Source organism: Ixodes scapularis, unplaced genomic scaffold (genome assembly GCF_016920785.2).
Source record: "Ixodes scapularis isolate PalLabHiFi unplaced genomic scaffold, ASM1692078v2 PGA_scaffold10__122_contigs__length_95168666, whole genome shotgun sequence".
Taxonomy (NCBI): Eukaryota; Metazoa; Arthropoda; class Arachnida; order Ixodida; family Ixodidae; genus Ixodes; species Ixodes scapularis.
This window is the reverse complement of record NW_024609836.1, coordinates 21,872,824-21,944,912: the sequence shown is the minus strand read 5'-3', so window position 1 is coordinate 21,944,912 and position 72,089 is coordinate 21,872,824. Positions and strand designations below refer to the sequence as shown.

The 72,089-nt window shown below is 45.7% G+C and overlaps 1 pseudogene; it reads left to right on the top strand.

Moving 5' to 3' along the window:
* The first annotated feature begins 19,360 nt into the window (after positions 1-19,360).
* On the top strand, positions 19,361-50,914 carry LOC121834742 (annotated as a pseudogene).
* Positions 50,915-72,089: the final 21,175 nt, after the last annotated feature.

Sequence of the window (72,089 nt, the reverse complement as noted above, 5' to 3'; positions counted from 1 at the left end):
TTATTTTGGTATGTGCAGTTTTTACACCGTTCTATAGGAATGAAGGTAAACAACTACAAACCAACGATTACTTGGCCGAATAAAACGTAAATGATAATTGTTAGAAAAATATGAGCAAGGTCAGGCACAATTTATATGTATCAAAATACGTTCGACCCTCCTTAGGATTATTAGGAAAGAAAAAAAAATTAAAACAAACGATGGATTCAGCGAGATTGGCGCTAAAAAGAAAACATATGTGGAAAACCTATACCCATGCACTTTTTTTTCAAGGCTCCGGTTTTAATTTAAAAAAAAAATGTTGGATGGTAAGTTGATATTTGCAAAGTGGGGGAAGCAAGTAACGTCGGCTTGGGGGGGGGGGGGGGAGAGTGGTTTGAAAGGTCACAAACCTCCTAAACGTTTCAGGAGCTCCTAATGCAACACCTCTGCTACAAAGCGCGGTGAAGGGACAGACACGTCGCAAGCGAGGCCGAGTTTTCGCGGGATTAGCGCCGAAGGCTGACGTTTCTTTGTGTCCTGGAGCTGAATGAGACGTGACGCGTATAGGCAGGCGGCAATGGCCAGGCGGCGCCACGAGAGTACTGCATTCAGCGCCACAAGCGGCCAGTTTGCCCGTCGGGCCGTTGCGAGCGGTGGCGACCCCGATTTCAGCAGACACCATGTGCACCTGCGTGCCATGTCCCTGGTTCTTTTATGCGGTTTTTTAAAACCATCGGGAGACTTGATAGGTCCAAGTGTTGAGAGAATATTCTAGAGTCGTCATTTGGACACCGGTTTGAGTTGTCTTCACTACTTGTGGCCGCCCGATCGGTCTGTGCTTTGCTCGTCTCCCAGGAAGTGACACAACACAACGAGAAGGCAGCGAATGGGTTTATTGTACATCCCGGTTGCCCGGCTTCGAAAGCCGGCAGTCCGGACCCGCCGACGCTAGTTGTCGCCCGTCGTACAGAGCTCACAGTCGGAGCCCGTGTCCAGGCGTGCGGATCGCCCTTCCCACGCCAGTGCTGCGTAGGCTAGATGTTCCGGGCTATCGCAGCCAGTCTCGCTGCAGAACCACTCCGGGATTGTCATGGACTAGGCCAGTATGGTCAGAATTCGCCGCTTCCGCCGGTCCTGATCCGAGCGCTCGTCCGTCGTTTGTGTTTCTTACTCTGTCCTCGTCTCTTGTGCGCTTTTAAAACCAAGATGAGTAACTACCAACTAGCCCCTACTTTCCACCCTACTCCTGATCCGAACTTTGCTGGTGGAATGCTCCCGGGAATCGCCATGGACCAGACCAGCCAGAGCGGCTCTATCGTTCCTGCCCGGCCCCAGCCTCGCGCAGCACACTCTTCCTCTTTCCTCGCCGGCTGGCCCCCACTCGCGCCTCGCCCGCCGTCCTCTCCTCCCGACGCCCACACACACTAGAATAAAATTTGGGTAATTAGAACCGAACTTTGCATGCTACAGAACCGTACGCACATTGCAAAGCCTGGTGTAAAGTGGCGAGAGGCAACAAAGTGTACGTGTCAGAAGGATATTTACGCTTCGCACGAGATTTTTCTGAAGAAAAACTTTAGCATTCTGCTTACTGCACGCCGTCACTTTTGTGACCAGACTTAGCATTAAATTTGGCTCCTGAAACAAACAAAACTTTGTACTACGAAAATCCACTTTTTGAAAACTCGCAGGTTTGGAAGGTTTTGGTTGCGACCACGCGTGCCGAATGGCATTAGGAGTGCCGGAACGGGCCGACAGGCCTTTCGCTTGAAGACCTGATCGCCCGATTCTTGACGTCACAGCGAAGCAAAAATCCTATTGTTGCTTCGATTGTTCCTATCGTATTTCCCTATGTGGCTGTCAAAGCGACTCGTAATACAGCTTGTATAAATATGTTATTTTGCCGAGTAGTCTGCAAAATGAGTTCGTTTGACTACTTTCCAAGCCTGCACACAGTTTCTGTAAAATTCACTTACTTGTTGCGTCGCACTGCAGTAATCCACTTCTGTTGCCGTGTCGCTTCCCAAGGTCTCGAAGGGAAGCTGGGGAAGCGGCGAAGATCGACGATTGAGTCACCTTCGCGACTGCGGCCGTCTTTCATGCAGCAGTAGCAACGTTTATTTTTTGGGGGAACTCTAGGAGTAGGCGAGATGTCACAGGAACCTGCTGAGGTTATAGAGACGTGAAGCTGGGACTTACTTTTACGAAAAACGGTTCCAAAAAAAGATCACGCCGATCCGAAATGCAATGTTCACGCATGGTTTCTGGATGCGCCCGCCCGCAGCCCAGCGACCCGCGTAGTCCTGGCCTACCCAGTTTCATTATTTTGCAGCCGCTAGATGGCGCAACGTGTAGCGCCAAACTGCATTGCAGGTTGCCTATAAAGAAAGGGCTTGTCGCGGATTTTCTCCAAAGTAGGATCTCTCAGCCACTTCACGATGTGTACACACTGCGTCTTCACTCGAAGAAGGCAACAAGATGCAACACCCGCTATGAAGCTCATCTGATGCTCCCGTAGTTTGTGCTGTACTTGAAAATTCACGTGCTACAGGGCAACGCAAAGATGACCTTGTGCGATGCCTTTCTTCCGAATTTTAAAATATAAAGTATTCCAAGATTTGAAGGTCCTTTTGCGAAACCTTAGTAATTCCCTCACCATTTTTACATAAAAAATAGACAAGCAGTGTTGGGAAGTAATATAAATTCGTAGTACTTAAAGTAATTGTTAAAGTATATTTAGAACACTTGTACTGTACTTGAAGTACTATCTCAAAACTTGTGCCTGTGTTTTGCTAAATTATTTTACTGATACTTTTCAGAAAAGTACTACTGCCAACATGAAAGTACATTCCCCAATCGTGAAAAAAAATGACGAATTGTCTCATGAAAACGCGCTATCATCCTTCCAGACGTCATTTGGTCATTTCTCTAAGTGAAACAATGGCCGCCATAAGACAAAGACAAATATGTGTCTCATAAGTTGATTGTGTTAAATATATCATCATCGAGAGTAAAACAACTGTTTTGTGGTATTCTATTGGTATTCTATCTTTGCCGCTATTTCCGAAATAAAAAAAAAACCTGAAGCATTGTCGGCTACCACTGGAGCAATACATAAGAGTAAAAAAGAAATAAATTATAGGGAATGAAAGGCCATTATTTTTTTTATTTATTTCTCTTCAAACAAGGGGAAAAGGGGAGGTAGAGAAAAAGCTGCCATTGCAGCTTGACGAGGCCTCTCCCCCCCTCTACAGTACAGCGCAAAACAGGACATCTGCAAATGCACACGCAGAACCAAACAAATTCAAAATAAGCACTTGTACCAGATTTAACACGATTGAAATAAGAATACTAGTTACATCAAAAAAGGACATTTTCACATTATGTTCCTCATTCAAAAACGATATCACTCTCCACCAGGAGTTCTTTAACATTTCTCTTGAAAATCGGAAAGGAGCACTGAAAGTTTACCTTTTCTTCAATTTTGTTTAGCAAGGAAAAAACTTGATAATCCAATTGTTGCTTGCCGTAATTGTTTCTTACTTTGGTTTTTTTTAGATATTTGTTCTCAGTGCATGATCTGAGCTAACATTCTTTGGGATTAGGTATAGCTTCTCTTTTTGGATAAGGTGAAGTAATCTAAAGTAATATATTTTGTTAGCATTTAGCATAGTGAATTTTTAAACAGTGGATCGGTACGCAAGTCTCACCAATTACGCCGAAAATTGTCGAGCATGCGAATAATTTGTTATTGAAGGACTATTATTGTATTATAGTTCGTCATAGTTCTCGTACCCCCTACCAATGCACCGTATGCTATTTTTGAGTAACATAAAGAATAGTACAATTCCTTTTTTGACCATGGTGGCAACAGTTTATGAACTCTATATATACATCCTGTCGATTTAGATAGTTCAGAACAGTTTTTGTATATGCGTCCACCAGTTGAGATCTTCATTGAACAATATGCCTAGGAATTTTTTATCTTTGACCTGCTCTAAAGGTATTCCATCAAAATTAATCAATAGAGAAGTTTTGTCTTGCTTGTCAATTGGACGAAATATTATGTATTTAGTTTTTTTAGCATTAAGTTGTAATTTGTTACGCTTAAGCCAGTTAGCCAGCTTCTCCAAATATTTGATGGCCAATATTTGTAATGTATCTTTAGATCGTGCTTTAAAGAACGCGTTCGTATCATCGGCGTACATAATTAATTCCGGGGAATCCTGCATGCTTGACATATCATTTACATAGATAAGAAATAACAGAGGGCCTAAAATGGATCCCTGTGGCACTCCGTGTCGTACTTCTAGCTTATCAGAGTCTGATTTATCTAAATGCACATATTGATATGGATTATTTAAATAACTTTCAATTAGTTTCAATACCACACCAGGTATCCCATAATATTGAAGCTTAATCAGTAAGATATTGTGCTGTATTGTGTCGAAAGCCTTTGTAAAGTCCAAGAGCAAACCTAATGTATAAAGTTTATCTTCAATATTCCTGATAATTTTGTCTTTTATGTGAAGTAGAGCTTGTTCTGTAGATTTTTGCTTTTGAAATCCATATTGTGCACTCATTTATTACATTATACTTACAAAAAAATGCCTCTAATCTAGTGTAAATTACATTTTCAAATATTTTGGAAAAAATTGGCAGAATGAAAATCGGTCGATAGTTGTACAAACTATTTTTTCCCGCCTTTAAATATTGGGCTAATTCTAGCAGTTTTTAACGCGTTCGGAAATATACCTGTTAGTAGCATCCTATTGGTTATGTATGACAGAATGTTACTGAGTGATTGTGAGACATGTTTCACTGGAACCGATTTAAAACCGTCAATACCGGCGACAACGTTATTTTTTAATGTTTTGATCAGTATTTCAATTTTGATTGGCGTAGTTGGCTTAAACATTATAGAATTCAGCAAAGGCTTCGTTCCGTCAATGACAAAATCGCCCGCGTCCTTTTCTTCACTTTCACCTACATTGACAAAATTTGTATTAATAATATTTGCAAGATCTTCCCCTTCAAACTTCTTATTATCGATAATAATTTCATCTATACACGCGAAAGAAGATTTCCTATTTGTGATATCATTCACTGCGTTCCATATCTTTCTCGGCTCGTAACTTATATTGTTGAACATATTCTGATGATACTCACGTTTTGCTCTTTTATATCGGCTGTTAATTTCTTTCTTTCTTTTTTTAAACCGAATCAGAAGTTGCTGGTCACGTGTTTTGATGAAGTCATGATACATATTGTTTTTTTTTCATTTATTATTTTATAAAGACATTCCGTTATCCATGGCTTCCTCACTTTCTGCTCTTTATTTTTGGATTGTATAAGGGGGAATGTAATGAATTATTGAGAAAAATTGCTTGTACTTTACTTTGAAAATACAATTCTGTTTGTAGTAACTACAAACAAATTGCAGCCGGTGTACCTATCCCTTTACTTGAAGTAGAAAACCTATTGTTTGTATTGCACATTACTTTAAGTACATTTTCAATGTACCTTACGTGGCACTGTAAATAAGCAAGCAATGTCTGTAAAATCAAGCTCTGTCAGTGCTGTTTCTCTTGAAATGATACATCCACAGTACAGCTTTGAACAAAAAAAAAGAAAAAAAAAACTGGAATTTAGTTTACGAGGCTATGCAGCGCAAGCTTTCGCTACACGATCCAGCAGACACGCGGGAGCCCACTTGACCGCCCCCCCTCCCCCCCCCCCTCTTTTCTGCGGCCAACGATGCCCTTTCTTGTGAACACCTTCCCGCAGCTTGTGAAAACCACAAAGATGTTATAACTCCCGCCAGACGTGAGGACATTCGAGATGGCAGCGTTTTTTTTTTTTTGAAAAGGTGTATATATAGAGTCGTGTCTTGTTAATATGGACGCTTCTGTTCCGTAGAAATATTGTCCATAGTGTGAGTCGTTCATCATAGACACTCGGGGTCAAAACATTAACATGCGTAGCACCAACATATGTATGGTTTATTGAGCTAGAAAAAAAAAAGACGGGAGGTTGTACTGAAGGGTTTGAGCCTACGTTTTTGTCCAGAAAATGAATACGTCCACCGCATGAAGCGAGCGTTTTCACAGTTACCACTATCAGCGCAGAGTTTTCTTCGAAATATTTTTTTTTCTGCTCAACTAAAAATTAACAAAAAAACTTGGAGGGCGCTTTAACTTCGTCTTTAAGAGGTGAATGCGACAGCGTTATCCGGCCCCGTTCTCATCGCCTTGCCACTTGCTTCTCGTGCTCTTTCTGCTAGCGGCTAGCAAGTGCGGCGGACATGGCCTAGTCTCTAGCCTGTGATTCGGCTTCCAGCACTTGTGGCTGACGGACGTGCAAATCATAAGCTCCGGCGAAACACGTTCTACAGCTAACCTTAGCCTAGTTCCTTCTGTCCCAGCTGCCACGGGTCTTCGCATGACTACAACATTATTCTGTTTACCCTGCCTTTAGGCAGATACTCTTTCAACTCGGTTTTTCTTCACGCAGACCTTTCAGCGACACCGTACCTACTCGACGATTTTGGCGAGGCCTTGAGAGGCGTCCTTGACATGAGGATGGACCTTGCTTGCCTTAGGGCGTTTCAGTTGAAGCATGTGCCGAGGCTCACACTGCACAATGCTGCTGCAAAGGGAAAACTCGTCCGCATGAAAGAACTGAAAATCAAGAGAAATAAAAAAGTCTCGTCATCAGCCCAAACCGGTGCGAAAGGTCGATCAGGGTGCATTGGATTCCCGTATATGTCCCGGACGCGGAGGTGAAAAGAATATTTGAAGGCTACGGGAAGGTCAAGGCTACCGCGCGTGAAAGGTGGCGCCGGCCGTGGTACGAGAACATCGAGACAACGACGAGGACAATCACCTTGGTTCTCAAGAAGTGCACAACAGTCGACGCCTTTCCACACCAGGTGCATCTTCTCGGTAATGCAGTGTTGGTCTTCATCCCAGGCCAACCACAAATGTGCCTGCGCTGTAAGACAGTGGGAGACATGAGGAAGCAGTGCAGGGCGGCCTGGTGTAACCTGTGCCGCACCTTGGGACACGACAATGACAATTGGGTCCAAACTTTCGCAGAGAAAACAAAACTTGCAAGCTTTGACAAGAATCTCAAAAACCTAATGGGCAAAAATAAAATGGAGAAAACCATCGGGGAGCCTCTAGCGATGGCTCAGGGTTCTCAAATGACGAAGAGGACCAAGGCAGTGCTTACTGCACAAGACTTTGAGCAGAACAATGAAGATCAGGTCATCAAGGGAACTCCTGCAGGGGGACGAGCCGACAAGGGGGCAGGTGAATCGGAAAAGCATAACAGATGCAAAAGGCTGCGCCGCCCAAAGTTTCGGTGGAGTGCCACGAAAGTGAGGTAGAATCAGACGATGCAATGGAAGCAGGAAGTGGTCAACCACACTGGACGTCAGGCACAAAAAAAGGCCCTAAAAGCGGCCGGATCATCCATCAAAGGGCACCGCGTCGGAACAACGCTTCCAGCTTGTGACCAGGAAACTGTGAAAAAATAACGAAAGACCGCAGTCTCCGCTCCGACTAACGCAGGTCGGAGCGTCGGCTTTGGAGGACTTTGCTCTTCACAATGAATAGACAGCCGAACAGTGTGTTGATCAGCTTTTCATGTTACGAACAAGAACATTCTTGCGGTGACCTTGGTGTTTGACCTACGATTTTTTTCTATTGAATGGTATTCTAATTTGTGAGAGTCTACAAATGGGCTTAACAAAAAAATGAGATGGTGGGATTATTGACCGTTCTGAGTTTGGTGTACCGTAAACGGAAGCAGTGGCTGTCTGACCTCTCGTTGAGAAGAGACTCGATATTGTCTGTGTACAGGAAACTAAGTTAGATACACCCGAAAGAGAAGGAGAAGAGGGAGAATTATGTATGAGGCACTTTCAAGTCTTTACATCCACAGCATTCGGTAAAAGCGGCGAGCGCGCAGTGTGTGTACTCCGTAGGTCATTTGCGCAGATTGTCCGCGATTTCGGGTTCGATCCTAATGGTCGGATACGTTTAGTTGATTGTTTAGTCTCGAAAGCCATGATATGGTTGGTTTGCCTCTACGCTCCTAATAACGAAAGCGATGGAAAGATTTTCTTCTTTCTTTAAATCAGGTGCTTCACACGTCTGCAAGCATTTTGTTATGCGGTGACTTCAACTGTGCTCTCAGCGCCGACGACATAATGCCGCGAAGAGCGCTTGCTGACGCCAGCGCGCCTGCTTTGCGTGACTTGCTAAAAGACATTATAACCGATGCTGCGGAGACGGTACATGGTGACACACTCCGGTATGCGCATTGGCAGAGTGACTCGTAAGCCCGTTTATATCGAATTTATATATCAAGTAATTTCAATTTAGCTCGTTCGCGGTACGCACTGAATGCCGTCGAGTGTTCTGGCCATGTTCTGGTTATGTTTTGACTAAACGTTGTGGATGAATCACGCCCCATCCAAAAAAAAAAAAAAGCAGAAACACACTGGAAAATTAAAAGAGCTTGCGGATAAACTTGGGAGGATTGGGCAAGGGCAGCACAAGTCCCTGTATTTGATGCCGTTGCTTGAAAATCTTAGAGCAGAAGGGGAAGGATGCCGCAACAGCGTAACGCGAACACAAAAGTGAGAAAAGACAAGCGAAAAAGCGAGAAAAGATTGCGAATTTAGTAATAGCGATTAAGGCGAACGAGGCCTTCCCGGGGAAGTTCCTGGGGGACATTAAAAGTGTGAAAAAAGTGCTTCTATCGCTTCTGAAAGAGCAATATACAGGTGCGATGGTAAGGTCACCTGCGAACATTCTCGAGAGAGACGAACAAGATCAAAATATTTCAAACCTCCTAAAAGCAACAAGATTGTGCAAACACAATTTGGAAAATTGCAAATAAGAACTGCGGCGTGTGGGTTCACAGCAGGAAATAGAAAACAACTTTCACGAAAAATCAAATCTCTGTTCAGAAAAAGACGGAAAAAAACAGATATATAACGTCATGACGTTTTCCTTAGTGATGTTCTAAAAACAAAATAAAGAACTCTTGGAAATGATGAATTATGAAATCACTGAAAGGGAAATAGCAAGAGAAATAGCAGATATGCCACAGAACAAATCTCCAGGGCCAGACGGGATTGCCAGCGGCTTCTACAAAATGTTTTCGGAGCAGCTAAGTCCGCTACTTAGAAGGCTTTTCAGGATGTCAACAAACCCAATCTGCTACAGCCCAGTATGTGAAAAGCATTGACAGTGGTTATATATAAAGCTCACGCTGTTGAAGAAACTAAGAGTGGACAGCTACCGACCTATAAGACCTATATGCACAGATTGTAAAATATATGTCGCGAATTCATGCAAAAAGATTAGAGATATGGCTCCGAGAGGATATCGGGTCTCACCAGACCTACGGCTTGAAGGGGGGACAACCGCAGATAGCCTGCATACGATGCGGAAGGTTTGTGAAGTTACGGCCCAGCCAGACACACTTGCGGTTATTCAGGTTGACTTGAGTCGAGTGTTTGATAGGGTGAACCAGGGCTTTCTCTTCGGACTGCTCGATTTTGTGGGCCACGGTTTATACCTTAGGGAGTGGGTCCGGTTACGCTACACGAATTTTCCACTACTCAACTTTTGATAAATCGGACAAAAACAAACAACACTGAATTGAAAGGATCAACGAGACAAGGGCGTCCTTTGTCCCCTTTAAGGTTTCCCTTTATCTAAAACCGCTGTGTCGGTCGCTCAGCTTGAGCAGAGACATAAGTCTTCAGATGCGCACCATGACCCTTAAAGTGCTAGCTTATGCGGACGACGTTTCTATCACAATATCAGACGAAGGTGAACTACCCAAGTTACTCAAGATACTGGAAGAGTACTGTGCCGGACCGGGAGCGAAGGTCAACACTGAGAAGACCACAGCAGCATTGCTGGGCAACTCACCGTGCAAGCCAGCATTGCTGCTGGGACTGAAGTGGTCCCCACGCATGAATAGGTACCTAGGAGTACAGCTGGGGTCTCCCAAATTGATTCACGAGGCATGGGCGTCAAAATTTCAAGCGATGAGAATGTCCCTTCTTTCTTGGCGGAAAATAGAGATAAACGCAATCCAGCGCAGCCGCGACTTAAACGTTGCCCCGCTCTATGGCATGCTTTACGTAGCACGTGTAGTCCCAGTTAGCAACGGCGTCATCAGCAAAGTCGATCGCCAGTTCGCCACATTTATTTGGGCGTCAGCGATGGAAATGATGCGGCGAACTTTTGTTTGCGCTGTAACTTTTTTTACGTACTAGGCTATTCTTGGAACTTAGCAATGGAGGCTCCGGGCTGGTCAATGTTGCTTTAAAACTAATAGTGCAGCTCTTCTGTTTCCTTGGAAACCACCAAGAAGGAATCACGGGAACAGCGCTGCGGCGGCACGGAGCCACCTACCTAAGCATAGGGCTGGTTGTCGCGAGAGAAATTCCGAAGACGTCGATACACTTTGCGTTCTACACGAAGATCACAGAAGAAATATCCCTTTTCGAAGCACGGTTTTTGTATGAGTACCGGCTGCTAGTAACTAAAAGGAAACTTTACTGGGACACGCTGAGCACCATGTTTCCTTTACCGTTGTGGAGGAAGGGGATGGTGCTTACGAGGGAAACGACGTCCTTAAAAGGCTAAGGAAGTTGCGTATTTTCATAATTACGAAACAGTTCTTCATCAGTTTCCACACCGACACGTTGCCGGTGAAAGCGCGGCCAGAAGCAAAGGGTTTTTATGTGCCATTAGGGAGCGACTGCTGCTATTGCAAAGAAGAGGAAACCCTGCAACATGTTTTCCTATATTGCAAAAAGCGCTTTATGCTTCTGGGCAGTTTTTCGGCATTTGCTAGGAGCGAAGTTTGCGCCATGCTGGGCATCCTTAAACTTCTTACATTGCGAACAGGACAGTTCTCATGTGTTCCAAGCTTTGGTAGTTATGGCGCTACAAGCCTTGTGAATATGTAGAACGCTTAAGGTTGTGGCTGCTCCGCGCTTAAGAACAGCCTCGCTGCTTTTTAAAGAGCGCACAGAATGCGGCAATGAGCACTGTGAACCGAATACCGGAAGAAGAAAGAGAGAACTTGCAACGTGTTAAGCGGAAACTGCGTAAGTGGCTGCACCGGCAAAAAACATCCGGGCTGGTCTATTCAAAATTTCTACTTTGTATATACCTTCAGTTTTTCGCAGTCATGTGTACTAACACCAGGGTCTTCTTTGAAATTAGATGTGCATTGCTTCAAACGTAGTGATTTGTGAGTGTTGAAAAGTGATGCAAGGAATGTATCGCGTTACCTAGCCGTGAGGCTGGTACCTTTGATGTAAACCAATAAAATTAAAAAAAGCCTAGTCACTAGCGTGTCTGGATCGCGGACGAACGGACGTGGATTTGAATCTCACCTAAAACGTTTAACATTTTTTTTAAAGCAGATGACTTGGTTTATAAAAAATCATTGGATACATGTGGCGACCTTTAATTCGAAGTAAAGGTCGTGTATTTTAATCCGTTTCCTTCCGCGCGTGACGTCATATTTCACGTGAGCCTTGTGGATTGTTCGAAATTTCCGCGCTAGGTCATATGGCTGTAAAGTCACGACCATATCGACCAATCAGGATGTCCGTGTCATGCCACCGACGCCGGCTTTTCTGCCACGCCACTGAGGCCGGCAGTCTACTACACGAGTTTCCTAACGCTATTGCGTTAAAACTTATCTTTAGTTGGAGGTTTCGTGTGTTTATCCTTGACACTCCCTGGTCTCTGACCACTTCCGCTTCTCGCCTAACATCGTCTGCTCTGCCACCCCAATCCCCCCAAGCAATGACGAGGTTTACATTGAGGGAGCCTTGCTGGTGTAGAGTGCATTTTCTTTGTTCCCGGATATCGGTCCTACACAATATCAAGAAACAATAGACTGCAAACGATAATAAGAATATACATTCTGGTGTGCAGCTTTCATTCCAAGACCGGCAATGAACATCCAGATGCGCACTGTTACCTGTTGGGTTCACTAATATCTTAAGGGCGTTTTTGAATCATTTTTTTAACTGGGTACTGGTGCCCACAAGAACAAGACGAAAATGGCCGTATTCACCCAGTTCGTCCACAAAATAGCTGTCCGTAGTCCGGACTGCGGGTTAATTTCTATAATACCGGGGCGAATGTATGTGGCGAAAAAATCGATTACCGGAAATTTCGTACTCATTGAGGGGTTTTCATATTGGCGGAGACAATATTAGCGAAGTATGAATACATTTTTCTTTTTTTCACGCGGTCGGTTTTATTCAGTTTTTGTTTTTGCGGCGATTTTTAAAAGTGGTCACGGAAGAGAAAAGATTAAGAAGGCACCTTCTCATTGTGTTTTATGTGCCTTGAATAGACAACAATACATTTGAATGCATTACGCAGATATGATCCTTCATTCAGCCTCAGGCTGAACAATAGCAAACAGAGACGGGCATGATAGCATGGCATGTACTCGTAATAAACAAGTATGATCAACACGTTCCGAACTCCACTACCGAGCGTTCTTATGATGTTTTGTCTTCAAATACATAACCTTAATCGTGTCAACATATAAATCTTTATGGTGGTTACTATTTGCAGCTTTCTGTGAGAAACTATTTCGTAAATATTTGTGCTCGCTCACTGGTGCATAAACACCGTGTACAAACGATATTGATGTATTCTGTTTCGCATGTGCGGGACGAAAAATATACTGACCTCATACAAGGAACAACTGTCCGCTGCCACTCATGTTTGTTTCATTACTATGCCGCTGCGACTCCTTTCAAGGTAACATTGCCCGATAGCCCCTTTACACGTTTCTGCACGTGTGCCTCCAAATGTATCCATGAGCCTATTCACGCGCACACGTGCACGCGGGAGCTGGTGACTCAGTTTCTGCGCTCATGTGTTGCCTTTTCGTGGTCCAGAAGTGGATCCATTAAATAAGCTACTCTTCAGATTAACGACACTTACCCATCTTGGGGCTTAATATCATGTTTGCCTTTTATCTAAAGCTTTATCTAAAATCTAAAAAAAAAAAAAACGATTTTTCGTTTTTTTCGATTGTGCAAACAGTTCGCCACGAAGCAAAGCAATATCACATGAGCTTCCTAATCTGAAGGTGGTGAAGTCGCACTTTCGAATTATCGCGATTGGCAATTGCGCCTGTTCTGGACTAAACTCACTAAGCACCACAATGGCGGCGCTCACAACAACATCGGTGAACATAATGCCGATATTCTAAGCTTAGTTCATTTGGTGGCTCTAGCCGGAAGCATCGCCAAACCATCCAACCTGAAATTTACAAAAAAAAAAAAAAAAATTGCGTGGCGTTTGTGTTGTATACGTGAAATGTTCTAGAATCATAAACGTTTTGCGAAACTCGGGGTATCGAGACGCCAGACGCCTACGATCATGGCGCTCTTCATCAGATAGATTAAAGCGTGCCATTATTGCACTCGATATTTGTTCCTAGAATAAAAAATACTACCGCTTATCGGGCTGGTCATTCTGACAATCCTCTAGAGCCTTCCGTACTCTCGAGTATTTCTCCCCCGGTGAGCACAGAGGTACAGGTCATTGACCACCTCCTCGCCTATCTTACTCCTCCGTACACCTCTGGTCACATGACCTCCCCGTCAACCAATCAGTGTCGACCAGATCACTCTTTCTCTCCCACCCGTCGGCCAAGCAGTGTCAAGCCTTGAGGCCAAGCTTTAATTTGGGCTTTACGAAATGCTGATACACCTAGCCCAAGAACGCTTCACGTTAAACGGTGTGACAGTGTCAATTTTGCATTTGCCGGACGCAAAGTGGACACCTCGGTGTGATTTCTCGCGAAATCGCACCTCGACTCACCTCTACGGAAAGAAGCTCGAATTACTCATATTCTTACATTCAAAATAGTCTGGTTTCCATTTCCGCCTAGCGCAGATGCCTTTTTTTTTTTTTTTTACTGTGATGGCTTTTTCTCTTTCACTCAAAATGTTGGCGCTCTCCAAAATTGTTGTGTGATGTCATCACTTGGCTCAGTCAATGAGCATCGAGTTAATCGGCGGCTTCACTTGACAGCTTCACACGTTTCGAGATTCCCTGACGAGACAAAGCACCGTTCAAATCTATAAATCTGCGTTGAACCCTACAGTAGGCCTGCGACGTGATACCCTCTAAACGCGTCTGAAGCGGCAATTAAAGCTGGTTGTTTTGGGAATCGAAATAAGTCTTCTTGGCTTGAGCGTACCGGAGCTCAATAATCACGCTTTATTTTCACTGGCCCAGTTTTGTATGCGCTACAGCACCGCTCCAGTTAAAATGTAGATATACTATCACAGATATACGCCCTGGATATCTATCCTAATATTAGCAGAGGGTTATAACAATACCCTTTGATTGATTGCCCAACATATTTAAAGGTTTTCTAAATACATACGTGCAGCGGAACGACGACGACAAAATGACAATCTGAATGAAATGATATCTGGCATGAAATTCTGACACGAATAGACATCAAAAACAACAATTGCAGGTGGCACTGCAGTTGTTGTTTCTTTTTTTAAAGATATAGTGAAAGTTGGTTTTTGATTGCGCTCTGCTATAACGTAACGCCTTACAACAATGGGTTGTTACAGGGCGGTCTTTTTTGTGTTCATTTAAAGTGGACAGGAACGATGCAATAATTTTTGTCGCTTGTTTTCTGGGGGAAAAAAACACCGAGATATTTCGAATTACATAAGCTTTAAAAGCGTTCCAATAATTTCAAATTTGTTTAAAATAAGATAGATACTAATTAAATTTAGCGCATTCTTGGATGTCCTGGGCTTGCTGAATGGGTAGTTCGCGCAGGTAGCTCTTAAAAACTAGTGTTTGGAGGTTTTGGCATATTTGATCAATTTATTTCTTCAAACTCATCGCCTTATAGAAAGCCTTTTCACGAACAAACAAGCATACCGAGAAACCTAATGGCAGTAACCACGCATACGCAGTTTGCATAACATTGACATATGAAGTGAATGCAAGGACGCAAACGAGCTGGTATAAATTTAACCTTACATAAACACCAAAAGGTGCTGACAGAATGAATCCTTTTATTTTTTTTGTCATTTTTACCTGCAGTCTAAAGGTTTATTTCACAGTCAATTAACAGATAAAAGAAAAATATAGCAACGTAAAATTTATATTCTCTAATATAAACTCCATATATGGTAAAAGCACCTAAATAAAATAAACATATTTTTATGTTCAGGGGGAGGGGGTGGTTAATATATTTAGAATATCCACAGTGTCAGTGTAAAAAATGAGTCTTTGTGCAGACAATATCAGCAGAAAGTCTCGCAGACAGTTCACAGCTGAGCGCAACCAGCGAACACTACCCCCCCCCCCCCCCCCCCCTTTCCAACACCCCACTTATCTGTCTGTGACACATGATGCAGCATTTCCTCGCACACTGCGGTAGCCGGACTGAAACCGTAAAAGAATGGGAGGCCGGAAATATGAATAGGAGAGGAGGTTCAAATAACAGTTAGGCCGCCGTTTCCTGCGCTTTCATATCTCGGCTAAGACTGATACACCACGTAGTGTCAAAACCTGGAACTAGGCCGCTTTGTCCCGGAATCCTGGACATGCTGCTTAGCATGAAAACCGCGTAATTATATTGAATAACTTGCATTCCGTTCCAGTAAGAAGTACCATCCTTGTAAATGTGTCGAGAAGAAGCTGTGTAAAATGAGAGTTCTTTAATAAATTTCCGTGAGCAATGGAAACCAATTCTGTTTGTACGTAAATGTTGTGAGGCGCGCCCTATATATGCAACTGACATGCAGACCACTGCAGCGGTATTGCCGATACAAGGCGAGTGCATAGATGACGTCCGCCCGATATATTGCAGAAGCACGTGCGATATATGAACAATACCTGGCCGACATTCTGATCTTGGCAGTACTCGGACGACATTCTGCCGATACTAGGCCTGCTGTTAAACGCCGGAACGCCAATGCCTGCCCGATATCGGGACGTGGAGCAAAATCGAGCAATCGGCCGATATTAGGGCCGGATTTCGGCCGACACTGGCAGAACAGTGGCCAAGTATCGCTGTGCTTTTTGGGTTGACGACCAGCCTGGAGCACTATGACGGCATAGTGCGTAAGAATAACCGCAAACTACTCCCTACCGAAGACCCCAGTATAACTTTTTCTCCATCTGGATTATAAACCCGGAAATCCACCTGGATTTTATCTGGATTTTAGTTCCTCAGAAATTATTCTTTTGTCTGCATCTCTATATGTTTTTGTTTTTTTCACAAACAATTTCAGTTAGGTTTCCAGTTCTATATTCGAGATAGTGAACTGTAGGGGAGTAAACCACGAGGAAAGGGGCAAGTGTCAGTTTTCTCGAACACCGACTCAGTAAATTCTAAGTTTTGTGGGTTTATAATGTGCCGTCTGGGAGCTACTATGGCAAGCGTTCTATTTACGTCAGCAGCAAGATGGCAGCACCCGAAGCTCGTAATTATTTTTTGTTTACTCTCGTCTACAGAAACGTAGTTCGAACCTACGGTATAAGTGACCACAAACATACAACACGTTACAACCTGGACCGAGCAAAATGCATGAAGTGCCAAAGCAACCAGAATCAACAACCATGAAATAAACGTGAAAAATTCCCTGTTGCTTGGAAAGGGCAGCACGATGTTCTCCCCCGTGTCTAAAGTTACGCGATTCAAGATGAGCGAGGACTACAGGGAAGAAGCGCATACTTCGTTTCCCCTTAAGATGGACCTCAACGAACCCGAAGCACGACCGAAGCCGATCCGTAGCTCGCAGGGTAACACCCGACCTCCAGGTAGGGCAGAGCGCCTCACTGAGCTCGAAGTCACGTGACCCGCGGGGAGCGCTGGAAAGGCTGTCATGGCTCCTAGCATTCGTCGCCGTACATTGCACACTCCAAGTATGCCGCTTCCCCAAAAGATTGGCAAAGCGAATAGAACTCCTAAGAAGTCTATCGAGTGGAATTTTCGGTTGCCATTTTTTAGGCACTACGTATGTGATGGGATCAGGGTACTCGTGGAGCACTGACAAAGCACACCTTTTTAACAACAGCTCAATCGAGGTCACGCCTAACGCTGACGCTACCCCCGTGAGCAGTACACGCTCGGAGTATATGCCCGAACAATTGCGGCCTCTTATATTTTCAGCAATGGCACACACTTCTGAAAGTGGTCAATCGTTGTCACCGACGGTGATAGCTCGGCGAATGACGAGGCTTATGTTATGACACCAGAAAGCTGTCTGCGCTGTGGCACTCAGCATGAGGTTTTGTGCGAGTACGCCACGTTGAGGGCCACAGCGCTATTTCTTTTTTTAGGTGGAATGATAATGTCAGTGTCCTCATTCATCGAGCACCCCTCGTAGAAGTTGGAGAACGATTCCCCAAATTGTTTTAACGAAAACAGGAGTTATGTCTCGATTTTCCTATCCAAGACATATATGGAGAATTGCGTTGTTTGAAGAACGCTGCGGACAGTGATTCCGTTCTCGGCCTTTTATGCAAGCGACGCCGTGTCGAGCGTCGCTACGTCCCCCGTTTCCGTTTTCTTTCTTGCTGCTGGCGAAGTCCTTTCGAAGTGGTACCGAGTCCTCTGTTTCTAGCTCTTTGGTTTTCTATATAATGTTTCAGCATTAGTACCTATATGAGCCCGAAGGGCTTCCGAAGGGAAGCCCGCGACGTAGAGAGGAGAACAGTAGTTAACGACAAAGGCCAGACGGAGGTGACGTCACGGGGCGGAAGCCAATCCGCGCGGGAGAAAATGCTGAGCACCAAAAGTAGCGACAGACAGCGGACGCCGCTGCTACGCTTGCTCGGGTGAATGTGCTGACTCACGCTTGGTCCAGGGATATGCCGAAGGTCGTCAGAAGATACGACTTTGCCTTGACCAAGAGCACCTTGTAGGCCGTGTCGTCGCCAGTGGAAGTGAACCGCTTATTTACGCTGCAGTTAGGACACATCACGTGCGTGTAGAAGACGAAATCGCACACGCCATCCGGCGGCATCATGATTGCCAGGACAGCGCCGATGCCAATCGTGCAGAGGAGGACAGACTTGGCCACTTTAGGCGGAGACATGGTGGTGCCAACAACTAGACAGAGATGAAAGACGTGGGTTTAGGCTAGGTGGCGCAAGCAACCGCCCGTTATAAAAGGTGCAGCAGTTAAAATCCACCAGACAACGCAAATACAGGCCCGTTCGTGTTTGCGTTGTCATCCCCTCTTTGATGACACAAAAATCCTGGGGGGGCATGACAGCAGATTCGGCAGGGAAATCAGAGAAGCATTCGCGATGACCACAGCAAAAAACAACGTGTCTAACCCTTCCCTCCTGCTGACGAAAACTGAGGTTGAATTTTTAAAATCCGAGATAACCCTACCACCCTGACTTGCACTTCGCGTTTCTTATCTTTCCTTCTCTGCCCCTTCTCTCCCCTACTCCTACTGGGTATAGTCGGCTGCTCGCTGTTTGAAAGTTTACTCGTCTGTTGCTAGTTGAAAGATGTGGTTGTGTTGTCCCTGTTTTAATTGTTTTATTCTTTCTTTATCCATGACATCTAAAATTTCTTCTACAAACTTTTGTTTGCAATGTAAAGGGTGGCTAAAAAAACATATACATTTCTTTCTGTAAATAAAACCAACGCATCAACGAACGCTCATCTACCGACCAAATGTAACGATAGCGATTTGAACCTGATGCCAAAGATATGCAACTAACAATTATCTTATTAAAAACGTAAAAGTGATCTTCAGTTTTTTTTGTGTGTGTTAATGGGAAACTAGTGGCCGACAGAGATTTCAAATTCATTGAGCTTGTGGAAAACCTGGGAATGCAAAGCTTTTGACAAGGTTTTTCCCATCCTCAGTCATCTTTGGTCACTTGCACCGCGAGAAAACTGTGTTCAATTAGCCACGCGAACAAAGCTACGCCGCCAAAAATAAAAACACGCTAGTCACAAAACACGATGCCGACAACGGGCTCTATTTTATCATTTAAATTTTCCGAAAATGCCGTTTAACTTCGCAATCAGTCTCGGGCCGCAAGGGCAGCATTTACCCGGAGAATGAACGTTCGGTTATGCGCCGTTTGTTTTTGCAAAATAAAAAAAAAAAAAAACTATTATTTATTTAATCTTATTTTTTGTTGGGATACCCTGCACTGGGAATGTAGATCACATACTCATCGACAGCCTAAGGAACGAAAGTTGTTTTATGTCCCCGCTCCTGGCTCTTCGATTGTTCCAGGAGCTATGCTATCCGCAAACGCCGGACTCTCATTGGCTGCTTAGCGATAATGAGATGCACAGTACTGCCAGTGACTACACTCCAGGTCACTAGTGGTGTGCAGTGCCTGCGAAGGTAACGCCAGGCGAAGAGAGGAAGGGCGAGCACGAAAAAGGCGGGAATGGAGAGGACGGCACTAGAGGACGAGAGGAGAAAGGGTGAGCACTAGGAACGTTAGAAAGGAGAGAAGGTTACCGATATCCCCCCCGCCCCCCCACACACACACACAACGTTAACTCAACTCACTTAAACAAATGTATGCTGTGTTTATAGGCTTTTCAAAAACCCGAGTGCCCCAGTGCAGACCAATCGCAAAATTAAAATATTTTAATATTAATACTATGTTAGTGGACTGGATGAGTACTTTTCTTAAGACTAGAACTCAATCTGTGCGTCTGGGTGAAGCCTTTTCGCAATCTTTACCAGTTATTTCAGGGGTGCCTCAGGGTGCTGTACTGGGCACCTTACTATTTCTTGTTCACATAAATAATGTTGGTTATCACCTGGAAAGTTGTGTTCGTCTGTTTGCTGATGACCTTTTAATTTATTGTGCTATTACTAGTAAAGATGATTGCCTAGCATTAAACGAGACTAAAGATTAAATAAAATATGAAGTGATGATTGGCTCGTGTCTTTTACTCATAGAAATGTAAATGTGTATCTTTTCTTTAAATCTCGGAATCCAGTAAAATTATAATTATCAACTCATATCGCAACCAGTAGAACGGGTTTCGTCTTTTGAAGAGGCGATGCAACGATTTTTGTACTTTGCGCAAATACCGCTTAGAACGGATCTCTGACGTGAATGACCCGTGAAACACCTGTTCATTTTTCACCACACGCAATCGAAGTTGCAGAAAAAAATAAAGAAAACGGTCAGCGTTCACCCCCCCATCTCACTTTCAGAGCAAGCGGCCTTGTGATCTGGAGCCGATTATGCGCCGCCATTGTTGATCACAGCCTCGCGCTGTAGTTGGCAAGACACTGGACATGAGATCAGTTCGAGACATTGTTGTGGTTAGGCTATTGTCGTCATTGTAGCAATCGGACATCGGCCACTACCCGAATGCTTCTCGAGCTATCAATTATCACGACCCCAAATCGAGCTCCAGTCTATGAGCCGCATTCAAATATCGTCACAACTTCACAAGGCGGAACTGCGGCCACCCAGCTACGTCTGCAAGTTTTGCGAAGGAGAGATTGAATGTAAACGCTCGCTTTTGTCCTTGATATTACATAGCAACAAATAATTTTCTTGGACAGTGGCGTTGAGTGCGAGTATCCTTGAGCCTTACCAGTGCCAGCAAGCGCATATAAAGAGATAAACTTTCCAACTGATTCTCGTTTCACCGGCCTTTTAAATACCTTGGCATGTACCTAAACTCTTGGCCTTGTACCTTGGCGTGTACCTAAACACGCATCGAAAACATAACTGCAAGTGGTCATAAAACCCTAGGATTCCTTAGACACGACCTACTTTAAGCCTCACCGAAGATTAAATAGCTGTCATATTGCACACGTGCTAGATCCAAGTGTGAATATGCACCTACCCTATGGAACACCCATCAGACTTACCTTTCCGACATGTCATAATCAGTAAAAACCGCGCGATTAAATTCATCCCTCACGCCTATTCACCCACGAATATTTCTGTTCTCAACACCTCAATATCCTTAGCTGCTATTGAGAATAGGCGCACCGTAGAGAGCTTATCGTTTTTTTTGTTTTTTTTTTTGTTCACGACCTCTTTTATAAATTCTGGACTGACCGGGAGTTCTTTTCACCAGCAAATCGTGTCTCCCTCCGTCGTGATAATTGCCCCAAGCTCGGACTACCTTTTGCCAGAACAGAGAGTTTAAATAACTACCCTTCCCTTTTGTCATAAAGGACTAGATTTCACTACCAGAATCCCTTGTAACAATTACAGATCAGGCATTATTTCTTGCAGAGCTGACTCAGCATGTGTTGCCCTTACTTCGATGTTGTATTTTTTGGACGGATGTTGTCAGTTTTGTCTCTACCTTGTATTTAATCTCCTGTCTCTACCTTGTATTTAATCTTCTGAACTGCTACATTGTGTTTTGTATTTCACCCCAATTATGTAGTGCCCCCCAGGAGCACTTAAGGTTTAATAAATAGAATAAAATGAAATCACCGCGGTGGAGTATCTTACGGCACTGCCATCCATAGCCCATCCGACTGTTGCGCACGCGCAGTTCTGACCACACGCGTCGTGGTCTGTAGATTAACGCGCGAAGTGCAAGAGGCGATGCGTGTGCGCAAGCATTCTGCCGACGGTCAGCGCCAGCGCAGCGGTGTGACGGTAGCTGCTGCCTTAACCTTTGCGGTCATGTGTCGGGCCACACCCGACATCGGAGAGATGCGCTTCCGGTCAAGAGTCGGGCATGGCCCGACACGGAATCCCGCGTCCTTTTAAACGTGCTCCTTCGCTCTTTTTGGCAGGATTGGTGGCGCCATATCTTGGAACGTTTCGTGAACACCTCAATTCCTTCACTCTTCAAAGAGTTCGAGCTTTTCTCATAGGAGGCAGAACTAATCCTAAGCAGCCTAAAAAACGGAGGAGCGCGAAATTTCAATTTCGCTGACAGAAGGAATGGCCACGTTCCAACCCCGCTCGTTTTATGGTAACTCTATGCGTGATATAAATCAAAGTGACGATTTCAGTTAAGAGGACGACTATATCCTCCGGCAGATGATGAAGGGACGTCTTTTGAGACTTGTGTGAAAGTAGTGATGAAGATGAAACGACTGCGCAAGACAGAAGCCGCGGAGCCGCGGGGCCGCTCGGCCGCAAACGTCGTTCAGGAGTTTGTACACAAACAATCCTCCGGACTTTGCTTTACTTACGTTCAGTGTGAGATGTTACCTTTTTACGCCGAAATAATCTTACTTTTCTGTGGCCCATGCGTCCAAAATAGTTTCTGAGCGAAACGACCATTAATTTGGTCAGAAGATCTGACCGCAAAGATTGCCGAACAGGACTCAACTCCGTTGCGAAATGCGTAAGAAATTTAGATGAAACGCTCTCCGAGACGGTTGGCTCTACCTTTAGGCGTTGTGGTGACCATGGGGAAGGAGGGCGATAAAGAGCGGCCACCACCGCTTCCGCCTCCACCTCCGGTCGAGCCTCCGGCTCCACCTCCGCCTCCACCTCCGCCTCCACCTCCGCCTCCACCTCCGCCTCCAACTCTGGTTGAGCCTCCTGCTCCACCTCCGGTTGGGCCTCCGGCTCCACCTCCGGTTGGGCCTCCGGCTGCACCTCCGCCTCCACCACTGGTTGAACCACCAACTCCACCTCCACCTTCGCTTGAGCCTCCTCCTCCACCTCCGGTTGAGCCGCCGTCTCCACCTCCGCTTGTGCCTCCCCCGCCGGATTTGTCGAGTTCCTCTTCATCCTCAACGTCTCCTGAATGGAACCAAGCACGCGACGTCATGGATGAGAACAATCTATGCCGCCTAGAGATCAAAGCCTACTCATGACGTTATCGTCGGTGGATCTCTGAACTGCCCCTAGCGGTACAATGTCTGAAGCTCAAGCTAAACCACAGCACACCTCTAGTGGCTGACAGCTTAAGAGTATATGCGGATCGTAGTATGTCAATATTCGTCAAAAAATATGATCTCGAGTTATAAGCATTTTATTATCCTTCAATCGTTACAATTTGTGCATAAAAATAAATTCCTGCTATAATTGCTTATTTATTCAAATACAGTTTTGAAGACCTCCCGGCAACTTAGAACTGAAGTCTCTTCATCGAACGCTTGGCTAAGTAGGGACAGCGATTGATGTGCCGACGCGCCCTCCCATTGGTCCGTGCCCGCGTTCCGTTTCTTGTGAGGAGGAACATGGCAGATTTTGCTTGACCACACTCTCGAGCAACGGTTTGCTACCTTGGCGTTCGTGTACTTCCCCAGGTCCAGCGTTGTTCTAACTCGATTGTCACGTGACACGACCCGCCGAATTAACTCGGAGGATTTTGAACACAGCCGTGGAGGGCGAGTAAGGAACAACATGGCGGACTGCGCGCTAGCAGACGATACGAGGGAGGGGAGGACGGCGGGGGAAATCGTTTCGCTACCTCACGTAGCGTTATCTGGGACGTTAACTAAAACGGTATAAATTTGAACCATTTTTTTGCGCGCGGTTCTTCAAATTTTCACGTCTCATGACGTCTCATTTATGTTGAGAAGTAGGCCTAGCCGTCTCCTCTCCGTCGCAAGAATAATGTTGCTTCAATTTCTCACAAAAACTTATAAGAGAAAATTTTTTTTTTTTGCTGACAAAAGTCGGTTTACATATTTGTGGTAACTATTGAATCTTTTTTTAATCTAGTTTTGGGTAATTCTTAGACATTGCGCGGGCAAATCGGCGCACTTAATAATTTCCTATCGTAACCAAATTTTGAATCCGTACACTTAAGAAAAAAGACTACTTGGGGTAGTCTAAATGGCTTCTTTGAAGCTTGACTACCCCTAAGACCGAGACCCTGTATCTGGGCAAAGTGACGACTACAAACCCCTGTAAAATGACCACTTATCTGGAAGTGATGTCTGGCGGTGTGGAGGGGGGGGGGGGGAGGGACGGGAAGGCCTTTTAGAGTTAGATATTAATGTGCAGGCAGACGTAAATGATAGTAGCACACAACTACAAAATAACTGTAAAGTATGTTGAGAGCTTGCCCGCTATAATTGACTTATTGTACGTGCTGAGGCTTACAGGCAGGGTATGGAAACAAAACGTGTAGAAGCCACCTATGAACGCAGACCCCCTCTCACAAGACGGATGTCACGTGAACCTCCCTTTGCCACAGTTATTTTATGAACTAATTGAACACCATAAGACTAGGAATTATCAGACTATCAATTCAGAGATTGGTCTATCTTGTGATATTATTAGACGCAAGGAACGAGCATGGGGCAACATGGCTTAAGTAAGCTTCTCACTGCGTGAATCTTAAACCTAAACTCATCATGAGCAAGCCTTGGGATGTTACTGAAATGATTAATTTTATATCATGTTGCCTTTCCAAGCAGTAGATTAAGAGAGGTCCCTAGCTTAAAAATTTAAATAAACATACCACTTGTATATCAATATTAGTTGCAAACACCCTTCGTATTCTTCTAGCAAAAAGTGGCAATCACTAGCCTATTTTTTTCAGAAAGTGATAGGACATATACACGAATCGGGTCGGTAGGGTGTTGGTATAAAGACACCCGGGCCCTTTCTGGAGTTTGTGTATTGTACTGTTGACTAACATATACTTGTACCACTGTTCGGTATGTTGCTTGGTGTTCGCGTTGGGCAGGTATGCTGTATGTGCTCGTGTTTGAGTGTGCTGCCGCAAAAAGTCCCACATAAAAATAATATACTGTTGTTTTATTTGCACCAACTACAGGTTTTCCCGCTCATTTTAATCCAAGCGACGACCAATTTAATCTCGGGGTCACTCAATTTAGTCCAAGCGCCATACAATTTAATCCAAGCGCCACACAATTTAATCCACTATATATATGTGCACTTATTGTGTTCAATGGTCGTGTTTCGCTTAAACATTTGGTAACTTAGAACAATTGTTTATACAATTAGAATTTTTTTTTTGGGGGGGGGGGGCGATTGGTAGTTTGATCACTAATGTGATTACTCGAGTTACTTGTCCCACTATTCACGAGCTTAATTGATATATTGGTTACTCTTTTTAGAGAGCAGCTCTTAAGCACCCGTTTCCGGCTGGAGCGGCGTCGGCGTAACCACGCCGTGCATGATGGGTAGATTCCCCCGCTAAATTTAGCGGAAAATCTCCCCGCTAAATCTAACGGAAAATTTTCCCGCTGAATCTAGCGGAAAATTTTTCCCGCTAAATCTAACAGAACATTTTCGCCGCTATGTTTAGCGGAAAATTTTCTCCGCTAAATCTAGCGGAAAATTTTCCCAGCTAGATTTAGCGGAAAATCTGCCCCGCTAAGTCTAGCAAAAATTTTCTCCGCTAACTCTAGCGGAAATTTTTCCCTGCTAAATTTAGCGGAAAATTTTCCCCGCTAGATCAAGCGGAACATTTTCCCCGCTATATTTAGCGGAAAATTTCTCCCGCTAAATTTAGCGGAACATCTTCCCAGCTAAATTTAGCGGAAAATTTGCCCCGCTATGTCTAGCGGGAAATTTTCCCCGCTAAATCAAGCGGAACTTTTTCCCCGCTACATCTAGCGGAATATTTCCCCAGCTAGATTTAGCGAAAAATTTGCCCCAATAAGTCTAGTGTAATATTTTCCCCACTAAATCTAGCGCAAAATTTTCCCCGCTAAATTTAGCGGAAAATTTTCCCCGCTAAGTCGAGCGCAAAATGTTCCCCGCTAAATTTATCGGGAAATTTTCCTCGCTAAATCTGGCGGAAAACGTTGCTCGCTAAATTTAGCGGCAAATTTCCCCGCTAAATCTAGCGGGAAATGTTCACTGCTAAATTTAGCGGGAAAGTATCGTAGCTAAATCTAGCGTAAAATTTTCCTCGCTATATTTAGCGGAATATTTAATCAGCTGTATTTAGTGACAAATTTTCCCTGCTGTCTAGCGTAAAATTTCTCCCGCTACATCTAGCGTAAAATTTTCACCGCTAAATTTAGCGGAAAATTTGTGGGGTTCAGGAAAGACGTCCGTCGATGCAAATCAACGAACTGATCTTTATAACCGCAATAAAACTGAAAAAGAACATAAAAAAGTGAAAGCCATTTACAACTAACTCCCTGTAACGCCGATTTGGAGCGCAGCTCTGGAGGAGGAGGAGGGAAAGGTACTGAGGGCCAAGTGTTCTCGGGGGGGGTCACGTGACGCCGGGTGGTCACGTGACATAGAGGAAAGGGGGTCTACGTGGGGAAGTGACGTGCCCCCCCCCTCCGAGGTCACGTGACCAAAATTTCCCCGCTAGATTTAGCGGGGAAACTTTTTCCGCTAGATTTAGCGCTGAAATTTTTCCGCTAGATCTAGCGGGGAAATTTTTTCCGCTTGATTTAGCGGGAAAACGTTTCCGCTAAACTTAGCGGGGAAAGTTTTCCGCTAGATGTAGCGGGGAAATTTTTTCCGCTAGATTTAGCGGGAAAATTTTTCCGCTAGATTTAGCGGGGAAATTTTTCCGCTAAATTTGGCGGGGAAATTTTTCCGCTAGATTTAGCGTGGAAATTTTTCCGCTAACAAGTCCAACTTTCGGGGACACGGCCAGTTTAGTTCCAGATTTTAGCGACACGTGGCGTATCGACCTTCACGCCTTTTCAAAATGTAGTTTCGCGCGTCGATCACAATCTTGACCTTCTTTCCCATCCCTCGTCTCATTGTCCTGCTACTGTCCGCCGGTGACCTCCTCTCCTTCTTGCGTCTGCTCCTGCGGCCGCGTGCTGCGTCATGTGCAAGAGCGTTGGAGCGATAAAAAAAAAATGTCTGCTTATCGCGAACAATAGGCGCTAACATCGTGGAACAAAACAAAAAAAGCGTAAAGAAGACGCGCAAAAAATAAAAACTTCGCTGAGAGACCAGATTCATTCTAGAGGCCTTTTCAATGTTGTGTCTAACCATGCTACGAAGGTACTGAAAAACGCGTTCAAAATCAATCGCTGAGGGTATTCAGTTGTGGGGCTTCGCCTTTTGTGCGCGGCTTGTCCTGGCACTGGGGATTGTCCAATTCTCACCGTTCATCCACCTTCGTTGTTTCTCCCCAAGCTGACTCCTCGGCGTTTATTTCGTGTGCTTTAGAGCAAAAACAGAAATGAATATTCGGGGGCAAAATAAATTCAGCGTACCCGATAACCAGGCGTGGAGGCATAAAATATTGAGCCATGAGAAAGAACCAACGTAGCTTTATGAAATAAATGTAAGGGCGCAAACGGGCTGGTGTGCATTAAACATGATGAAAAGAAATAAACAGACTGCAGGTAACGACACACACTCAGAAGTCTCAAACACAGCTGAAATTTGATTTACCAAAACCTTGTTAAATACGAAAAAAACGAACGAATAAGGGCAAGGAAGAAACCCCCCAAAAACGTCTTTCCACAAATGTACATTCCGACTGTATAAGAATTATATACTGTTGTGGGATGTGACATCAGTAGAAGAAAGGAAAAAAACATGACCACAACCGTTTGATAAAGGAATCGCTCGCAATACTACGTCACGGAAACGCTATTTAAAAAAAAACAAAAAAACTTGGTTTGGTTTGGACCACGCATTTCAGCGATTTCTTACGCTGTGAAAGGTGCAATCTTTGAGTGTCTACAAGTTTCCGGAAAGGAAATTTTTTTTGTTCGTTTTTGGTCGGGGTGACAGGTATCAAAGATAACAGGGGAGCAGGATGTCGCAGGGGGAGGCCGTCTTTGTCCTGGTAACTGTCGGAATGTACATTCGTGGTAAGAGATGTTCGTGGGATTTTTCCCTTCTCCTTATTCGTTCGTTTTCTTTTTCTTTTCCCTATTTATTCAGGTTTCGAAAAAAAAATTTCAGCTATGTTTGAAACCTTTGATTGCGCTGTCGTTACCTGCAGTCTCGTTTTTTTTTAATGGTGTAACTTTATATTCAATAGTCGATGGTTCTATTGCCCGGTTTTGTTATTTTGTTCTAATCCTTCAGGGTTCTTGTTCGTCTGATAATTGTTCTATCATATCCAATAGGGGTTTTTCACCGAGCCCCTTAAGTAATCTCTGGAACCCTTTACCGGGGTTCAGTAATAATGCAGATATTCAGCCCGTGCGTCGGGTAATGTTATACTTGGTAATTTAATGATTTCAACAGGCGGGCTGTTCGTTGCTGTGACTGAATATTGAACTTGTTCTGCAAATTATTTAGCAGTTGAATACCAGCGGGGAGAGCATGGTGGAGAAGTAAGTTGAAACCAGAAACAGATAATTTGACGTTTTTACCAGTCTGTCAACCGAGCTCAAACCCGAGCAGAAAAACGAACCAAAACCGTTATTTTGACCCGACCGGAACAAAACAAAAGTCTAAATCAGACATTTGGTAATGAACCTGAACCAAAAACAAATAACGATCTTATGTGGTTGTTTTCGGTTGATTGGCAAACGGTTCGGCGATACAGAAATCGAGTCAGTGATTAAAATCTTGACTTCTGCTCATCAAATGCATTTTCGGAGAGCAAGTCGCCTGCTTCTTGCGCAGAAGTTGCAGTATTGTCAGAACAACGTCAAACTTTAATTGGCTGATTAAAAAAAAAAAAAGATGGCGGGTAGACCTCAAGGCATATAGCATTGAGCGCTACCCACTCTTCTTGCAAACAAGATCAATCAGTGCTCGGCGTCGCTCTGATGTCACAGCAACCCCTGGGCAAGAAGCAGACGACTTGCTCTCCGCACAGCGCTGGGCCACCGTGCATATAACGCACACTACAGCGATAGCTGATAGCGGAGCGGACCACGTCAAAGAGCTGAGCGGGCCGCAGCGGATAGCGGTCCGGGCAGCGTAGGACAGCGGAGCAGTCAACATATGGATGGAGGACGGGGCCGTAGTAGAGGACAGTGGTGCGGACCGTATCGGCATCGCATATCTGAGGGGGTCACGGAGCGGATAGCGGAGCGGATAGCGGAGCGGGCAGCATAGCATAGCTGAGCGGGGAATCCCGGAGAAAAGCTCACCGGTCTTTGAGCGGATGCAGATAAAAGCTCACCGATTTTTTTTTTTATTCGTTCTTAGCTTTTCGGATTGTGCGTCACACGTGGCAATTTAACGCAATTAGAATTCGTCAATTCAAAAATGATTCTCCTCTTTTTTGTAATATTCTGGAAGTTCATTTGGCAGAAATTAGTAATCACCCGTTCTGTATATTAATGACGCCGCAAGTATAAAATCCGAATATCGGACACCCGTAAAAGGACAACAATTCATTGAAAGCTTGACAGTGCGCTGTCGGTAGCTCTGTGAGATAAAGGTCTGCTTTTTGCGAGCTAATATGATTAGCGGTGTGGCGAACCGTTTCAGCTCCGAAGATTGTGTGGGGCCTGATAGATGGGTAGGTGTTTGTTGAACTATCAATGGCGGGTATGTTTTTTTTTTATTTTTTTTTTATTTTCAATAATAATATTTTAGGTGCGAGAACAAGCTCGTTCTGTCGTGGTTGTTGTCTTCACTCCGTCGTCGTCGTTTCAGCGGTTTTCATCATGTATTAGGTTTACCAACTCGCCCAATACGCTACCTTACAGAAGGCTAGCTCTTACATCGTCACGAGTAACAACGGTAACAGTGTGCAGCTGTGAAGGTCATGGGTGGCTCGCCGTAGAAGGGCACTATCACACAAAGGTAACGCTTGGAAACACCAGCGCGAACGGCTAGAAAACGTGCTTGTCCGTGGAAGAAAGAAACCTCGATTTCCTACTGACTGTAATATCTTGCTTTCAAAGGTTAACAAAAGAGTCAAAGAGTATTTCAGGCACGGCGTTGTTACGCATACACTTTCGGATTTTCTGCATTAATAGTTTTGCTTTTTAGGTCTTAGGCAGACATTAATAAGTTTTTGGACTTTTCCCTGTTCTTCAAGTTCATGAAGCTTTCAGTGAGGCTTTCGTTGCTTAGAGAGTAAACCACAAAAAACACTCGCCCGCAATTAATAAATTGAGGGCAATATACAGAATAAGCTTAACAAATATTAAAAAAATACATGTTCTGTTTTATAAAGCTGACGAATTTTAATGATAATAAATTAACATATGTTACGCGTGATCCAACAGCCTCCGTATGAAAAGAAGAAAAAAGATCGGTGAGCTTTTCTCCGCATCCACTCAATGGCCGGTGAGCTTTTCTCTGCGTCCGCCGGTTTTGCGGTGAGCTTTTCTCCAGGATTCGGTACATGGAGACTGGAATAAAGTCCATGGAAGCCGAGTACTGAATAAGTGATGTGTTGGCATGACGCTATTGCGCGATATGCAAGCTAATGAATATCACGCCTACAATGGTTTAGGTTATGAAAGAACCTGCGCTACTCCAAGAGGTAGTTAAATTTTTTTTCTAACGTGTTTTAAGTGTTCTCTCGACACCTTGACCTCAGGTCATTTGTGGGGAAATAAAGGATGGGAAGTGCGGTGGGGGTGAAATGCTAAAAACTGGTACCGAAGCCGGGTCTTTAGACACACCATGTGAAAAACAAGGAATATCATGTGAGATCAAACACTGTTTCTGCGTATTATCTGAATATTGCATAATTTTCTTAGTGTTAATAACAATATTCACGCCCTGAGGCCGACGCGGTATAGCGAATTTCATTTTAAATTGTTGATATTTTCTAAATATTACTCGTCAAGACCCGAATTTTTGAATGGCTTTTTAAAAAGCCCAATTTCTCCCGGATTATCAGGTATAAGAATAGCGCCGGATTTTTCAGATATATAGAATGCAAAACCGAAGACCCTATAACGAACCCTATTGAAATTGCGACAAGTAACTTCGTGCTGGTTTGCAAGAGTGTAAACAAATACATGCGAAATATGCAGACAAAAAGATATAAATATCCAGCATTCACGCGCCAAATGCGAAAATAGGGTTTAATCTGCGTGTCGATGTATATAATAAATATAAGAAAAGCACAAAGAAAAATATAACTTGCGTCAGCCCTGAGAGGGCTCGCACCCAGCGTCGTGAACCGCTACGCGGCAATAGGTGCCCAGCGTGATAACCGCTGCGCCACGACCGCACTTTTTTTTTTTTTTTCTTTATTGTAGAGGCAAAACATAAACAGTCAAAACGTTAAAAATGGTCTACAACACTTTTTGTAGAGCACATTAAAAACCTCTCATCTTAAGGAGAGGCCCACAAATGCCTAGCCAGTCGGGCTTCGGCTCACGGTTTGAAAGAACACTTTCTACTCGCCTAATGAGGCTGAAAAAGTAATATCTCACTTCTTTAGCATTGCGGTCGGCGTGGCGGACCGCCATGCGCGACCTCCATATGCTACACAACCCAAGCAACATAATCAAATCAAAAGGAACACCATTGTCATTCGTTACGTTCAAGAAGCGAATGCCGGATGGGCTAATGCACAACTGCTCCTTCAGAGTGCGTTGTGGGACATCCCAAAAAAAAACTGCATCCCAGCAAAAAATAAAAACGTGTTCGATGGTTTCTGGTTGTTTACATACGAGACAGTCAACCGACCATGGCACATAGATTCCTTTTTCCCTGAGCCATGCCTTAACGGGTAGAGTGTTGGTGTGCAGTTTAAAAAAGAAAGATTTAACTGAAGGAGGGACACACGTTCCCTTGACCCGCTTTAACACATCGTGGCCATCGGGACGAATGACAGCTCTATAAAGTGGTGTCGGGAACAGGCTCATCACCAAATCACGTGCTAGCGTTTTTTTGCTCACAACAGACAGGTAGTCTAAAGAAAAACGGGCAGTTAAAAAATAAACTGTGTCATCAACCTCTTTCTGGTATCCAACAAGCCTATTTGGCTCCCCACCATGTGACGAGACAAGGAATGACGGCAGGTGAGGGGACAAATTGGTCTGGATGAACGTGCGTATGAATGGGTGCTCTTGATCTCGTAGGAAAATAAACCGAGAAACGAGTTGTTTAACGAACAAGTGAGATAGTCCGAGACCCCCGTTACGTCCCCTATGGAAGAGGTTGTCCCGTCTCATACGCTCCCAGCTCGTTCCCCAAATGAATACGGCGAAAATGCGGTGAAATTTCTGCACATTGATGCGCGCACAATGTATGACTTGCAAAACATACCAAAGCTTTGAGATTAGAAAAACATTGCAAACAGTCGCTTTGGCAAAGATGGACAGATCACGCTGCCTCCAGCGGGAGGCGCGCCTGCCCAAGTCGGTGGCGACTTCCGACCAATAGTTTTTGTTCACTCTGTAACATTGTAGGGGCACTCCGAGGTATGTGCAGGGCACGCAATCCCAACACACCCCTTCAAAAACTGAAGGCGTTGTCGCCCACGCACCGTGCCAAAACCCGCGGCATTTACTCCAGTTTATTGCTGCACCCGTCGCCTCGCAGAAAGATTTTGCCAATAAAACAGCGGCGCTAACACTTCGCTTGTCGCAGCAAAACACTGCAATGTCGTCCGCATAGCTCATGACTTTGATCTCAGCATTTTCCAGCTGGAATCCCTGACATTGTTTACTATTAATAACACTTAAACAAAACAACTCTAAGTACACATTAAACAGTAAAGGCGACATAGGACATCCCTGTCGCACGGACGTTCTCACGTGGATCGGCTCTGTCAGTTCCTTGTTAACAATAAGCCTCGTGGTGCAGCCTTTATATGCCATTTTTGCCCCTTCCAGAATAACTTCGCCCTCATTTATGCGGTGTAAAACATCAAAAAGAACATCGTGCATTTACACGATCAAAGGCCTTGTCTAGGTCGATCTGGAGCATAGCAACTTGTCGCGTGCCATTGTCACAAGCCTCCAGAACGCTACGAGCAACATGAACGTTTGTCAAAATCGATCTACCCTGTATGCCGCAGGTTTGGTGATCTCCGATAAGCTGACAAGCAACACTCTGGAGTCGGCGAGGTAGGATTTTCGCAAAAACCTTATAATCTGCGTTGCACAGTGTTATTGGGCGGTACCCAGTGACTTGACATAATTTTCCGACGTCGTCGCTTTTAGGAAGTAAAACAGTGAAAGTACGCCCAAATGACGGAGGCAGTTCTTTCCGTTCGTACGCTGCTGAAACAACTCGGAACAAAACGCTAGGGACTACGCTCTTAAACTTCTTGTAAAATTCAGCACATAACCCATCAGGTCCGGGAGCCTTTGAGTTTGGCATCTCATCTATGGCCTTCTCGATCTCCTGAATGGTGATTGGTTGAGCAATACTTTCCTGCTCTTCTTCCGTTAGTTGCGGTAAGGATTCTAACAGTTCCCCACACACGGGATCCCTCCTTCCGAGATCTTGGCTTTCGAAGATCCGCCTGTAATGCGCCACAAATGCTCTCTGGATAAATTTTGGGTTTGTGCTGGTCACACCCTGATACTGGATCTCACCTATTTCGTTCCGGAGAGCGTATCTCTTCTCGTCTGCTAACGCCCGTTTTGTCGGCTGCTCACCCATCAGATACTTTTCGGATCGAGCGCGTACAACGGCTCCGCGATAGCGCTCCTCATTCAGCTCTTCCAGCCTCTCCTTAACACTTTCTAAATCTTTAGTAGCCGCCCCGGGCGACTGACACTCTGTTCTTGACAGCGCTTGTAAATCGGCATTTAAGTTTCTTTCGGCACGGCGTGCCTGGTATGCTAAAACAGACGACCTTTCTATCGCCAGCATCTTAACCTTCTGCTTGAAAGTCTCCCACTCGTCAAGAATATCGCCGCCCGTGCTTTCAAAATGCGATCTAAAACCTTCCTCCACCGCGCTCACAAATATTCCGTCAGCAAGGACCTTCAAGTTCAGCTTCCACAGCCTCCAGTCAAACTTCGCTTTCATTGGCGCTTTTTCGCCAATCGACGTCGAAATGAAACAATGGTCAGAAAAGAAAACTGGAGCGACACGATAGCTCTTCAGTGTAGTTGCCACGGAGGCTGAAACGTAAATCCTATCTAAGCGCGCGTGCGATGACGCCTGAAAATGCGTAAACCGAATCTCGCTCGTATCATTCTTCACGGTTCCGGCGTCTATCAGATCGAAATCTTCAATCAATTCGCCTAGCTCTGTCTCGCTCCTATCGCTGCATGGTCTGCATGGCGTCCTGTCTATTGCTCTTACAACACAGTTGAAATCGCCAAGCAGTACGATTGTCCTACCACAATCCAGAAAACGGCGTAAGCCATAAAAAAAGGAAACCCGGTCTTTCACCGTACTGGGGGCATATATGCAAATAAGCCGCCAGTGAACTGCTGAAAATAAGAAATCACACAAAATAAAACGCCCTTCCATATCGGTGGTCACGGCTAATTCCGACAAAGGCAATGACTTTCTAATGAACAAAAAACAGCATGCCGAAACCCCGACAGCGTGGGTAACACAAACTTCGTACGTAAGAAGAAAAGGTCTTAGTGCGTTAGCTACCTGTTCCTCTCCAGACATCTTCGTTTCTTGCACCGCTAAGAAATCGGGTTTCTCGTTACTCAGCAAACGCTGTACTTGGTATTGTTTTTTCCGTGCTCCGAAACCTCGAACATTTAGCGATGCTACCTTCAATGCTGGTGGGAACGTACAAATCATGCCGTGTTAAAATGGGGCACTTGCCTTAGCAATTGCGCATAAGCTCTCGAGACCAGGCGATAACCGCCTTACTTGGAGTCGTGCCGGGTCCGAACGTCGGAAGGGGTGGGGTGCAGGGGCAGGAACCGCCCCTTTTTGTTCCTTTCCTTGCCCTGGGTAGGCTTAGGAACCGCACCCCCCAGGGAGGTTGAGGGGTCGTCGAGGCCACGCTTAATGGACTCGCCAGTTTCATCCATGTCAATGGGATCCTTGGACGACGCTTCCTCGCTTGGCGGGGAGTGGGCGACGGTTGGGGCTTTGAAGCTCTCGGGAGTCACCACCGCTCAAGAAGGTTGCGCGCCGTCCGGAACTGTGATCACGGGCGCGGGCTCGCTTCCACCCTTGGCGCCGAGGACCGTTGTCCTGCCATTGGGCCCGGCGGGTGCCTTGAGCTCCAATCCACTTATTGCAGTCTCCGCCTCATCCGCATCCATGATGTGCGGTGAGACCTCTCGTGCTGGCGGTGCCGCCGTCGCGCCTGCGTAGGTCTTCACGCATTCTTCTTTGTCATGCCCGAAACTGAAACACTTTGAGCACTTCGGGGTGCGGCAGTCGCGCCTGATGTGCCCGGTCATTTTACAGCGCAAGCAGACCGGCGCGCGTCCTGGGATTACAATAAGTGCATTGAAGCCCTGGAAGCGAAGCTGGTAGGGCATCCCGTCTGGTGTGACACCGCTCCCAAGCGTCATGCGGACGGTGCGTGTGGTCGACTCGATTCCTTCGAATCCTTCGACTCGCCACTTCTCTCGGCTCACCTCGACGACCTTGCCGAAGGGCTCCAGCATTTTTCGCACCGTGTCGTCTGGCACATGGAAGGGCACCCAATGGACACGAAGGCGTACGTACCTCGGAGCAGCTCCGGTCGATGACGATGCAGCGCAAGTTCTTGACATTGAGCTGTTTGGCCTCAACGAGGCGTTGCTTCGCCTCCGGTGTTTTCAGCGTTGCCATCCACACATGGTTCATTTGGAATGCTCCAAATGACAGAATCTCGTTTAAAACGCCACACCATTTCAGCTCGGTCTTGAAGTCCTCGATGCGGTAGGCACGCCCCTTCAAATCGCCGTGCAGCAGAACAGAGTTTATGACCGCCATCCCGGTTGGGATCGGCGGTAACACCACTTTGTAGTCATCGGCAACAGCCGCGTTATCAACAAAAGAACCACGGCCGGCAAGGGCCGCTATCGCCACTCCATCGGAGCTACTCATTCTGCGACCGCCTCGTGCGAGTGCAGGAACAGCCTGCGCCACGACCGCACATGGCGTTCGAGGCATAAAGCATTGGTCATGACCTTGCGTGTGGTCGCCCGGTGCGGCTCTTGGGAGTATGTTATGCAAAATGCATTCAGGAACCTTTCTGAATGGTACTACCGTAAACCTACCTGGCTAAAGAAGTCGCGCATAGTCTGGGCCTCCTTAATCATCGATTACTTTTTTCGGGGGTCTGCCTAGAATAATGTAATACCGCAAAGTTCGTCTGTCTCACGAGATTTCCCATACAAACCTACAAAAATTTTAATTGCATTTGGAACCACCTTCCGCTCTTTTTCATGCTTTTTTTGTGTCGAGGCGATGTCAACGCTCATCAAGAACCCATGTCTGGTGTAACTTTGATAACTATGCGCCCATCTTTATTTTATAACGAGAAAACGAATTTTCCCATTGAAATTTTGACAGGGTACCGGCGTCCAAAGATAGATGGCGCAAGCGGACCATGTCCCTCATTGCTGGGTATGATTTAGCGGGAAAATTTTTCCACTAGATTTAGCGGGGAAATTTTTCCGCTAGATTCAGCGGGGAAATTTTTCCGCTAGACTTAGCGAGGAAATTTTTCGGCTAGATTTAGCGGGAAAAATTTTCCGCTACATTTAGCGGGGAAATTTACCCATAATGCACCGCGCGGTTACGCCGACGGCGACGCCGACGCCGCTCAAGCCGGAAACGGGCACCTAAGAGCTGCGCTCTAAAAGCCGCTGAGACCGGCTGCAGCACCACCGAATGCTGCCAGTCTGAATCTGATCTGTTCGAGCCCAGACCTCGGTCCCGTCGGTGCTGCTTGTGCCGCAAGCTTAAAACGCAGTATTGGGTGGTGCTGCAGACCGCTGAGACCGGCCTGCAGCACCACCGAATGCTGCCAGTCTCAATCTGATCTGTTCGAGCCCAGACCTCGGTCCCGTCGGTGCTGCTTGTGCCGCAAGCTTAAAACGCAGTATTCGGTGGTGCTGCAGACCACTGAGACCGGCCTGCAGCACCACCAAATGCTGCCAGTCTCAATCTGATCTGTTCGATCCCAGACCTCGGTCCCGTCGGTGCTGCTTGTGCCGAAAGCTTAAAACGCAGTATTCGGTGGTGCTGCAGACCGCTGAGACCGGCCTGCAGCACCACCGAATGCTGCCAGTCTCAATCTGATCTGTTCGAGCCCAGACCTCGGTCCCGTCGGTGCTGCTTGTGCCGCAAGCTTAAAACGCAGTATTCGGTGGTGCTGCAGACCGCTGAGACCGGCCTGCAGCACCACCGAATGCTGCCAGTCTCAATCTGATCTGTTCGAGCCCAGACCTCGGTCCCGTCGGTGCTGCTTGTGCCGCAAGCTTAAAACTCAGTATTCGGTGGTGCTGCAGACCGCCGAGACCGGCCTGCAGCACCACCGAATGCTGCCAGTCTCAATCTGATCTGTTCGAGCCCAGACCTCGGTCCCGTCGGTGCTGCTTGTGCCGCAAGCTCAAAACGCAGTATTGGGGGGTGCTGCAGACCGCTGAGACCGGCCTGCAGCACCACCGAATGCTGCCAGTCTCAATCTGATCTGTTCGAGCCCAGACCTCGGTCCCGTCGGTGCTGCTTGTGCCGCAAGCTTAAAACGCAGTATTCGGTGGTGCTGCAGACCGCTGAGACCGGCCTGCAGCACCACCGAATGCTGCCAGTTTCAATCTGATCTGTTCGAGCCCAGACCTCGGTCCCGTCGGTGCTGCTTGTGCCGCAAGCTTAAAACTCAGTATTCGGTGGTGCTGCAGACCGCTGAGACCGGCCTGCAGCACCACCGAATGCTGCCAGTCTCAATCTGATCTGTTCGAGCCCAGACCTCGGTCCCGTCGGTGCTGCTTCTGCCGCAAGCTTAAAACGCAGTATTCGGTGGTGCTGCAGACCGCTGAGACCGGCCTGCAGCACCACCGAATGCTGCCAGTCTCAATCTGATCTGTTCGAGCCCAGACCTCGGTCCCGTCGGTGCTGCTTGTGCCGCAAGCTTAAAACGCAGTATTCGGTGGTGCTGCAGACCGCTGAGACCGGCCTGCAGCACCACCGAATGCTGCCAGTCTCAATCTGATCTGTTCGAGCCCAGACCTCGGTCCCGTCGGTGCTGCTTGTGCCGCAAGCTTAAAACTCAGTATTCGGTGGTGCTGCAGACCGCTGAGACCGGCCTGCAGCACCACCGAATGCTGCCAGTCTCAATCTGATCTGTTCGAGCCCAGACCTCGGTCCCGTCGGTGCTGCTTGTGCCGCAAGCTTAAAACGCAGTATTCGGTGGTGCTGCAGACCGCCGAGACCGGCCTGCAGCACCACCGAATGCTGCCAGTCTCAATCTGATCTGTTTGAGCCCAGACCTCGGTCCCGTCGGTGCTGCTTGTGCCGCAAGCTTAAAACGCAGTATTCGGTGGTGCTGCAGACCGCCGAGACCGGCCTGCAGCACCACCGAATGCTGCCAGTCTCAATCTGATCTGTTCGAGCCCAGACCTCGGTCCCGTCGGTGCTGCTTGTGCCGCAAGCTTAAAACGCAGTATTCGGTGGTGCTGCAGACCGCCGGGACCGGCCTGCAGCACCACCGAATGCTGCCAGTCTCAATCTGATCTGTTCGAGCCCAGACCTCGGTCCCGTCGGTGCTGCTTGTGCCGCAAGCTTAAAACGTCGTTAGCTCCTGACGTTGCGTGAGCCACCGTTATATGTGTCACGCTTTGGCGCTACAAAACTCCAGCGGAAAATTTTTCCGCTAAATTTAGGGAAAATAATTTTCCCCGCTATATTTAGCGGAGAGAATTCCCCGCTAAATTTAGCGGGAAAAATTCCCCGCTAAATTTAGCGGAAGGAATTCCCTGCTAAATTTAGCGGAAAAAATTCCCCGCTATATTCAGCGGAAAAAATTCCCCGCTAAATTTAGCGGAAAGAATTCCCTGCTAAATTTAGCGGAAAAAATTCCCCGCTATATTTAGCGGAAAAAATTCCCAGCTAAATATAGCGGGAAAAAATTCGCCTCTAAATTTAGGGAAAACATTTTCCCCTCTATATTAGCGAAAAAAATTCCCCGCTAAAACTAGCGGAAAAGATTTTCCGCTAAATTTAGCCAAAAAGGTTTCCCGCTATATTTAGCCGAAAAAATTTCCCTCTAAATTTACCGGCAAAAATTCTCCGTTAAATCTAGCGAAAAAACTTCCCCGCTAGATTTAGCGGAAAAAATTCCCCGCTAAATTTAGCGGGGAAAATTTGTAGCGCCAAAGCGCGGCACTTATAGCGGTGGCTCAATCAACGTCAGGAGTTAATAGACCGTTTTAGTATAGCGTTGCTGGCTTTTACGTACGCAATACGCAATAGTATAGCGTACGCTAAAAACGACCCGCTCGGACCGATTTAAGTTGTGCGTTACGTTTCCGAGTGAACACCTCGCATGATCTTGGTTAAATTTGCCAGAGCCGCAGAATTCCGCGTGCTTATAGCGCCACCATGCTCCTGAAAATGAATATCGCAAATGAAAACGTGTCCAATCATTTTATTCGAGGTCAAACCAAGCCGCAGCTGCCTCGACCAGCGCGCTTTTCTGCGGGGTACAGAGGCTACGAGCAGTCTTGGGTAAGTTACTTTTAAAAAGTAATTTGTTACAATTACAGTTACTTTCAGAAAAAAGTAGTGAAGTTACCGTTACAGTTACCGCAACAAAAGAGTAACTCGTTACAGTTACAGTTACTTTTAAAAAGTAACGACGTTACTTTTGAGTTTCTTTTCGATTACGCAAAAAAGAGAAAAAACTAGAAAACGACCCTCACAACGTTTTATTGCATAAAATTAAAAAGTACGCTTTTTACTCATATTGTAACTTAGCAGCAGTGGCTTCCGGAAGTTAGTGTTTGAACGTTGTAACGCCAGAGTAGTGGTGCAAATCAAAATACGAAACATGCGCAGTGCGGAGTAGTGACGCTAATCAAAATACAAGACACAAAGTACCAGCGCGTGATTAAAGATAACTAGATATTTTTTCATAAAATTTACACGTGGCTATATTCGGGTCGTGACTCACGAGAAAGAACGTATTCACAACTTTGTGCAAGGCCAACTTGACACTCGAAATGTCGGAATAGACGATTTGGAAAGTGCAAGGGAATTTATAAATTGCACTCTTTCAGTGATATATTATTGATAGAACACTGGAAAGTAATGACAAAAGTAACGTCGTTACTTTCATCGTTACCTCGAAAAAAGTAATAGAACTACAGTTACAAGTTACATTTTTAAAAAAGAAACTCGTTACAGTTACAAGTTACCAAAAACGTATCAAACTTACAGTAACGCGTTACTAGTAACGCGTTACTACCCAAGACTGGCTACGAGTACGGGTGCGTAGCCAAATTCGATCACGGAGCCTCCATCACTAGTCCCGTGGAAATGCCACCTTTCATCAATGCTATCGCGGAATGAAATTCATGACCTACTGAAGTCCAGTGCATAGCGAGAACTTCGGCGATTTTTTGAAGAGTCGTTCGTTCGTCGACGATCAACTGAGCGAATAGGGGGCATTCACTGGACGCCATATTTGAGGGTGCTGTTGAGAGCGCATGCTCAGAACGAGCTCACATTAATAGGTTGCTAAGACCGGCAATCTTGACGGTGCGGAATGCACGTTACAAAAGAACTGTGGAAGCTTGTCATCCGCACGCGCTCAGCATTTGCGCACACGGCTATGGCCGCCAGTGAATGCTCCCTATAGGCCTAGCGTCAACCAGATCGCACCGTTGACGCACAATTCTAGCGGTGAGCACTTTCACTGTGCACTCTTTCAGCTGCACGGCGATCTGATTCGACCGCGTTACGTCCCGGAAAGAAGTGCCACGCTGAACACCACGTTATTTCACCGTTCGCGTAACACAACGTAGAGAACACCACGACGCCCTTGCTGCGCCAGTCAAGGTAACCCCCATTTTGAAACTGGCGCTCTCGTTGGGCCCGAGATCTCCCGAGGGCATCCCGCAAGGCCCGCTAGCCCGCAACGCAAAATCCCCAGCGTTACGCGCGTACGCAATACGCTAGTCCTTCTACTGCGTTCTGAGCATGCGCAATCACGACCCGCTATTTCCTTGCGTACGTAAAGCTATAGCGTACGGTCCACTAAAACTGTCTAATGACGTTTTAAGCATGCGGCACGAGGAGCACCGACGGGACCGATCTCCGGGCTCCAACAGAACAGCATGAGACTGGCAGCATTCGGTGGTGCTGCAGGGCGGTCTCAGCGGTGCCCCCTTTTTATGTTATTTTTCAGTTTTATTGCGGTTATAAAAATCAGTTTGTTGATTTGCATCGACGGACGTCTTTCCTGAACCCCACAAATTTTCTGCCGAATTTAGCGGTGAAAATTTTACGCTAGATTTAGCGGGGAAGTTTTCCGCTAGATATAGCGGGGAAAATATTCCGCTAGATTTAGCGGCGCAATTTTTCCGCTAAATTTAGCGAGGAAAATTTTCCGCTAAATTGAGAGGGGAACATTTTCCGCTAGATTTAGCCGAAAAATGTTTCCGCGAAAGTTAGCGGAGACAATTTTACGCCAGATTTTGCGGGGAAAGTTTACGCTAGGCTTAGCGGGGTCAATTTTCCGTTCCGTTAAATCTAACTGGGAAAATTTTACGCTAGACTTAGCGGGGAAAATTTCCCGCTAAATTTCGAGGGGAACATTTTCCTCTAGATTTAGCGGGAAAACGTTTCCGCTAAATTGAGCGGGGAAATTTTTACGCTAGATTTAAGGGGGAAATTTTACGCTAGACTTGGCGGGGCAACTTTTCCGCTAAATCTAGCTGGGAAAATTTTCTGCTAGATTCAGTGGGTAAACTTTTCCGCTAGATTTAGCGTGAAAAATTTTCCACTAGACTAAGGAGGGCAAATTTTCAGCTAAATCTAGCTGGGAAAATTTTCCGATAGATTTAGCGGAGAAAAGTTTCCGCTAAATATAGTGGAGAAAAGTTTCCGCTAAATATAGCGGGGAAAATTTTCCGTTCGATTTAGCTGGGATAATTTCCGCTAAATTTAGCGGGGGAATTTACCCATCATCCACCGCGTGGCTACGCCGCCGGCGACGCCGACGGCAACGCCGACGCCGCTCAAGCCGGAAACGGGTGCCTAAGAGCTGCGCTCTAAAAAGAGTAACCAACATATCAATTAAGCCTCGCCAATAGTGGGACTAGTAACTCAAAGTGATCACATTAGTGATCAAATTATCAATTGCCCCCAAAATATTCTGGTTGTATAAACAATTGTTCTAAGTTACCAAATGTCTAAGCGAAACACGACCACTGAACACAATAAGTGCACAAATATATTGTGGATTAAATTGACTGACCCCAGGATTAAATTGTGTGGCGTTTGGATTAAATTGCATGGCGCTTGGATTAAATAGGGTGACCCCAGGATTAAATTGGTCGTCACTTGGATTAAAATGAGCGGGGAAACCTGTAGAAGTTGCTACTACACCTTCTAGGTAGCACTTGCTGCTTCCTGATTCAAGTAGCTCACCGCTGTGCTGGGATGTATCTATTGATTTACAAGCTGCTGGCCTCCTGGCCTCCCTACCCTGCCTACCTCTCAGTTCGGTAAAACTAGTAATTGTGCCACCCAGCTACCTATAGGCTCGCTCTTTGTCCAAGAGTTGTGAAGTGCAGGCACGCCGCACACACGCGCACGAATAGATAACCAGGTCGGTAAACGCAACCAAAAACAAGCGGCGATCGAAAAAAAAAAAAAATCTGAGGACTTTTAAGCACTTATTATGAGTTCTGAATGTTAAAGCATGAATCTGCCTCTTCCGCTTGCATGGTTCTTTTGCGGTGTACTGGCGCATACGGTCCCCTTTCGCTACTGTCGATGTTGGGGCCGGCGGCCGAGTGCGCGTTCCCCTAAAGCAGCCGCAGCTCCCCCCCCCCCCCCCCCCCCCCTCTCCTTTCCCGGCAAACGCCTGACACGAGGACCGAGGACGAGCGCACGCTCTCGTAAAACGGCCGCAAATGTCTACCTAGGCACCGTTTTGGTCAGCCAATGACAGAATGGGTGTTTCTTTTGCATGTTTTTTTTTTTTCGTTAAAGGCGCCGCCGGCTCTGCTCCATGGACTAGATTATGATTTCGCAATAAAAATAGCGATAGCGTATTCGTCACCACTTACGACACGAATTCGTTAAGTTCAATAAAATCAGCACGCCCATTCCGCGCGTAGCGATTTTTTTTTTCTTTTTTTCAGCGTTCTCTGTCGGCGGGACAAATCCAGTAAATCTGGCTAGACGCCGTCGTGTTCAATTGCGGCGATTCCCGCAGGCACACTCTCATCCTTATTGGATATAGGTAAGATAGTGGTGTTTGGGGACGGGTGTTCAGAGTGTACCATGGCACTGGGAAAACGTGTATTACGCATATGTGCTCCATTCACTCACTCGTACAAACACCTTTGGCTGTTCGGTAGAGCTTACCGAGGAATTCGACGTTGCGAATCACCCGCCATGTTGTTGTGTGTTGTGCGGGGCCAGTTTTGACCGCCGGATTTTTTACTACGCGTGTGGAGTCGTAATTATTGCCCTGGTGGTCGTTAAATATTTATGGAAACTTTTTTACAATCCATCAGCTAGTTACATATGGTTACTTTCTTTCGGAGAGTTCAGGCGAGGAAGCATCTATTTGGGGTTGGTGCGAAGGCGTTGTTTTTATATTTATGAAAGTAAACGTTTTATAGCGGTTTAAAAATGAAGTTTTTTTGCGATTTTCAATTATTTAAAAATGATACAGGTTTCGCGCACATTACTTTTGTTGTTCATTGCATTCAATTAATAAAAAAAAACGAATTAGTTTATCTTAATATTTTTTACGTGATTCGCCAAGCGCCATGCTCAGGCGAACGTGATACACATTCCAAGTGATCAAGTTACTTGTAATCAGTGTCTTTTCATGGTACTTTTGTAATCGCTTGATTACATTTATTAAAAAGTAACCACATGAGTAATCTGAAAGGTTTGGGAACTACTAAAATTTCTTAAAAGCATTTTTCTTTCCCGCTTCTTACTAAGGGCGCCCTGTTTGCAAAGCTTTAGCCAAGAGAGTCGTTTACAAAAATGGGATGATTAAGTAGCGAAGTAGTTTAGATATCACCGATTCTAATATAGCAATCTGCAGTAACGAATGGTGCACTCTTTCAAAACCGGCACGAAAAGCTGTCGTTTTAAAACTCCTAATTAAACGGGAAAGTAACGGTTCCATTATCAATTGGCGGACAATTCATTTAATTCTCGAGTAATCAAATAATCTAATTAAATCTTTTATTCGAATAAATTTACGTCTAATTGATTGCTTTTTTTCGCGTAACGTGTACAAGACTGCCCATGTCTGCCCAATATATTTTTGTCGACTCCATCCAGAATATCAACAAATCAGGCTGTATCGTAACAACATAATCATTAAAAAAAACTAATCAAGTACTCTTAGCTGCGAAATTTTCTTTCAGTTATTGTAAATAATGAAAATAAATATCAAATGGCGAATCTTTAGGAAATGCGTTAGCATGACCTTTAGAAGATGCCACACACGGCCCCGTTCCATTGCGTCAAAAGCCAATGCATTGAAATATTGAACAAAGCATTGCACCATACGTTGAAAACCAGAGCAACGCCACGATGTCACTGCATTCTGACGGGCGGAGGCATGTTGTGCTTCCCGTGCTTTGTAGTTTGCGAAGAAACCTCAAACTGCGCTCACTGCTCGAGAATTGTGCGTGCTTGGTTTCCGTTGCTGTCATTGCAAAGGGCGCTTGCTTTTTGCCAAGTTGCCGTGAAACGAAAGACCGCTGCAGCGCGATTTTCTGTCTCATGGACGGACAACGCGCAGACATCTTACCTGAGCCGGTCAAGATGATAGTGGCCAAGACGATGGCACCGCCGAAAGCCAAAAGAACTATGAGTACAATGATAATTTTCTTTTGGTTGCCACCATCCGGACTGTAAAAGAAAATGGACGCAAAAGAAGAAAAAAAATCCGAGTAAGTCGCGTGGACAGTTATAGCTTGGAAACCAAACGAGCTAGGCAATTAAACCTGTTTCTTACGCTGTCTCTGAAATCAAAGGCGAAATAGAAAAGACCCTTCACTTCATCAGACACCTAGGTTATAGCAACGAAACCGTGTCGTATCGTAAAAACACTTCCAATGAAAACACGTTTAGTTGACAACCTTCATTGTACAGGCATTTTGTCGACACTGCGATGTTTCGTGGACACATGTTCCTGAGACGTTATGTCGACAGGGTATATTGTTAGCTACTGAGTAGATTGGAATATGGGCGGCGGCCGCTTCACGAGAGCGCGCACGCGTTTTTCCACGCGTCGTTTTGACGATTGCGTGGATCATATCTGAACCGGTTGGAAACGCTAAACGGTTCCCTAAATGTTCCTAATAGAGAGTTTCAGGGAACCGTCTTTGCACATCTGATAGGCACTGCGCATGCCCAACAGCAGGTGATTCGCACATGCGCATTTCGTCGTATCAGATGTGCAAAGACGGTTCCCTAAAACTCCCTAATAACTCCTTCCTTATTACGGTGTGCATCAACAAAGGAGAAAACGTCTTACCTTTTTGAATGGAGGATTGTTCATCCGAGACTGAAAGTTGAAACAGTAATTGCTTAAAGGTAGTAGCAGTCTTATTACTTTAACAAATAAAATAGCGCAAGAAAAGACAGGGACACGACGTGAACAGGACACGCGCTAACTTTCAACGCTTTTCACTCAAGATAAAAGCAAAGCTAATATATATAAAGAAGGCGGCAACACACACGGCTACCAAGTGGGTATCTGATCGGTACAATAACTGAAGATAATTTTCAAGAAGCACAATTGACGAGTCACTGAAACATACCGTCCTACATTTCTTAATAAAAAAACGCCCCAAACGTTTACCAGCCACAGTATCATGGCTTCTCCCACCGATCTCTATGTCTATTTGCTGGATCGCGTTTGGCCAGCTCCGCGAATGGACGGGAATGCGGCCACGGTCGGCCATCTTTTTGGTAGAGTTATATTATCTTAAGCCATCATACTAACATGGCGGACAGCGCAATGGCGGCATGCTGCCACAAAATAACCGTGGATCTAGTAAGCTGTACCGTGGGTGATATTTCGTGCTTGATTGAAATTGTTCGACGAAGCAGATTCTCGAAACCCAGCGTGAACGGTAGCCTCATCTTTGAGGACCCGGCGAAAATTCCACGAAAGCGCAGCACCGGGGGTAAGCAGTGCAGCTGGCATCGAAAGCAGACTCCGGTACGGAGTCTGCTTTCGATGCTTCTTTTGATGCGACTTTCGATGCGTGCTGTGCTGCTTTTCCCTGGTGCTGCGATTTCGTGAAACTTTCACCGGTTCCTTAAAGATCGGGCTACCGTTCACGCCGGGTTTCAAAATATATGTTTTGTCAAACAATTTCAATCAAGCATGAAATATCACCCACGCTTTTTTGATGGCAGCCTGCCACCCCAACTACCACAACGCTGTCTGCCCTGGATGGATGATAGTGGCTGCAGCAGGTTACATTGGCTAGACACAATATAACTCCACCAAAAGGATGGCCGCCAGTGGCCGCATTCGCGGAGCGGGCAAACGCGATCCAGCAATTGTCATAGAGATCAGTGTCTTCTCCCCACTCTGCTTATGTGCTCAGGTCGTGGGACACAGCCAAATTATTTCAATATATTAGCAAATGCGAGCCATATTTGTTTTTACTTACATTGCGTGTTCACGTGATCGATCGTGTGTTCGTTCGTCGATGTACACCCTCCACAACTGGGAACAATTTGATACGCTATACCCACTACAGTCCACGTATGGAGTCACGTGTTTCTTATCACATGGCCGTTTTGCTTTCTCATCAGCAGTGTGGGAGCGAAACCCAGACAACTTATTAGGGGAAGAAAAACTTTAGACTCATCGTACTTGTTTCATTTCAATGCATTTCAGAATGTGGCCAACCTTGTAAAGTAACGGAATGGCGTGTTGTTCTTTTTTTTCTTTTTTTTTTTTTGCCTCGTTGGGACCTTTTTATTAATCCTCTCCATGTTTTGTAGGACAATGCCCGCAACAGAAACCAAGACTGAGCTCAGAAAGCCAGCCAATTCTAGTCTAGAAATTGTGTACCTAAAACTAGCACCCACCTGGTTGTAACCAGACTTCAGCAGTGCAGATTCCTGGCAAAAAGTCGCAATAGTGCCTCTAACCGTATTCGAATGAGCTGAATTAAAAGGAAGAAACTCTTTCTGGTGCGCAAGGCCAATGCATCCAAGGTCGCTCGTTGATGGCGGTGTTCGTGTTAAAACCTGAAACTGTTTATTGTGAGGTAGCTCGTGGGTAAAAAAATACACCGTTCACATGTTGTCCAAAATCCGACAAAACACTTTCTGCTGCGTCAGACTACGTCAGAGAAGTGTTATTGTTTTTTGTTGTTTTTTTAATGCAAGAAAATCGCCGACGTATCTAAAACGCTGAAGAGATTATCATCATCTAAAACACGGTTCAGTTCACGATCTACAGCGGAAGGAAAATGTTACAAAGCGCAGGAGCGACGCACGGCTAAGGAGAGATGTCCATACGCTGAATAGGCAGCGTATCATCCAATGACACAAATGTGCTACCTAGATTAAATTCTTAAATGCTATGCATCTGTCCATAGAAATACAAAAAAACATTCAGGAAAGCAACAACGCATCTTGCTTCAAAACATACAGTAACAGATCAGAACATTTCTTCATGCAGCACTAAATAATACAAATCTTCCAGATCAATGCAAAAGGCGAACCGTAAATAACTCTTATAAATTGAAACTCCAGCCTCTTCCAACGCCATCCTGATGTCGAAGGGGTTGTCCATAACAATGAAAAAAATGTGTTCTAGCAAATAACGGCTGACTTGTTGTTGCCAATTTCCTTAGTCGCTAACAGTACTTCTGAACATATAACCGACACAGTCAAGGTGCTTGACTGACACATTCAAGGACCGTGTAGTAACTTTGCCACGGTTAAAGTCAAACTGCTTAAAGTAAAAGTAATGCTGTTTCTATGTGTAAAATTCTAGAGCTCCAGAAACTCGCAAATGCTGTCAGATATTAGCAAATGTTACATTTAAGACGTTTTCTATTGTAAAGGCGTATAAGAACGATTTTCAGCTCAGAAGTATTTTTAGTGAGAAAGGTTCTTGGCAACAACAAGTCAGTCGTCACCTGTTAAAATACCTTAATTTACTAGTTCTGGAAGTTCTTTTCGAGACCACGAAGTCGTTGGAAGTTATTGAATTTTAGAAAAAAATGTCCCGTTGTGTTCGTTTTTTTTTTTTTATTGATAGAGAAGGTTTTACTTTTTCGGTACCGCATGAAGAAGTGTCCCGTTCTCTGACTGCGAGTATTGAAGCAAGTGTCGTTGTGGCTTTCCGAAATGCTCCTGGAAATTCTATCGATAGCTTCATAGCATTAGTATAATTTTATCTAGGTCGTTTGTGGCGAAGCTGTTCATTTAGCGCAGAGGCACTGATACTGAATCATGCGTCGCTCCTGTGCTTTAAACAGTTCTTCTTCCGCTGTTCATTGTGAATTGAATCGTGTTTGTGATGATGCTACTTTCCGCAAGGCATGCAGATACGTGGACGATATTCTTGTATTAAAAAAAAAACACTTTTATGGCCTATCCTGATACGGTATAAAGTGTTATGTCGACTTTTCGACAACATGGGAAAGGATTATTTTTGACCCATCAGCTACCTGACATAAGCATTTAGATTGTTTAGGCATTCACACCACCATCAACGAGCGTCGTTTGTGTTCTGCCTATTGGCCTCGTGCACATAAATTACATTCTTTTGATTCAGACGGCTTGAAGACGGTTAAGAGGGCCACTGCGGCTTTGTGCCTGTAATCTGTACTGCTGAAGTCGTGCTACCACCAGGGCCCGTTTTCTCGAACGCGAACCGTGGTTTGAAGTTAACTATTGTCCCTAGAAGGGGGAATCCTAGGTCACGTGACTAGAAGAGCAGGGGCGCCGAGGGAGGAGCAGTACCTAGAAGCAAGATGGCCGCGGCGTCGCTTAATGAGGGCTAATAGTTCTGCTTGGTTCTGTTGAACATTCAATTTGATCCGGCTGTTATATTAATGACGCACCATCAACCTATTAGCACGTCAAGCAAAGCGGTAGTTCAGAGAGACTACTGAACTAACCGACGGCAGCATTCCGCGAACGCATCACTCTTCAGCAGTCCGGGATCCAAGACATATAACGGTACATAAGCCTTGCAAGTGTTTTTATGGTGAGTAAAAAAAATGTTTTGCGAACGAGTGTTGGTATATATTTAAAATAAGACGTTTAATTTGTTACACTATGCACGCTAACTCGTGAGCAGCGATTACTTTACGGAGAAAGGGGGTTATCTTCAATAAAGTCTTTGTTCCGGGTGAACAGCTGAGACATTGTACTGTTTTTATGTTCACAGTGCGCCGACAGTATGGCGACAGCATTGAGGTTTCTACATATCCCCGGTGGCCAGCAATTCAACGGTGACCAGAAGCTTAGCTTCTCGTCACCGGTAAATCGGTTGGGCAAACGGAAGAGAGGGCAAACAGTTGAGATCAGCAGGAATCGCAGAAACGTGCGTCGCAAGGAATAAAAACGAGACTACAGCACCGGCGTTGCCAGAATGGAAGGAACACGGGAAAGTTATGCGCTGTTTATGGCGAAACATATTGAAGGAAATGTTTCTTACATTTTCGAATATTCGTCGACAAACTCTAGCATAGTAGCTAAAATTTCTTCGTACCATCGGAAGCAAATAATTTGGTGTTCAAGTACAACATTACTATATTTTGACTTAAAATACCATACTAGATCTATGACAACCATCGGAAAAAGAGGATAAACAAAATGACTGGATTGTTTCACCGATAGATGGCGCATCTTATTGCCCAATCAAAAATAATTATTGTTTTTCTATATCCAGCCGTTTATTACAGTACCTAGGTACTTTTCCCTTCCTAGGCACCGTGGTTTACCAAAATGGGTTTACCATTGCTTCGAGAAAACCGGCCCAGGTGGGTGCTGGCTTTAAATACCAGATTTCCAGACTGGAATTGGCTGGCTTTCCGTGCTCGGTCGTGCTTTCAGTTGCGGAGACCGTCCTACAAAAATGAGGGTAATATATAGAAAGGTCCCAACAAGGCACAGAGCTAAGACACCAGAAGTAATTCGGTACATCTACAAGGTTGTCCACAATCTGAAAAAAAAAAGTGGCAAGCAAAAACGAAATGACCATTGTTTCCTGTGCCCCAACGAAGTAGGCTGGGGTTTGCTTCCGTATTTCTGATGACAAAGCAAAACGGCCGTGTGAAAAGAGACACGCGACTACTTACGTGGATTATATGCTTAGTGTAGCGTATTAAATTCCCGGAGATGCGGAAATGTCTACATGAACCTGACGGAGCGATGCCTGATTTTTCGAACACGTTAACACGCACTGTAAGTAAAAAATGAATATGGCTTTCATTTGTCGACACAGTGAAACTCTTATGGCTGTATTCCGCGACTTCAGTAGGTAAGAATTCTGGGGAGGAGGCGAGAGACTCTTACTCGGAAACTTTTGGAAGCCTTATTAGGCCTCCAAAAGGTCAAACACTTCAGTCAATATATTCTCAGACCAGCTTTACTGCGAGGTGCACTGTCCCAATCTAAATCCATTTATATATTAGAGCTTAACACCCCCCCCCCCCCCCCCCCTATAATTGCCTCTCTCTAGCTTTCGAAAATTCCACCCTTCTCTAACGGTCAAGTTTTAAGAAGAAACCATAAACCCAACCATTCCGTCGTCACTCGGTCAACACAATGCCACATAAAAGCTAAGGTAATTGAGCCAAAGCACTTGAGTAGGAAACGCCAACTTTGAACGATGTTGTGTTTATTGTGTGCTGCGCGTTTACAAATCTGAACGGAGACACGCACGAATCAAATACGCTAAGCACCTCAAAAGATACGCTTGAACAGCTCGATACAAATGTCCACCTCGAAATGACATCAGCAAAATTTACGCACACCATTAGTCAGAGATGGGCAGTATTTCAAATACAAGTATTTGAAATACGTATTTCATATACTTCGTGTATTTTGCATTTGTATTTAATTACAAATTGGGTAATGCATTTAACGCGTGTATTTAAATACTAAAACGTGCGTATTTCAAATACAATTGTAATTAAATACAATTTTGTGGTTAAGATACATCCCTCAAATTTATTGCCACTGTCTAGAGCAGGAAGAAAACTACGTTCTGCACCGAATGCAGTGTCTCTCAATCAACCACAAGCGTTTAGTGACTTTGTGATTACGGTGCTAGTCCAGGGCAAGAATAGTGACGAAATCTACGTTCGCAGGCAGACTGGCTAAATAAGTGCCTGTGACAACTTGTGATGCTTTCCAGCCTGATTTCCATCTGTATTTTTGCCTGGAACATTCTAAATGCGCGGGTCGTCCAGATTTTCGCAACTGGTGCGAGTTGCAACAATAAGAAATTCTCTAGCTAGTTCTGCCCGTCTTATTCGTCTGAGTCTCGGTTCTTTGCTGGTCTATACCAAAATTTAATCGAAAAAAAAGCTGCTTGAAGCTCTGTAGTTTTTTCACCTATTACGTCCAAGCTGATTACATTTCTTTGTGATTATATTTCTGTTACGTTACTAGAGCCTCGCACACTAACTCCCGAGTGTGCGATGCAACATTAAAATGAAATACCCAGAAACCCGTTGCAAATGCCCTGATGTCGCTGACCTAAATTTTGAGGAATGTATTTGGAAAAGTATATGGAGGAGACCAATTTGTATCTTGTACTTAAATGCTTTTTTGGAAATGTAATTAGATTTGTAGTCAAATACATTTTTGACGAAGTATTTTGCAATTGTATTTCGATACATATTCGCATGTATTTTGCCCATCCCTGCCATTAGTGAACACTCCTTAGTGCGAAATATACGAGAGGGTTGTGTGCTCAAAACAAAACTAGCAGGGAGCTCAAAAACACGGGACTATATATTAACAAATCTGATTGGATTTAGCTAAGCATAATCTTCGCTGGCACTCCATTTACACTCGAAAAATGTATCCCCATGGTCTGGGCGTTCGTGCGTCCCGATTCCATGGGGCTCTTCTAGCATCTCTCCGCTAGAGACATCAGGTGCTTGATTTATCATTCTTTGCCCGGTAGCTTTTTGATAACCGTTCTGTTCGTTTTGACCCTGCCTTTTCTGCAGACTCCCTTTAGATATCGCCATTCTCTTAGATCCCTGACTCTGTCGGTTGCGGAAGTACGCTTGAGCATTGCCTCCGAGAGTTTACATTTCGCTCCTTTTGGGAAGATGGGCGCTTGACCCTTCGGTGCTCGAGCATCTCTCGAGTTACTTCCTCAGCGTATGTTTGGAGCTGCGGGCCTTTTTGTCGTCGGGGATGCCTTGGAGTCGCTTTCTTAATCTTCAACTTCTCGTTGTTACCATTAGCGACCAGAAGATCGTTCTTTCAGGAACACTTTTTTGAAACCTTATCGTCTACTACGTTCACATCATTCGGGAAGGTAGTTTGCTCCGTGGTTATCTCAGACAACAGAACCAACTTCTCCACGCCTATCGCTGCAACCGCATGAGATATTTGTGATGCCTGCAATGCGTCTCAATTCGGTCTCGTGCGTACCCCATGTTGAACTTCTGCGTTGTTACGTACCCCTTAAAACTCAGGTTTCAACGTTCTTTTCAATGTTGTGGACTTCTTACTTACTTTCCCGGATCCTACTCATTCCATTTCAAAACGCACTTTGTTTTGATTATTGTCAAAAAAATATTTCAGAAGACAAAAAAAAGGTATTTTGTGGACATATTTATAAACAAATTAGAAAGAGGCTGTAATGACGTGATTCTTTAGGTTATTTTTTACAAAAACTAAAAGAAAATATTTCCTTTTTTTTCTCCACTTAAAAAAATTAAAAAGAAGTTGTAACACGTTTTTTGTAAGTTATTTTCTAAAAAAAAAGGTTTAAAACGAAAATACACTGGCATTGTTTTTAGGTTATTTTATAACAAGAGAAAAATAATATTTATTATTTTATAAAAAAGTGAAAGCCGTTTACTACTCCCTGTAACGCCGAATAAGAGCGCAGCTCTTGAGGAGGAGGAGGGAAGGGTACTGGGAGGGTCAAGTGACTTTCGGTGGGGGTCACGTGACCCAGGGGGGTCACGTGACGATGACGATGCCGATGACGCCATCAGTAACGATGACGATGCGGATACCGATGACGTCATCAGTGACGTCACTGATGACGTCGTCAGTGATGATGACGATGATGATGCGGATGCCGGTGACGTCATCAGTGATGATGACGATGCGGATGCCGGTGACGTCATCAGTGACGTCACTGATGACGTCATCGGGGGTCAGTGACCTCGGGGGTCACGTGACTTGGGGAGCCACGTGACTTCGGTTGTCACGTGAACTTGGGGAGTCACGTGACGTTGGGTGTCACGTGACCTTGGGGTCGCGTGACCTTGGGGTCACGTGACCTTGGGATGACAATGGGGTCAAGTGACCTTGGGATGACCTTGGTTACGCCGACGGCGACGCCGACGCCGCTGAAGCCTGGAACGGGCCCCTAAGAGCTGCGCTCGAAAAGTGAAAGCCGTTTACAACTCCCTGTAACGCCGAATCGGAGCGCAGCTCTTGAGGAGGAGGAGGGAAGGGTACTGAGGGCCACGTGTCCTGGGGGGGCTACGTGAAATGAGGGAAAGGGTCACGTGATCCGCCTCCGAGGTCACGTGACCTCGGGAGGGGGTCACGTGACCTGAGGGTGTCACGTGACCTAGAGGGAAGGGTCACATGACTTCCCCGGCCACGTGACCAAAACTTCCCCGCTAGATTTAGCGCGGGACTTTTTCTGCTAGATTTAGCGGGGAAATTTTTCCGCTAGATCTAGCGGAGAAATTTTCCGCTAAATTTAGCGGGAAAATTGTTTCGCTAAATTTAGCGGAGAAATTTTTTTCTTGATTTAGCACGGAAATTTTTCCGCTAGATGTAGCGGGAAAATTTTTCCACTAGATTTAGCGGGGACATTTTTTCCGCTAGATTTAGTGGGGAAATTTTCCCGCTAGATTGAGCGGGAAATTTTTTCTCTAGATTTAGCGGGAAAATTTTTCCGCTACATTTAGCGGGGAAATTTACCCATAACGCACCGCGCGGTTACGCCGACGGCGACGGCGACGCCGACGCCGCTCAAGCCGGAAACGGGCGCCTAAGAGCTGCGCTCTAAAATATATTGGAAATTTTTTTGCAGGGGGAAAAATTTTTGAAGAGTGGCTCTTTTTTTAATAATAAACGAGATAATGCATTTTATGCATATTGTTTTCCGTTGACATATATTTGTGAGAGTTCTAAAAATTAGAGTGACTTGCTTTGCGCTTCTTTTTCTTTTAATCTAGGAATATTTTTTTAGTCCAGAGTACAGAAATAAATTGCTTTTTTCACTGCCTTTCCTGTTTCTATTTAATAAAACATTTTGATAGCACGTCCGACGTAACAAAAATAAAATTAAAGTTACATCCGACGTAACATAAAAGTTCGCTGTGCTTCGCGTTACGTCCGGACGGACCGCTGACACGCATTAACCTAACCCCCTCCCCCTCTTTTTCTAACACGTGAACACTGAAAAGCGAAAACATTACTTCTAGAAAATGTTTTTGCGACTGTGCCAAATGAGTATTAGTTGTACCAATGCCTTTTAGTAAGAGATAGAATCAACTAACTTCGAAGCCCTGTTTTCCTCTTGACAGACTCCAGGCAAAGAGATCGGACACTTGGAACCTTAATAAGCGCAGAGATGGTCACCGGCCACGTGATTACCTTCAATAAGTAGGTGTGACGATTTGTTGTGGTGGTCAAGAGAAAAGGGCTCCGAGCTCAGGAAAGACACCTCAACCTCCGAGATTCCATGCAGAACTTCTTTTCTTTATTATTTTTGATATCCTTCTCTAGCGCTCGCACGCGCGGCACCGGAGCTCGCACGTGCCGCGCGAGTCGTCTTTTGCGGCTCGTCACAGTAGTATATAAGGCTCTGGAGCAGTTAACAGGTCTGTGAGGGGAGGAAGTGGTCGAGTGGGCTTACGCGTCTCAGCGGAACGTGGAACGAAAGCTAGCGCTGGGAACCTCCTGGGTTCGATTCCCGCCGCCCCCTCCCGTTTCAATCGGGATGAGTTTCGTACCGGCACGCGTTCGTGCGATCACTCCTGCGTGATGCACGTTAAAATCCCCAGTTAGCGGTTGTACCGCACTGGCTAAATTTCTCATCCACAGCTAAAAGTCCGATTAACCGCCGTGGCGTATCTCAATCAAGGCTCTTTAAACATACAGAGCAAACCAATTTCTTTTTAACAGGTCTGTGAATATGGTGTTGAGTGCCTCATGGTGTTCCTGTTTGTGTTCGTTTCCAATGTGTATTTGTGGGATGTGTATCACACGGAAACTATTTCCTAACAAAATCCTAAAAATATAGCTTAAAAAATCCGAGTGCCTTTTTTTTGCGTTAATCTAAGGTTCCGTCAAAACTAATTTTCAAAAAATATAGTAGAAGGAATTCTAAAACCTTTAAATGGCCAATTGTGACCAGGAGTTATGTAAGTTGTCAAAATAAACTGTAAAAATCTAAAAAAAAGCTTTAAAATATTTTAATACGATTCCAGAAAGTTTTCGACAGAACAGAAGTTCAAAAAATTTAACACCCGATTTTTGTAAAGGACCAGAAAGACATTTCCCATCGTCAACCTGGTGCGAGACTGTAAACGACTGTACTGCGGGTCAACCTTGATTGTGTCGGTTGCCAACTTCGTCAATTCTTCCTCTAGATTATGATACTTCCCAAGAGATATCAAAGCTTGTTCTAAATCACGCTTGTCTTCAATCCAGCTTTTGTATGCCATTTTCCTATCAATTCAGTCATTTAACTCTCCACACTCCAATCCTAAAGCTCTTTTAGTAGCAATAAGACTCCTTAACTGATTCATTTTGCAATCTACTTTTGTACAACCGTCCAGTTGAATATCCCCATTATGTTTCCAACTTCAAAGAAGGTATCTCACTTCCTGTTAGATCAAAGCATCGCTTCGTCTTTATAGTTCGCAGATGGTATCATTTTTCCGTTTCAACATTAGATCAGGTGTTAGATCTACAAACGTAGATCTAACACCTGAAGCCCGACAAATATAGTTTGTTTCATCATAAGTAAGAACCGCATAATGAAAGATGTAGACAAAAAAAAAATAACGCGACCACACATTAAAAATGCAATTTAAAGCCGCATTTAATATTAGTCATTAGTTTTTTTAGAGAGCAGGAGTTCCGTATGGCAACATTGTTATCCGTTGTAGATTATAAAAGGTACAGTAAAACTCTTAGCTGGGTGTCTTTAACGTCCATCACGCAGTTAATGTGATACACGATTGCACGAATCTAGGACAGAGATGAGCGACAGAACCCAGGGTTCCTGCTAGAGCCTCTTGATAAAAACGTTTTTACAAGTACCGTCAACCACTGTTGTGTAGACGCGCAAGACACCTGCCAGGAACAAGTGCCCCCGCGCCATTCGCTTTCAAGCGCCAGTCAGCTTAGTGCTGCGCCGCCATTTTCCTCCAAGCGGTGTTGCCGAATCGTGGGAAATTTTCCAAATTGTGGGAAAAAGCATGACATCTAGGGAAAAACGGGAAACCAGAATTTAAACACTTGTAAAACGTGGTAAATATTTTTTTTAATACGAAACTAAATCGAAATTTCGTAATTTTCTTATCTACATCGAACAAGAGAAAGGAAGTGGCACTAGCTACCAAAGCAGTTTGCTTTTTTGAAGAGCCAACCTAATTCATCACGACTTACATCATGTGCGTCCTGCAAGCCTCACCGCTAGCTAAGCACACTAGTCCTCTCTCTGTCAGTGCGATAGATCATAAATCGCACAGTGGGTGGGATCCCCTTAACATCACGAAAACGAGCCGGCGATTTTAGTTTAGTTTAGTTAATGGCCCACTTGCTTTTATTCAGTTCCCCTGGTTCATTCAACCAATGTATAGTGCGGAGAAGAAGACCAGTTTGCCGAATGCCAACTACATTTCGTAATTTATGCAATGCAAACTTCGACAAAACAAAAACATAGGGGAAGTGTTGGTGCATTTAAATATACTTGGCGTCATGCGTATCATAAAAACGAGTTCTGTCACTAAAATGATGTTGTGGGGAAAAAAGGGAGTTTTCGCCGCTTGGCGAGGGAAAGTCCGAAGTGGCAGTGCTGCAACACTGGGGGGGGGGGGGGGGGTGCTTTTGCCCGTTCCTTGCAGAGAGTGCAAGTGTCGGCCTGACTTTGGCAGTGTCACCGTTCTGAGAGCGCACAAGGATAGGGTGACGAGTGAGATCATTGAGGCCTTCCACACTTTGTGTCATGGACATTCATGTGTTAGTGAACCGTCATTGTCGGTGCCAGCCAAAGAGGTTCCCTTCGTGCGGCAAAACACGAGTCACTTAGTGAACGCGTTTCACGGTTGGCGCGAGTGGTCCTTTGCCTTTGTGCAATCTTTTAAGATAATCTGTATTTTTTTTCTCTGCCTTTGTTTCCTTTATTAACATTCTTCAGTTGCGAGTTCAGCATTGTCCTGTCGTGTTTGTTTCTCTTCGTAGTCCGTGTTTTCTGAGCTGTTTTCCCCATCATGTATGACGTCAATCAAATGGCCCATTGACTTAAAACGAAAGAAACACAGAAGAGGACGAAACAGACGACAGTTCTCCAACTTATTAGAAAAAGGAAGGTATAAATCGCCAAAAATCACCAAAACGTTATGCACGGTGGCGTTGCACCTTAAAGGCACACAACGCCCCCCCCCCCCCTCCAAAAAAAATTAAAAAAACTTTTTTTTTAATTTAATGTTACGCGATTGATTATGGTGTCAGAGGACCACCGAATTAATATTTTGCAACAGAGTCCCGTATATTTTTATTAAACCCCAAAAAACGCAACTGCTCGAAACCGAAACTGAAGCCCGCGCACGAGGAGACAGCGAGTTGGGGGGGGGGGGGGGGGGGGGGGGGGGGGGGTAAGGAATTCACATGACTACACCCCGACCGCGCTTTTGTTTTTTCTCAAAAATACATTATTGTTTTTTTGTTTTTTGTTTTGCGCAGCAGACGCCATGCGTGGCAGGAGCTGTTTGCTGTGCGATTCCTTTGCAGTTATATTTGTTCCGCTCGCTGTACTGTTCTTCGATATGAGTTGTTTTGTATATTGAGAAGTTGGAGGTGAGTAGTGTGTGCCCGTGGTGAATTTCCGTGATCGGCTCCGAAAAGAATACCGCCAAGAACTTGCGTGAAGAGCTGGCTCACATGTCCTGCATCCGAAAGTGACGCTGTGCGAAAGTATGCACAAGTTTTCGCAAGATCAAGGGGATCGGGACCAATGGCTGGATCCAATTCCAGTAGAACAGTTACGGGCACCTGAGGAAAACGGACGCTACCCAATTTATATGCTCCTTGCAATTTGTGAAAAGTGGTTATAATGAGTTCGCAGGTGTCGAAAGGGAAATCCCATACCATTCAGTTCAGCGACGTTTCGTCGACATTTTTTTTTTTCAGTCATAGTTGTAAACAAAAAGTAAACATCGCAAAATGATAAAAAAAAGAACGATACGCCTTTACTAAGATCATGTGACGGACTAGTTGGTTATACAGTACAAAATTAAAATCATTAAATTGGAGTAGGTTTTCATTCAAATTTTATATTGCAAATTTTTAAATTTTTTAGCGGGCTTTTTTGTTATTTTTTAATATTGAAGTCAAAATAATTGTTGCTTCGTTTTGTCTTGGTAAGTCTCCTTTTTCATTTCGTAAATGTCCTTGCACTTCTGCTTTATCTTCCTTTTATTCTTGACTAAATATCCGTTGTAAGTCAGCGCCTGTCCGTGTCTGTGTCTTCCACTTGTCCTCGTCTTTAGCGCTACTTGTAATTTTGTAACGATACGCCCGCACTGGGGATTGAACCCGGTCCTACCACGTGTGAAGCGGACGTTTTTCCACTGAGCTACGGAAGGAATTCTTTCGTGTGTAGTAATGCAGCCGGTCAACTATGTTGAAAAGTTTGCTGCCGATTTTCCTCCACCAAAAGCACCCTCAGGTCGAAGTCGGGAAGCGTCACGCACTGCCCACATTCACACCTAGTAAAGAAATCGTACGCGCGCATATTCAAATCGAAGTACACACTTCGTGCTTGACGTTTGTCCGAAAGATGTCTTCAGCTACGAGAAAAGAGCGACGGCTCGGCGACGCCTTCGTGCAAATCGGCTTGGTGGTCGGGCGTGTCCTACGGGATGAATACCAATTCTTTTGATCGGACCCACACTTTTCTTCAAAGGCGGACAGATTTCGCCGGTACCGCGAGCGACAGTTCTGAAGTAGGGGTCCCACGCCCGTCGTCCGCTGCCATCGCCGTCCGCGCGAGTCCCACGATACGCGAAACGACGCACGCTCAGAATGCGTCCGCTTCTTTGAGCAACTTTTTTTTTTTTTTTTTTTTTTTTTCAGTCAACGTATTGGCAACTTTTTAGAAGCCACAAAAAATGAGTTGTATATTTTTTATTTTTTATTTTTAATATTGAGTGCATGCCTTCAGTGACCAATAACTTTGATTAAATTTGGTGGTTGTGTATAAACCTTAGAAAACGGTCCGTGACCACGGAAAAGAGAGTGAGCGAGACTCGAACCGGCCATTTCTTGATCGTCGGTTTTCGGACGGAAAGAAACCGAATTTCGAGCCCCGAATCGTATTCTAAGTAGTTGGGCTCTCATATGTCACGTACAACCAAAAACCTCGGCGAGCACAAATATACATTGTCCTTTTTAGGGGCATTCACACGAGGGATAAATCGTGAGGATTTCTCCACGGCAAGCGCATTCCGCGACGAAACGTTAGGCTTTGTCATGCGTAAAAGTCTCCCGTGTTTGTCTAGTGATGCGCGCGCGCCGGGGAGAAGCACCCGGGATTTCTCCCTCGTGTGAACCCGCAGACGGTTGAGGGTCACGGTGTAAGATAATACTTTTCAGACGAGTACAGCGCGCTCCTCGCGACGTGCCCGATAAAGTTCGCTCTTCACTCTCTCTCACAATGGTTTCAAGCGGCGCCGGCAGGTGACTCGTCGACCCGTGGGCACGTACAAGACGGCTCGTGCCGCCTCATCTTCCACACGTGCAGAGCTCCAGCGAGGTTGTCGCACATGCAGAAAGACCACGGTGTACCGGGGTGCCATGGCAACGAGATGTTGTTTTTTGATCTCACACAGTTTCGCCATTTGGCCGCCGGCGACACTGTCAGCCGCGGGCACGGTGGCAGCGGAATGATGCAGCCTTTCGGATGCCCGTCGAACGAACACTATCTGATTCCTCGCGCCGCGCGTTCAGCTCCGCCGTGTCCTCACCTAAAGAGTGTACCTTACACCGTGCTGCGGGTCCAAGTCACGGTCGAATTAGCTTGCATCTGCGGGTCACGGCTGAGGTTCGCAGCTTTTTCGGGACACCGTCGAATTCGTGTGCATCAAAGGGTCGTGGCCGAGGTATGCAGCGTCCTCGGGGCACTATCAAATTGGTCTCCTGCTCGAACCCGATTTTCCTGAGATTCTTTTCCGCTTCTTTCTTTTATAGCGCGGCTGTGAAACGTGACAAACACACATATAGCAAGTACCAAGTTCAACATGACGTGATACACCCAGAAAAGGACTTTGAGAACAACCATGTTTCCCGTAGAGAAGCATGGAAAACCGTGCCCACGCGAGGCTGCCATTAACCGCTTATCGAGGATTCTTCTTTGGTCACCGCTTGGAACCAAGGCGGAGAGCTGACGTGATCTCGCAGCTGCGACGCGCGCGGAATCAGAATCTATTTACCTCTCGAGGGTAAAGGTTTCGTACCTTGGTGTTCGAGAAACTACTCTCTTCCAGCGTCATTCTCTTCGTATCATCATGTGATATGACCCGCTGGACCAACTCAGATCTACTCAACTAATGATTTAAAGACAGCCGGAGAGGCCTGAAAGATTGACCTTCTTCTAGGAACTACGAACCGCTAAACTCGGCAAACCAATAGCTATATGAAGCTGAGTGTCATTCAGCGTGCCATTTACTGAAATGAATCGTTTTCAATGCATTTAAAAAAAATGAAAAGCCATTTTTTTGGGGGGGAAACACACGAAGAGCATTTTGCACGTAGCAGCAGACGATTCAGGATCAATTACAATTACCTGGGGAACCTGTTACGCGCAGCCCAAAGCTCCGTTATACAGCGCAGTGAAACCAACAAGGCGACGTTACATTGCGGACACCTAGACCGAGATCGAAACCGCCGCCTGGGTGTCCGTAGACCGGCGCTTCTCCTCGAAGTCACCGAGGCGGCATTTTAATATGTGGCAGGAAACAAATTGATGTGTTTTCAATCCGGATACGATTATAGCCACGAATTGACTCATCGGTTGCCATCAATCATTGGCCGCATATAATGACGAATCCAGTTTTAAAGTTACAGGTTGGCACAAAACATACGGTATGAGATATAGCCACACTTTACTATCGTGCCAAGCTTCTGGCGCAAGTAAGAGCAGCGACTGCAGCCTAATCCTTCAATCTGCAAGAACTCTACTCTTTCTAAACTCCTCGAAATCTATAGACAAAGTAGAATCCGATTTGATCTTACCGCGCGTCGTGGTCATCTCGCTTTCGTCTGCAACAAAGGTTAATGTTAAACTGTAAGCACAGGCCACGAGGAAAACCATGGTTACAGACAAAACAAGAAGGACGGGGCCTGTCTTTTAAACGCCCTGCATTCAGCACGCGCTTCTTAAGGCCCGTTCACACTCTTGCGACCGAGTACGACTGAGAGAGACGAGATCTCTTACAACTTCTTAAATGTTTCTAGAATGAGGGAACACACTGACATTGTGGCGCCATCTATGCGGTGACCCTATAACTGCATTTCACAAAAGCGAAGTTTTTGCGGGATTTCCGAGGTCAAATGTGCATAATACCCATAGGAAGGCTCGTTTATAACATTGACAAAAGTTTTTCGAGCCAAAAAAGAAAGGATATTGCGCGAGAAATAAAAAAAAATATGCCGGACCGCCGACTTTACACTGCTTCCCAATAGATGGCGCCAGTGTGTTCTCTGGTTTAAGAAGTTTTAAGGAACCCAGGTTTAAGAGGTCGCAAGCAGTCGCAAGAGTGTGAACGGGCCTTTACCCTTCGCTGAGCTTTGACCGAACGTGCGCTCGAAGTGCAAGATATGCTGAACAAGCGTTGTCACATGTAGAAAGCTCACCCTGGAGACTGGACAGCTTTATCTCCTCCTGCAGTTCTCACCTACTCAGTGACTTTAGACGCATGGTTATCTGCCCTAAATATTTAGAGCCTTACGCAGCAAAAACGCAGCAATAACTCTTATTCCACGATGTCTTTCTAGAAACATGTTTTTTTAAGACGAAACTAAAAAGACGTTCAGCCTTTCCACTCTCGTGAAGAAGGAAGACCAGCGGGGCTGTACTCGATACATTGTGTGCTTCTTCTTCGTCGTCCTCTGTTTTTCGCACTGTTTCCTACGATGAATTCCCACCAACGCGCCCAACTATCCATTCTTCCTTTATAGCTGGAAAGGTTGCCGCCATCTACGACCGACGGCGGAAACCATACTGGTTGTGTGTTTTCCGCCGTCGCTCATAAATGGCGGTAGCTGTCCTGGAAGGTTTGTGTCGACATACTGGCGATCCTGGGGAACCTAGCCCTTAACAGCTCCGCTTTAATAAACAAGACTGAAACTTCGAACTATAAGTTTAGAACTTAAACAACGCGTTTTTAGAATAACTTTAGGATACAAAGGGTGTTCCCAAAAACAAATTACACAATCTTTTTTTTTTTTTTTTTTTTTTTTTCACCGCGAAATTAAGTAACGCATTGACAAACGCTCATTTTTCGCCCAAACATAGCGCCAGCGTCCCGAACCAAGCTCCAAAGCGTCAGCAATGACCGCTGTTTATTTCAAAGTTGTAAGTTATTTTTTTTATTTCTTAATGAGAAAATCGCGGCCGACGGAGTCCTCGAATAGGAAGCGTTCATTGGCGGCAATAGTCAAGTTCGCGGCTGCTGAGCACGAGCTGACGGCGGCATTCCACGACTCTTGCGCAACGTGTGTCCAGCCCCTTGAAAGCTGCCAGTCTTAGAAGCCTATGATTGCGATCTCGTTCTGACCATGCGTACTGAACTGCGCACTGAAATATGGCGTACAGTGAACATCCCCTATTCTGACTGGTGCCAGTTACCGAAACGGGAATAAAAACAAGCCCAATTTTCCCATTAAAGTTTTGAGAAAACCACTTATGATTTTGACTGAGATCAGAAATAGTTTTGAGCCTTATGCGTATAGTTCGAGCGACTAACCCTATATTTGGACGTCAAAATGAGCCATCGGCGATACGTAGCTTATTTTTGGTGTGGAAAAAACAAACACTCTCAATCTTTCTGGGAGGACATGTACGAAGTATAAAATAAAAGTGTTTTAGACTATGTTCCTCTTTATTTAGAATAAATAAACTGATATGTGTTGAAGCGTTGGCACCTAAAAGACAAGGCCTGCGCAGGACGTCATCGGTAGGGGACACCCGACCCACCCCAAGTGACAAGTACGCTGAAGCTCGACAAAAGTCGCGGCAAGATGGCAGACGCGTCTGTCGTGGCATCACGCTTCTTCTGAGACGCTGCAAGACGCGTTGTCAGCCATGTTGACACAATCCAGGCAGTGCTGTCTCAATCCAATAGTGATGACGTCTGGGAGAGGGGGGCGAGGCCTTGTCCTCTAGGCGTTTTTGACAAAAGCCATCAGAAAACGCTCGGAAATAACAGCAACCAGAACACAAGGATGTCGCAACAGAAGACGTTCGAACAACCGCCAGAAGCAATCAATTTTCGGTGAGAAGTCAACGCCTCCCACCCCCTGTTGAGGCACAAGGACACCTCAGATGATCTCGCTTCCTCGCACTACGTTTACCCGTTTACCACTACGTTTACGTTTACCACTACGTTTACATAAAGGCTCGGAGGCTTACCCATTTTGGGCCTGTGACGCCTGGTTGCTGACACGAGAATGGAATGGGGCTTCTTTCGTGCTGATTCAGTCGATTCAGTCCCGCGTGCCCGCACGAACGCATTCGGGTCTTCATTTTTCTCAGTCCGTTGCTAGACACCGAGTAGGTTATTCGCTGACACTGACACTGACACAGGGTTTTCTTTATATATGGCGCAGAATTGTTTCGGAACAAACGAGTTGCGCGCTCGCAGCTGCACATGCAGGTTGGGCTAGGGTGCCTCAATGTCCTTCTGTTTAGGGTGATGCCACCCTTTGTAGTACCCGATGCCGTCAGCACGCGCTTCCGGGTAAAACACAAAGAAATCGACGAAAACAAAATGTCGCCGTAGCACAGTCAGCGCCACAAGCGCGTGCAGGGACACGTTCCTTCACGTGCTTCTGAACAAAAAAAATAAAAATAAAAGTGTGAGACAAAATGGCCAGATGTCTCCACCCGTTTCATACTTAATATGCAACGCTGTCAAAGCTACCGGCGCGAGCGCGTGGCTTCATCTATGGTTTCGTTTGCGCGAGAACACGTGCAAATGATCAACGAGATCAAGCCTCATGCTAGCGCCATTAGTTTTGGTAGCGTTGTACGCTAAGTATGAAACAGATTAGGGTGCCTTCATGTGCGCTTTGCTTAGGGTGGTGGCATCTCGCCATTTTATCCCACACGTTTATTTCTATTTTTCGTTCAGAAGCGCGTGAAAGAGCGTGGCCCTGCACGCGTTTGCGGCGTTGACTGTATTATGGCGACATTTTGTTTTCGTTGATTTCTTTGTATTTTCCCCGTGAGCGTGTGCTGTCGCCATCGGGTACTACAAAAGGTGGCATCACCCTAAACACAAGGACATTGAGGCACCCTACTCCACCCTATGCAAAGCACACATAAAGGTACCCTAGGTTGGGCGCTTTGTGTGAGCTCGGACCACGGGCTGTTCGCCGTCAACATAGGCGAGCTAGATTTTGTTGGACCGGCGGTCGTCATTACCGACAGGGGCCAACTGGCTACGAAGTTGGAACCACATTCGAGCAAGAGCCAGTAGTTCGAACCATTCGAACGTTTTTTTGTGAACACCCTGTTTGCTGAGAGAGAGAATGCACTTTAATATTGAGCACAAATTAAGTGTTCAAAACATCTATGGCTTGTAACACCAAGGCCATTTGGTCATCCGGTTTTGAAGTTTTTGTGCGTTGGTTTGCACTCGAGATTTTGGCGTTCGCAAGTGCGTTTTTTGTGTGCAGATCCCCGTGGTGCAGATGAGGTCGCTCACGCAACCGACGCCTTGACATCATGGCTTTGGCGGCGTTCATCGCTTGTTTGTCGCGCGGCATTTGGTTTCCTACAAATACACCGCGGCGTGTTTCAATAATTTTTTTCAGTGCGAAATTAGCTGTTTATCTTTGCTTCACTGAGTTTAGCCTTTAGATGTTGGCCTGCAATGACTAGCGTCAGATTATGCACAATTCACGGTCGTAGGTAGAAAATAGCTTCTGGTCGTGGTGTCATTTTCAGCGCTTGTAGGTACGAAGCCCGCTCTGGGTTTGCTTTCGGAATTGACGAACACATGCGTGTTGAGCACACCTCACAGAAGACAAGGCCTGCAAGTTTCCTCCTCTAAACGTCATCACCAGGGTAGCTAAACTCGTGGAGCAAAACATTCTTCGCTTTTTGACGTAGCGGGGGGAGTGACCAAAAGAACACCGCAAAGTTTCTTCCTCCCTGCGCGCGCTCAACTTCGCAACTTTTGACGAAAAATCCCCCGTGATCCCTAGGCGGTGCACGAGAGCACCAGACAGCGCGGGGAGGCGAGCGTTCAGGCCGCACGCCGCTCGCTGTACTTACGTTGTCTTTGAGCTCTCTGGTGCCGACAATCCCGTCATGCCTCGCCCAGGCGAGGAGCGAGAGCAGACGACGAGAGTTCGTCTGCTACGATGCGGCATTCGCACAGCGGAACAGATAGAAAAAGTGGGTTTCTGCTCGAAATCGCGTCCCGCGGGCCACAAACTCAGATGGGAGCTTGATTTGTAAGCGTCTGATATTTCACGAAGGGAGGAATCGACGGCCCATGTTTTATTTGCAGAATTTGAGCCGTTTTGTAGCCGCACAAACGCTGGAACCTACCAGTGTGTAATGAAAGGCCCAGGACAATCACAGAGGCCGCGAGATCTAGCACCATTTGTGTATGGGTGAAGAGTGGAACATTTTTCGACAAAGCTCCCACAGCAGAAGCCTGTGACGCATTCACTCAGAGTCCGGGAATGCTAAACATGGAGACGTTGCCCGAGACTCAAGCAAAGTCATATTTGAACGGCAGCTATCTTGCCCCGTCATTATTTGTTTTGAGAAAGCTCTCGTTCTCAATACCCTCACCAGGGAAATAAAAAGTCTTACGAAACGTGTTGCTAGATGTTCCAAAGAACTACATTTAAGCCGTATCCTTTCAGTGGTTCACTCATAATACTATGCTTAAAACGAAGCAAGCTCTTGCGCGTACAGTGCCATCAATTTTCTCAAGTGTATGCTGTTTTGTAGTCAGCTGGTTTCGGAAACTTACGCCGTCTGCAGATATCTCTGACAGCCGAGTTACGTCATTGGAAGTCATCGCAAATGTAAATTCCACCTTGGAGCAACCAACGTTTATAGATAAACAATGGCAGCGACTGGGGGGGGGGGGGGGGGGGCACTCTCGCATTCCCACTTATCACGTCGAACAAAAAGGCGCTAGTTTCGGTTTGAGGTCGGTACTTTCTACAACATCTATGGCGACAGCATCAGTCTGCACTCGGTGCATTCGGCAAGTTCGTTGGGGGCCTGTTCTCCGTGCAGCACTCCGCGGGTGTAATGCATTAGAACTCTCACAGTGCAAGCCTGGATCGCGAATCGGGAGTCCGTCACTGGCCTCACCGGCGGGCATTGCTTGAGGACAGGCAATACGCCGCGTCCTGTCTAGTTCTCCCTTCGTTTTCGTCCTTGTTGTTTTGGCCTGTTACACCATGAGGCAAAACACGCAAGTCTGAGGGAGAAACACGCAAAAATTGGAAGCTATTACGCGGTGCTCGAGGGCTAGCATTTTATGACGTGCTGCGATGATTATGTCGGGTTCTTGAAGATCAAATAGACATTCGCCAAGCGTTTGAACATTGATTAAAAAGAAAATCGGCCGGAGCACCATTCACTTTACCGACGTCGCTTGCTTCGGTTGCTAAATAAATGGCACGTTCAGCGACTGAGCGGCACGCTCCGAGTTTCACTTTGTCACGGAAGCCCTCACAGCAGTTCAAAGAAAAAGCTTTCACCATGAAGTACTATGTACAAGCGGTTAAAACGATGCGAATGTCCCCAGTAAAGGCCTTCTAACTTATCGTTTGCTTAGCTTTTATGACTCCGAAATCACGGATGACTCTACAATAACTCTCGGTAGCCCTAGTCTCATTAAACACATCACAGTTAACGCCCAACAATGTCGCCCTCGACCCTCAACCACACAATATTTAGCTAAAAAAGTCTGGTATTCTAACGCGTTTATTATTCTTGCCCACAATATTAACTGTTATTTGCGGAAACACGATAGAAGTTTCATGGTAAAGAACAACCTACTAACGTAATAAACTTGAGTTTTCCCGTTTCTCCTATAGCATGCATAAGATCTTGTCAAGTGATGACTGCCGGTAGTGCCGCTCGACCCCAGCAATACAGGCCTCTATCCGCGATCTAGCCTCCTAAAAAAATAAGTGGTGCCAGTGCTTATAGGTATAAATCGTTTATTTGCATCGGTACACCACTACCTGCCGGATGTCGGGACGAGGCGCAAAACCGTACATCCGGCCAATATTGAAGCCGGTTTTCGGCCGAAATTGCCTCGACACTCGCCGAGAAGCAACGTGCTGTTTCGGCGACTCGTTTGTGTAATTTATTTGTTCAGCCATCTTTTTGGGTACCGGGCCACTGTGTACACCCCCAAAAAGAGATGTACTATGGCAATTACACCTTGACGAGAAGCAGGCACGTAGCCAGATTCTTGTTGAAAAGGGGGGGGGGGGAGAGAGGAGAGGACAAAGTGCACTCCTCTCTCCATGTGCCATGACAAAGTGCTCTATGAGGGGGAGAGAGGAGAGGAGGCCCCAGCAAAATGGAACATTTCGGGGGGGGGGGGGGGGGGGCAGGCCTTATGCCCCCCCCCCCCCTGGCTACGTGGCTGACGAGAAGGGGTATTGTAGTTTTACATCTTTATAAAATGGTGTAGTGCATTATCACACGTTTTAAGAAACGTGTTTAAAAAATCACACATTTTTAAACGTGTGAGGTTGACATTTCTTTTATAAGACCCATCGCTACACTTATTAGGGTGTTTGTTATGGCACACCCCACTTACATGTATAAAGGTGTGAAAATGTTTAATGTGTATATACCTCTAACGGAAGCAAATCTCTTTCATGTGATTACATCGCGTGCCGATGAAACTTTTGTCGATGACACGTCGTTCGATGAACTCATTTGACCGCCAATGAGTGACGACTGCCAGCAGAATTTCGGGGAAATAATTAGACCGGCTGCCGGGAGACTCGACCCTACCCAAGAATTACCCCGGTTCTTGTTTGTTTCCCAACATTCTGAATTGTATACCAGCTTATTAGTACCTCTTCGGATATTGCAGAAAAAGAACAAAAAAAAAAAAAAAAAAAACGATGGCAGGCGAAAAAACTCTGAAAGCCCGGCTCACAGTAATGTGGGAGACTGACAGGTGCTCGTCAGTCGCCACCATGCCTTGAAAGCTACCGGTTCCGAAGAACCGGAGCGCGCAAAGAACTTATTGTTCCACGGTCATGGTAGACGCGATTGTCCGCCGCCTCGAAATCCGGGCGCAGAACGAAGCTTGTCGCAGAGTCAACGCACAACGGCTTCGATAGCCGGTACTGTCGCCGAAAGTCGTCGTCGGGGAGGTGAAAGGCGTCCCCGGTGGTAGCGACGCCAACGGTGGCGGAAGATAAGCTCGGCCGCAGCGTACGGCACCGCCATGTTGAGAAAGTTTAACTTCGCCTCGATCCGAAGCGAAGATCTCGAGCTCAGACCACGGCTCTCGCAAAGTTCGGAAACGTCACTTTGACGTCAGCGACAACTTCGACAAACGAGGTTTCTTTTTTACACAAACTTCGGAGGGATTTTTAGCGTCAGCAGGTCGCCTAGGGACAATCTGCAAAGCATTAATTTTAGCTTGGCGTAGGGATGTAGGGACAAATGGGCGCTATGTCATCGGCGAAGCCGTTCAAACTAGTGTCACTAAATAAGCTACGCTTCAGAGTAACGACACTTGGCCATATTGTGGCTTAAAATTATGGTTCCCAGTTATCTGAAGCTTTATCTGAAATCACAGGAAATGCTTTTCCGCCCTCCACAAATGTTTAAACCGTTCGCGACAGAGCAAAGCAATATTACATGACCTTCCTAACACCGAGTCTAATGCTGAGGAAGTCGCACTTTTGAATCATGACGATCGGCCGTTGCGTCTGTTCTGCATACGAGCCAAAATGGCGGCGCCCACAACAATGTCGGGGAACGGAGTGCCGATACTCTAAGCGCAGCTTATTTAGTGGCTCTAGTTCAAACAGTGGGCTCCTCGCGCCCCTCACGCGCCGCACGCGCGCCTCGATGAACTTTGCTACATTCTGCCTCTCTTAAAGAAATGATCGTTCGAATGATTGACACCTTGCTCGGCGCGACGTCAGCGTCGCGGGAGTCCAATTAGCGCGTTCCGCAAACTTCGGGCACAAAGTTGTGCTCGACGAGTTTAGCGACCCAGTAGTAAAGTCCCTTGATAAAATTCACGCGTTAAAGTATCGTCAACCATTGTTCTCAGAACGCGCAAGAAACGTGCCACCAACGGATGCTCGGCCGCAATTCCATTCAAAGCGTCGACCAATTTGGGATTGACAAGGAAAGCATGCAGCTTTTGCGGAGGATTTCGCAGACCAAAAGAACGTCCAGCGTACGGCAAGACGTGTAATGCCCGTGTCCCACTAGAGCGAGAGACAAACATAAAGACAGCGACAAGCCTCAAACCCATGCGGCATGCTCGCGATGGTACCTTTGGCAGGCATTTAGTCGTTCGGTGTTTGTGAAATAAGCACGAGCGATTGCAAGCCTGCTAAAGATATTCTCACGTGCATGATGGTCATGTTCACAATGTAAGATATAATCTTTAGATGAGGACACGGCGGGGCTGAACGCGCGGCGCGAGGAATCAGAGAGTGTTCGTTTGACGGGTATCCGAAATGCTGCATCATTCCGCGGCCACCGTGCCCGCGGCTGACAGTGTCGCCGGCGGCCAAACGGCCAAACTGAGTGAGAGCGAAAAAAGTGGTCTTTCTGCACGAGCGACAATATCACTGGAGCTCTGAGCGTGTGGAGCATGAGGCGGCACGCGCCGTCTTTGACGTGCCCACGGGTCGACGAGTTTTCTGCCGGCGCCGAACTTTATCTGCACTGCGCGAGGAGCGCGCTGTCCTCACCTGAAGAGTATTATCTTGCACCGTGGTCATGTTTGAACATAGCCTTTTTCATTCTACAAAGCCTCTCATATCGCGAAAGACTCTGGTTTGAGACTTGTCGCTGTCGTTTGTTTCTGTCTGTCGCTCTCGTGGGACACAGGCATAACAAGTGCCAAAAGAAAGGACACTTTGCTGCGGTGTGCCGATCAAGAAGAAGTATGGTGCAACACAAGGTCTATGCCATCGACAACCGCGAAGACCCTGAAGGAGAAATGTATGTGTCACAGCTGAGAACCAAGACAAGCAAGACAGTGTGGCAAGAAAAAATCAAGTTCAAGTGTGAAACTAAAGTTGTGATGAAACTGGATACAGCAGCACAATGCAACGTCCTGCCAAGCCATGAGACTTCAAGTGTTTCATTCGCAAGTCAAGAGAATTGCAACATCCAGCTATCACAAGATCCAAGTGATCGGTGAGGTGAGACAAGCATGCACTGTTCGTGATCAGCCGGCGAAGCTGAAATTTCTCGTCGTGAACTCCGACGTGACACCTTTTCTGGGTCAGAACGCATGCGAGCCCCTCAATCTCGTGAAGACAGTGCACAAAGTCCAAGGAACGCAAGAAGAGGACGAAATATTTTAGGGCATCGGTTGCATCAAGAACTTTGTTTATGATGCTGATGTCAGAGAGGAAGCAAGCAATAAGTTGGAAAACAAGCCGCCAAGACGAGTATTGTACGCCCCTATGTATGATGTCAAGCAAGAGCTCACGAGCATGGAACAGAAAGAAATTGTCGAAAAAATCAGAGAACCAACTCCATTTTGTAGTGAAATGGTTCTTGTGAAGCAGCGAACAAAGATAAGGATCTGCATGGATCCGGTGGTACCGAGAAAAGTTCTGATAAGACGAAACTATCCTCTCAAGACTCTGGAAGAAATCGTTTCGCATGTCAGAAAATCCAAGTAGTTCACTCTGCTAGATCTCAAGAAAGTATTTTGGCAAATGCAAGTGTCGGAGCGCACCAAGAAGTATCTAGACCTCAGCACGCCGTGGCGCAGGTACTGCTTTAAGAGATTTCCACTTGGCATAGCCACAGCACCGGACGTTTTATAACAAGTAATCAGCAGAATTATAGAAGGGATTCCGAACGTCGTCAACTCCATGGACGACATCCTGGCGTATGCCGAAACAAGCGAACAACTGCTAGAAAGTACAAAGAAGGTCATGGATGCTCTGAAAGAAGCTGGCACTAAACTTCACAAGGACAAGTGTGTTTTTGACAAGCCTGCAGTCAAAGTTTTTGGTCACGAAATCACAGCAGAAGGACTCAAGATCGACAAAGAAAAGGTAGCCGCCATCGACAAGTTAGATGAACCAAAGAACACGAACGAGCTACAGAGACTGCTAGAGATGATCCAGCATCTCCAGAAGTTCGTGCGCAACCTTGCGGACAAGACTGTACCACTGAGAAAGCTCGCCACCAAGGACACTGAGTACCTGTAAACAGAGGAGCAGAGCTAGGCGCTGACCGAAATCAAGCAAGCGTTGAAGAGTGCACCAACACTCGCA